Source organism: Dipteris shenzhenensis, chromosome 15 (genome assembly GCF_047967505.1).
Source record: "Dipteris shenzhenensis isolate YYH24624 ecotype China chromosome 15, Dip_SZ_1.0, whole genome shotgun sequence".
NCBI classification, from domain to species: domain Eukaryota; kingdom Viridiplantae; phylum Streptophyta; class Polypodiopsida; order Gleicheniales; family Dipteridaceae; genus Dipteris; species Dipteris shenzhenensis.
In genome coordinates, this window is record NC_141610.1 from 53,106,928 (window position 1) to 53,179,016 (window position 72,089).

At 41.6% G+C, this 72,089-nt stretch overlaps 2 protein-coding genes and 1 pseudogene across 8 annotated transcripts; all 3 read left to right on the top strand.

Moving 5' to 3' along the window:
* The first annotated feature begins 28,541 nt into the window (after nucleotides 1–28,541).
* Nucleotides 28,542–29,147, top strand: LOC147893976 (uncharacterized; annotated as a pseudogene).
* Nucleotides 29,148–43,886: 14,739 nt separating this feature from the next.
* LOC147893977 (plant/protein) lies at nucleotides 43,887–47,141 on the top strand. Its single transcript, XM_087386607.1, has 12 exons — nucleotides 43,887–43,931; nucleotides 44,025–44,374; nucleotides 44,551–44,644; nucleotides 44,756–44,769; nucleotides 44,907–45,131; nucleotides 45,299–45,370; nucleotides 45,454–45,540; nucleotides 45,722–45,763; nucleotides 46,272–46,376; nucleotides 46,469–46,634; nucleotides 46,760–46,869; nucleotides 46,970–47,141. Exons 2-12 carry the CDS (start codon nucleotides 44,123–44,125, stop codon nucleotides 47,051–47,053), a joined length of 1,251 nt encoding a protein of 416 aa, XP_087242733.1. The 5' UTR covers nucleotides 43,887–43,931; nucleotides 44,025–44,122; the 3' UTR covers nucleotides 47,054–47,141.
* Nucleotides 47,142–64,506: 17,365 nt separating this feature from the next.
* LOC147893978 (pentatricopeptide repeat-containing protein At1g11290, chloroplastic-like) lies at nucleotides 64,507–68,762 on the top strand. Of its 7 annotated transcripts, none has more exons than XR_015542282.1 (4): nucleotides 64,507–64,855; nucleotides 64,955–66,674; nucleotides 67,302–67,399; nucleotides 67,543–68,406. XR_015542282.1 is itself a non-coding variant. In XM_087386603.1 (4 exons), exons 1-4 carry the CDS (start codon nucleotides 64,581–64,583, stop codon nucleotides 68,448–68,450), a joined length of 1,695 nt encoding a protein of 564 aa, XP_087242729.1. In that variant the 5' UTR covers nucleotides 64,507–64,580; the 3' UTR covers nucleotides 68,451–68,467. The 7 variants fall into 7 exon arrangements, 6 of the variants coding, with proteins under 6 accessions (XP_087242729.1, XP_087242727.1, XP_087242730.1 ...); XM_087386603.1 differs by lacking the exons at nucleotides 67,302–67,399; nucleotides 67,543–68,406 and adding an exon at nucleotides 68,438–68,467 and having other exon boundaries at nucleotides 64,955–65,630; nucleotides 66,006–66,736; XM_087386601.1 differs by lacking the exons at nucleotides 67,302–67,399; nucleotides 67,543–68,406 and adding an exon at nucleotides 68,438–68,762.
* Nucleotides 68,763–72,089: the final 3,327 nt, after the last annotated feature.

The window sequence follows — 72,089 nt, forward strand, 5'->3', positions numbered from 1 at the left end:
GATATGCTAAGAGCATATGTGTCATTGAGGCAACATACGTGGGACAAGTGGTTGCCATTGTTGGAGTTTGCCTACAATGATAGGAAACATTCATCTACCGGGTTCAGTCCGTTTGAACTGAACTATGGTTATAGACCAGCCAATCCGACTATAGTTGGAGTACCTCAGAAAGTGCCTAGTGCCACGAACTTTGTAGTTCAGATGCGGGAGATGCTAGCACTTGCGAGAGCTAATATCCGTCAGGCTATGGATAGAGCCAAGGTGTATGCGGATGAAAATCGGTCTATAAGAGTATTTAAGGAAGGAGAAAAAGTTTTTCTCAGAATTCCTTCGCACTCGAATTCGTTGACTTCAGGAGAGTGTGCTAAGTTATCACCTCGATACTGTGGGCCGTGGTTAATTCTAAAGAGAATAGGCAGTGTAGCTTATAAATTAGAATTGCCACAGGGGTGTAAGGTGCACCCGGTTTTTCATGTTTCGCGCTTAAAGAAATTTTTACATACAGGTGACTCACTAATCAAAGGTGTGGTTTTGTTTCAGGAGATAGAGGATATTGCAAGGCGCAAACCAACAAGAGTCCTGGACCGAGGAACAATGCAAATACGAAATTGGAAGATACCCACGGTGTTGGTTGCATGGCATGGTCAACCTCTATCCGAAGCTACATGGGAATCCGTATATCAGTTGCGGAGAGTGTTCCCATATTTTATCATCGAGGACGCTGATGTCTGAAGAGGAATGTTACGCTCTAGCCGAGGTAGCATGACCTCGGAAGAATCAGTCGACATTTCCCTTAAAGGATCTATCTCTGTAATATCTGTGTTTGCGCTTCATGTAAATGATCGGGAGGGATTTAATGTCAAGGTCCTAGGTGAGGGCTGATAGCACCAGACTAGGTAGATCTAAGACCAAGGGCCTAGTGCAAAGATGTGCCTAGGGGCAAGGAATTTAATGCATCCCAAGAGAGGGGTGAAATGTTGCATTAGGAAGGCCCTATAGTGATGACATGTGGCATCTAGATCTATCTAGGGAATTGGGGCTTGCTGAGGCTAGTGAGAGAGGAGAAGAAGTGAATTCACGTAGAAAAAGAAATGTATGTAGATCTGTATCGACTTGTTTGGCTGGGTGGTGATGAATGGTGCTACTCCCGTGATCTTCAAAGAGAGGGGAAATAGAAATAGTGTTTGACACAATGGGAATGACAGCATCTTACTGAGAGGTATTTACCCTAGACCAAAAAGGTGGTAAAGTACTGCTTCACTAATTTGTGTAATTGCACGCTAATGTACTGGTCTATGATGTGGAACTATAGGCATAAGCCCCATATAACATGTGAGTAGACCATATAAAGTGAGGAAGGACGTCTTATTGGGTCAATTGGCCCTTTCTAATATGTTATGTTGTGTAAAACTTCATGAGCTGAAGGTCCACCTCCCTGGCAAGGTTCAGTGAAGATCTTCCCCTATGCTTGTACCTATGCTTGTACAGCAGGGGATACTCTGCTTCTTTGGCTGCATGGAAACGAAAGATGGGATGTGTATGGCTGCGAGCTCCCCTGTTATGGGTTGAGGGTGATGACCCATAGGAGCTCTCGGATCAGATGCTTGGCCGACCAGGCTCCCTGAGGGCCCCCCCAATATAATGGCCCCTAGAAGGCCATCCTCTCAGCTGGGTTTAGAGCTGTAGTGGCCAATAATTTGTCCTAAAGGCTTGCCACAACTATTTCTAATGTGGATGCAATCGTGTTATCACGTAATATCCTTTCCTCTTGTCTGACATGCAGAGCATGGACATGATTGCAACTGAATGCATGCACAATAGCAGACTAGTCATGTGTGCATGCATCATATGAAATCCCCTTAAGCTAAAATTCTGACAGGGATGAGGGTCAGCAATGAGCTTATGCATCTAATCATGTATCTCCATGTTTTCTAATTCTACAAACTGTCCTGATTTTCCTTGAGCCCCATCGGCTGCTAGAAGGGGAGGCATTGCTCTCTCAAGCTTGTGCTCTATCCACCACTGCTTGATGCTTGATCATTGTATATGCGCTAGTACCCAAATACTCCGACGGGAGGTGACTCACTTGCAGGTCAGAGCTAACCTATTAAACTGATCCATTTCACCAATGATCCTATGGTATAACTTTGGTTTCACTTGAAAGGACTCACCTATTGGCTGCATTGTCCTTTTGATGCATTTGTAATCTGAGCTCAAAAGGTCATGGTGTTTCTAAAATTACATGAAAACTGTGTAACTTTGGTGTTTGCTCTTCTCTCAGTCAAGTGTCAAACCTGAAGTAACTTGTGATATGTTTCCTTTGTTGATTGACCAAAGGCTCCATGCCACATGCACCTTACACATGGGTGCAAGGTTACCACTGGCTACATTGTCAAGTGCAAGTAGATCCCTATTGTAGGTGATATTGTCATATGCCATGACCCCATTGTGAGTCCTTAGGGACAATCAGGCACGAGCTACGTAGGTCAGTCTCTTAGCTTTAGGTCAAGTTAGAAATCAAAGTCCATGTTCAATTGCCCACTAGAGATAGTAGGTTAGTGTTTCCATCTTAGGGTTTAGCTTCGAACTCCACAAAATATGATGGTAAGTAATTTGTAATTTGTTCTCTAATTTGTTGCTCACTTTTTGTTAGCACGCATTCAAGATAAACGAGACAAAAATCCACCTAATCGCCCCTCATCTGATTGGTGAGGTGGTGACATGGTGGGTAGCATTGGTCCAGTAGTTATCCGAGTCTCATATGGCATATGTTTGTGTCTGAACTCAAAGCTCGATCTCTACCACCTCAGTATCTATTGGTTTTGGAAGATGAGTTTTCTCAAATAGCTTGGAATGGTTTGTTGGTACTAACCTACATCAATTAGGCGTGTTCGAGATCAATAATCTAAAGGGGGTTAGATTTGCTTCTCTGTCCGAAACTTTGACCCACTCAAAATGATGTTGAATGGGGGAAAGCCTAAGCAAGTTCAACCAGGAGATAAAGCCCTGTAGCAGTTTTCAACCCCAATGGGTAAAGGCCCTCAGTAAAAGGACAATAGCCTTCACAAGAAAGACAACCAACAATCCGTTTGTTAAGAGGAGTAAGCCTAAGGTGACTCTAGATGAGAAAGGGAAAGTGGGCATTACGGGAGGATAATTATAGCTCGATGAACATAAGCAGTACCACGTGGAGCATTGATGTTTCCATTGCCACTACCCAAAGTGGTTGTTTGAAAAGGTTGCAAAAGGTCGGCTTCTACTTGCGCTATTGCTTTGGTCTCCCAACCTTGCCTACCTCAGCTACAAACATAGTTCTACCTACTTTGAGCATTCCATCGATGGTCTTTGAAGGTAAGGAGGGGAGAGAGGTGCTCGACAAGCAAAAGAAGGCCCTCATCAAAGCCGATGTCACAATTAAAGGGCAACGGTTTGTTGTCAAAAGACGTTATATTCACCTAGCTTGCCTAGAAAATGGGGTGCACTTTCGTGCCTCGTGAGCTTGCGGTGAATGGGTTCACACTTGAGATATGCACTCAGATCATACACAAAGCTAGAAAATTTTCTTTCATAGTTAAAAAGGCCTCTTTTCAATGGCATTTCATGCTCACACCATTATTAGGATGCAACAGGATACTAGGGATTCAATGGTTTCAAGAATATTCACTTGTGTGATTGGTGGCAGGATTCCTTCGCAATTGTCAAAGGACTATTTGAGTCAGCCATCATCCACTGAGACGGAAGTGTTCTTGGTATTCCACTAATTTCCCACATCCAAGCAGCTCAAGCTGTTTGCAAAGGCACAATATGCACACTGGTGTATGTTCGTTGCTAGTGGAATTCAGTCCTCCTTTGGGGTAGGCCATGGTCGATCTAATCCAGGAGTTTCAAGATATCATGCTTCAGGACCCATCTACCACTCACAGCTTACGCCTCACAGACCTCAGGACCATTGAATCAAACTAGTTGTCCCAGTAAATTTTTGTATCGATCATCTACATGCATGGAGGTAGAGTAAGAACAACTAACTCAGTTATTGCACGCTAGGTTTATCATGCCATCTCATCGCCTTTTGTAGCTACAATTTTATTTGTCCTAAAAAAGGATAAGTTGGCACGACTATGTGTTGATGAAGGAATGGAATCATGATAGAGACAAGAGCATGAAGGAAGGTCTGTACTTTATTCAAGAGTGGAATGCCCAAAATATAGGCAAGTGATACAATGCATATGTCCAAGAGAGAGCATCTCCAGATCCACTAATTTCTCCATTGATTTCTCAATCAAGTTCATGACTCTCTCAATCACACCTACTAGAACCTTCTACCACCTAACCTGGTCACACTAACCACCATGTGGTCACACTGTACCTCTTGGTATAATCCCATAACACAATCTCTCCCACAAATTGATGACCTCAACCCTAGCAGTAATCCACAGGAAACTTCATGGCTTGCTCACATCTAGTAACAACACTCATGATCCCAACTTGGCACTCACTCTAGTTGCATCAGCAATAGACTCATTTGGGCATCCTCACCCCAACATGATCTCACCTTGAATTTGGTCTCTTGGTTTACAATTATGCATGGGAAGTTCCCATAGGTCTGACAAGGTAAGACTCACACATAAGACTAACAATCATTTAAGGGGAACATCCTAGGGCAGAGAACCCTTATTGACTCAACACAAAAAACAACTCAAAAGACAAATGTGTCATCACCCTCATCAAAGTTGACTTGGGGGGTCAAAACATTGAGAGCAGTAATCTCATCTGGTTCTTCTTTCTCATATTCTTCCACAAGGTTTGTTGAGAGTTTCTTCTTAGTGTAGCACTCCTTCTCAGCGCATCATAATAATAAGATTTTAGTACGTCAAATGCCAATTGATTATATACCTTTGATTTCCCACCATTTTGCAGATGAAATGCACTTGACATCTGGAGATTGGTGCCAAAGTTTCTGATTAGAGCCCTCTAGAGATGTGAGGTGAATTTGGAATACATGCCTATGGTAATGGTCTGCAATCCTCCAATTGGGTACCAATTCTTGATAAATAAGCGGGCTACCTCTTCTGCACTGGCCGTCTGCTTGCATGGAATAAGCATACAAAATTTGCTAAAATGATCAACAATGGTTAGACATTGAGTGTTTCGCATACCTGCAAATTTGGAAAGGGGTCCTACAAAATCTATCGTGATTTCTTGAAAGGGACATTTTAAGGGCTGAAGAAATTCTATGGCCTTCTGATGGGACACTTTTACTTAGTGGTAGACTTGGCATCTTTGCACATAGCTATGTACATCCTTTCGCATTTTTGGCTAAGTAAAAATAGCACTCAAGTTTCTCCAATTTTTTATTAATGCCTCTATGGCCACTTGATGGCCATCATGGGCATCATGGAGTAGAGCCTGCTACTTGTCTTTGAGCACACAAAGTCTATGCTTGTAGAATAACCATCCATCTTGGATTGAATAATGACTGGGAGCAAGAGTCAAGGTGAAATGATATTGATTTCAGACTTTATTGAGTCTAAGTGATGTGTATTCATAGAATCAAGGTCTTTCCCTTGAATCTCTATTGTCCGAATGGAGGATTTTTTGCTTAGAGCGTTGACGACAGAATTATGCTTTCCAGGGACATATTCAATCATGCCCCCAAAATTGTTGAAATATTTGACTCCATTGAGATTGTCGATTGCTCCAATGGGAGATGGGCATTGTCTGAAGCTTGATGGTCTATTTTGACTATGAAGGTCTGTCCATAAAGGAACGGCTTCTAGTGTTCAATGCTTGGATCACGCCGAGTAATTCCTTGTCATAGACCGAGTAATTCTTTTTTACATTATTGAGTTTTTTGCTATAGTATGTCACAGGTCTTTCTTCTTGCTCTAAAACTACCCTGATGGAGGCCCGATAGCTACATTGCTTGCATCTGGATGACCAAGAATGGATCATCCCAAATTGCCATTTTCATAATAGGAAATTTAGTGGACAACTGTTGTAGATCATGGAAGGCGTGCAAAGTTGTGCCGTCAATAGAAATATTTTGCCGGCATGCCTTAACTCCTTTCAATAGATTTATTAAGGGTACTGAAGTGTTGGAGAATCCAGGCATGTGAGAGATGTAGGCTTAGCAAAGCCCTACAAAAGATCAGATCTCCTGAGCCGTTGTGGGGACATCCCAGCTTGTGATTGCCTGAACATTTTTTAGGTCCAAGCAAATGCCCTTTGCACTGATTATGTAACCCTGGTATTGGATTTCCATCACACCGAACTCGCTCTTTTTAGTATTTATACATAACTAATTGTCGCGGAGAAGCTAGAGCGCTTTTCACACATCCCATAAGTGTTGCTCCGTTGTGGTTGAGAAGGTCAAGATATCATCTAAAAAGATAATAGACACACTCCTATATGCTCAGTGAACGCTCATGACATCATTTTATTGAATGTTGGTGGTGAATTTTTAAGACCAAACGGCATGACTAAGAACACATAATAAGCTCGCTCAGTCCTGAACGCTATCTTTGGGAAGTCAGCGTCAATTATGCGGACCTGATGACAACCGCTCTTAAGATTGATCTTAGAAAAATATTTGGCACCGTTCAAGCACTCTAAAATGTACTCTATGCAAGGCATTGCTGATCATGATTTTGTTGAGTGCCCTGTAGTCAACTGTTGGGACAAATTGATGTAATGGGATTATACCAAGGGATATAAGATCAGTGTATGCTTGTGTGTGACCACATGATGGTGGTTAGTGTGACTAGGTTAGGTGATAGAAGGTTCTAGTATGTGTGATTGAGAGATTCATGGACCTGATTGAGAAATCAGTAAAGAAATTAGTGGATCTGGAGATGTTATCTCTTGGTAGGGCTTTTGACTTTGACTGAAAGTTTTCATTATTTTGATTGTGCATGAGCATTGATACTCAATCATTGAACTCATGGAAGGTTGTTGTTTTAGATAAAATGCCGCCTTCTTGTGGTTCTAGCAATACTCCATATCTTAGGAAAACAAAGAAGAAGAAAGCTCCAAAACATATCGATAGAAAAGTCACTAGGCTTCAAGACCAAGCTCACGTCCCTCACTACTATCAATATGCAAAGAATCTTGATTTCTCGGATTTCCTTGCTTGCAATATGCAATTGTATGGTGATGGTTATTTCTAGTCTTTGTAAAGAGATTAGACATTGCCATTATTGGAAAAACCTTCCCTATGGCTACTAAAACAAAGATAGACAAGTTTGAGGGTGATGGATTCCAAACATGGCAAACAAAACTCAAGTTTTTTCTCATGAAAAAGGAGATATGGAACATTGCCCATGGGGAGGAGAAGAAATCTACTACTAGGGAAGGAGGAGCACTATGGTTACCCAGGGATAAAAAGACATTGGCTATAATTGCACTAGTCTTGAGTGATTCCTTCATTCATTGCATTGATGGTTATGAAACTGCACGTGCTGCATGGGAGCACCTTGAGATTGTCTTTGGAGCACAAGGAAAATATTCCAAGTATAGTCTACTCATTAAGTTCTTTGACATGAAGCTCAATAAGCGAGAATCACTATCCTCTCACCTAAACTCCATGAAAAGTATATTGACTCAACTAGCAAGCATCAAATTTAACCTTAATGATGATATTGTGATTGCTATATTGCTTAAGAGTCTACTTGATGAGTATGGTACAATTGTGACTACTCTCACTAATCTACCAGAGTCCAGCTTGGTAGATATAGAGGCATCTCTCTTGGAAGAAGAAAGAAAGATCAAGATAAGGAATTGCTCCATTTGTAGCTACAAAGAAAGTGAAGCATATCTAGTCAAGAACAACCTCAAAGGATCTACAAGCAAGAGCAAGATGAAGTGCAATTTTTGTGGGAAGCTTGATCAAAGTGGGAGTAGTATCTTCCACTCATACATGCCATATTGAATGATACATATTTGCGTGGGTTGTATACCCTAAGTAGCAGCTTTGGCAGGAGGTTCTCTTCACTCCTCACTAAGATGATATCCCCGTCTCTCGAAACCTAAAACTATAAAATCCATGGTCGAGATTACAGAGTCAGTTCAAGACTGCCTCCCAAATCTTAAGCAGCATAAATGTGCTAAGCCAACAAGTCCTGTCGAGATGTCAACTATAAAGAGGGTGATTGGGTCTATCCATCGATTACTAAGCAAAGGCCAAAACATCTGGGCAAGTGATGCCCCAAGCTATCTTTTAGGAGTTTTTGACCATTCCCCATCGTTAAGAGGATCAACAACGTCTCTATGAGGTTACCAGATAGTTGGACAATGCAAAACATCTTTCACGTGGTGTGGTTGAAGCAGCAACCTAAAGTGATCAATGATGTAGAAGCTATAGAGCCTGAGCAGGGGCAACACTGGCCTTGGTCAAGATTGGATTGTCTCTCAGCCATTAGTGGGTCAACTCTCACTGTCAAAGGGTCATCCTCAAAGTTGCATTCCGTGCTCTCTAAAGGAGTGTTATTTGCATTTTGTAGTTCTCCAGAAATAAAGCAAATTCTTCCCTATTTGGGGAACGGGGCCCTCAGTGGATATAGCAAAGATCTTGTAGCAAGTGCTTACCATGGTAAGAGATCTCCAATTACGGAGCTTTTCCTTTTGTCCCCCCCCCCTTTTGGAATCAATTTAATCATTCTTGTGTTAGTTTTACTATCCAAAACAAATTTCTCCACTAATTCATTCCACAGCTTGATGAGAATGGGCCCAATAAGATCCCAACTAACCACATAAAATTCAATTGGCAAACCATCCTCTCTCAGTATCTTGCCTTTAGCCATGCTATTAACAACTCCTTCAAATTATCATGAGTAATCTCCTTGTCTAAACATCATTTCCTTATGTAAATATATTGCGATTGAGCTGACATGAGTTCTTCTATTTTCGTTTTCTCCTTGATTTCTTTTGTCCTTGCTCTAAAATTTCTAGTGCTAACTTGAGAATTTTATCCTCTAATGGTTGCCTCCTCTAAGATCTAATAACAACTACTCTTTTCCTAATTGTTTTCTGTAGAACCTTGGTTTTGTCTATGGTGCTAAATCATTTCTCTGAAATAGTTGAAGTCCAAAAGCATCATGCCAATTTTCTTATCCTTGTCTGGAACATACAAGATCTAAAATAAGAATGGATTAGGTTTGAACAAAGATTGAACACTTTTCCCTTGTTTCCAATGTCATTAGGATTGGCTTATGATCAAGAAACGGTAGAGACATCAAGGAGCTACAGCTGAATATTAAAGTATATCACTCAAGCTCTTAGACATATATAGCTTGTCTATCGTAGCTTACTTGTGGTATTCACTTACTTGATGATTACTCCACATAAAAGACATATCCCCTAATACATCAACAGGTTCTACCAACTGCTTCAAGTTCTATCAAGCATAAAGCTCACTTCCTTCAACCACACTTGTTAGACCCTTCCATCTGTTAGTTCTGTTTTCCACCATATTGAAACCTCCCATTTAAGATTGTTGAATCTCTAAAAGGATACAAGTTCCACAAGAGTGTAACCTATCCCTAATAGAGTTTGGAGCATAATGGAAAAGCTTTTACAAGAAAAAACTTTGTGTCTAAATTAAATCCTAATCTCACTTAATCCTAAAGCTCGAATGACTCGACCAATGCACTTTTCCAATTTAGCTAATATCCCAAGTGACTCCTCTTCCTTCATCATGGGTTGTGATAAAGCATTTTTTTATTACTATTAATCTGTTGAAGTTTCTGTCTCAACTTGTTATCACCTACTTTTAGCTCTTGTAGTGCCAAATCTCCATTCTCTTCAACAATATCTTTAGAGGTAATGGATTTAAGTCATTTGTTCCTCTTTGAACATTTACACTAAAAAAAGATAAAGTATTTTGATTGATGTCTGTTAGGGGCTTCGATATTTTTACTTCTCTTCTTCTTAAAACTGAATTGGGCTCTGTGCAAGTGAAATCATAAATCTCCTTGATAGTCTTACCTTCCCTCTATCTTCTAAATTTGTTAGTCCTTTGAGACCAACCCTATCTGTTTGTGCTCCTTTTTTGTGTAGTTGAGAAGCCTTCTTGTCTATTTGGGTTCCTTTCTTGCTCTTCACCTTACTAAAAGGTTGTTCTTCATTTTCTAGGTGGCCTTTGTGTTCTTTCAAAAGCTTCTTCCCAAATGATTGTATATTAGGACCTATCTTCTCTACTTCTTCATCATATGTATCCATATCCATGTTTTTATAGAAAACTTTCTAAACCATCTCTTACCTTGTCCCATCCTCTATTAACCTGAGTGCACATGGAGCATCAATAGTAAGGTTGTTAACTACCACATCGGTTAACAATGAAAGCGAGAATGTAGGAGAGAGCATGAGGAGTAACAGGTGATAATTCCCTGGAGCCGAATGGGCCCAAGTGGTTGTAAAATTAGAGAAGAGAGATAAAGAGAGTGCAAGGGTTAGCCCTCCCTTCAAAAAGTGGATATATATAAGGCCAACAGTTTGACTTTGGTCTTCATTGTGTACTTTCAAGAATTGCAATAGAAGCTCTATCTTCTTCTCATTCTCTTATCTTGAGCCTTCTTGTTCTTCCTTGTGAGTTGCCTTGTGATTGCCATTATTCCTCTATCCCCCTCTCCTCTCCCTCATGCTCTCATTCCCCTCTCCCTCCCTTCTTGCCTCTCTTCGCTCCCCTCGTGGAATCACACTTGCACACAATCTAGTAGACGCTTGGGTGATACAAGCGGATGGTTTGCGCATATAGAGCTCCCACAAGGAATTGTTTGAGAGTAGAGGCTTTGACGACATCCCCCAAGATCCCCACGACACATGAGTCACTACCGCAGACTTCACATTTTTGGCACCGTTGATGGGGAGTTCGAGGTTTACTTTTGTATTACACAAGCTTTCTATCATTATCCACCCATTGCACAATGCTTCTAGCTTATCTAGAGGTGTTGTTAGTGGAGTATAGGTTGGTTTGGATGGAGAAAGGTGTGACTTTGGAGTAGGAAAGTTTGAAGCTGCCGTTTTCATCCATAGAGTATGATTGTAGAAGTAGCTATTAGGGATGATTGCTAAGGTGTGTATGGAGTCATGTTTCCCTTGAAAACACTAAAAATTGAGTTTGAATCAGCTCAAGTTGACAGAAGTGTGTTCCCAGCCCCCACCTTCAAACATTCTCTTTAACGTGGTTGTTTTTTGTGTTTTTGGAGTAAGTAGAATAGGTAGTGTACTTCCATTTGTGCTCACAAATCTTGAATAAAAACTTCAAAATTCTCAAAGAGCACCAAAAACCAATTGGTGATGACTGTGCCAGACTGGGAGTCATTGCTTTAAAATCAACGTAGAGACTCACTTAGTCATCGCTGCTATATAACGCACCTAAGACGTGGATTGCTAGTTGGCCACTCACCCTCGCCCACCTTACCTAACACCATGTGAAAATTGATGAACTCACAATTTTCAAGTGGCTTTAAGGTAAAAAAGACACAAAGATTGATTCTGATTGGGTAGCCAGGTGGAGTAGGCAACACATGCACTTGAGGTCTAGGAGGGTGATAGGTATTGAACCAAAACCAGAGGATTCTGCTTCCAACAACATCCTAATCGGTCCATCTAGTGCACTGTCAGTTCTATTTACAATCTTGACCTTGACCTCGTATTCGGTACATGGTCCTGCGCACACGGAGTCCTCAAGTTCAGAGGATGCTATGAGCTTCTGTAATGTTGGAAAACTTGAACCCGAATTGCGGAGCCTCCATGGCTCCTAACCTCCTTCCAACTCTAGCTCTATAAGGCCCCAATCCCCCACGTCTTCCACCATAGCCTCGCTTTTGAGGGACTCATTATCCAATCTCATGGGACGGTTTGGCTTCACTGACCCCGACCAAATCAATCTGTTCACTAAGCAAAATTGGGTGGCTAAGGAGTAGCAAGGCCAACCACCAACGAAAGTATTGGTAATGCACCGACAATAATATCTGGTAATGCAACAAGCAACCCTATACCCGCATCAGCTGAGGATCCTCAGGGCCACATGTATAGTTCTATGAGGGAGAACCATCCTTCACCAGGACCTTGAGCTCGTATTCGGTACATGGTCATGCGCACACGGAGTCCTCAAGTTTCGAGGATACTATGATCTTCGGTGTTGTAATGTTGGAAAACTTGAATCCAAATTCGGGAGCCTCCATGGCTCCCAACCTCCTCCCAACTCTAGCTCTATAAGGCCCCAATCCCCCACCTCTTCCACCATAGCCTCGCTTTTAAGGGAGTCATTATCCAATCTCATGGGATGGTTTGGCTTGGCTGATCCCGACCAAATCAATCCATTCGCCAGGAAAAATAGGGTGGCTAAGGAGTAGCAAGGCCAACCACCAACAAAAGTATCTGGTAATGCACCAATGACAATATCTGGTAATGCACCAAGTAATCCTATACTCGCTTCAGTTGAGGACCCTCAAGGCCGCATGTACAGTTCTATGAGGGAGAACCATCCTTCACCAAGTCCCCTAGGGCTGCATGTACAGTTCTATGAGGGAGAATCATCCTTCACCGGGACGTTTGATCCCTGGGTACCCATGTATTGGCCTCCTAATCCTGAAGGATGGAAAATTGATCAGATGAACTTTGGGGATAATACCTTCCCACAATCAATGGCCTCTCGTCCCAATCTATTTACAACTTGGGGGGGAGCTCTGGAGAGCAGTTCCTTTCCCACATGGTTTCATCCTATAGGCCAGTTCCAAATGTGAATGTACTCATACCAAGGCCCATACTGGTAAGACTAGCAGACTCAAGCCCAGGACTCAAGCCCATCGCATATGTTGGCTCTAGATCTTGTGAGTTTAGGAACATCCATCTCAATTCCTACCAATTGACAAACTTTTATAATCGACCCTAGGGTCCACACAACTTTGGTACTATGCCAGTCCTTCAAGCACCTCCGCCTGCACCACAGACACTGATGAGGTGATGAGGAACCTAGTGCAAGTGCAAGAAGGGGGGCAGCACCACAATAGTCATGGGGAGGGGAACTAATGCCTCATGCAATCACCCGGTCACGATCTCTAAGCTCATCACTAAGTTCTTAGGTTTAGGAGATCTTGTCTCCCACGTTGAAAGGTTTGAGTAGATCTGTGAGACCTTGGGAGACATTGGTGACCTGGATAAATTGAATGCTTTTGAGCTTAGCATTTGTTGATGGCAAGGTAGGCCAATGGTACAAAGCCCTAGGGCCCAAATAAAAGATCAACTAGGATACCCTAAGGAAGGTCTTTATAGTGGGATTCGCCCCCATAGGCCCAAAGTGGAATCCAATCAACCAGTTGTATGAAGTTAAAAAAAAGGAGCTTGACACCCTTCGGGAATATATTGCAAGAATAAAACATCTAAATTCCCATTGTGAACTACACAAGAGAATGAGTGACGAGTGGCTATTGCCTCGAGGCCAAGGATGCCGCCCAAGTGACTAAGGGCACAACCATAGATGAGGTGGCCACAGACTTGTTGAACTGAGTAGCCCAATAGCTCAAGGGTGGGCTAGGTAGGTAAGGCACAAGTAACCCGCACTTGTTTCTGAGGCAAGACAATGTGGTGTGGAATATGCACATGCAACCACTTAATGAACGAGTGCCCTCGCCTACGGGCAAGGCCAGTGCTCTACTGCACCCATTATACTAGGTGGGGAAATCATGAAACTTCACAATGTTGATACCCCAAGCGGATGCCCCCACCATGAACCAACAAAGGGAGCCATTGTCCTTGCTGGTGTCGCTAATCAATACAATTAGGGCCAGTTAGCCTTATAAGGATCCCCTCAGGCCAACCAAGGGCCATTATGGGCTCCAAACTTGCCATTGCCTCTCCCAATTCTAGGTCCATAACCCCCACCTCCAACAGATAGGTAATCATCGAGGAGCCACCACATGGGTGGGAGGACCCTGACTATGCCTTACTGACATCTGAGCCAGCTACCTATGAGAGTCCTATGTATCGAACCAGTCAAGTTAGCCATTTTGTGATGCAAGACAAGTAGTACATTTCAATGTATCAGATGGCTCCTACAATGCAATGAGCGAGAGACATGAATGTTGTGAATCATAGATCAGTGCAATTCAATAATATACTAGCCAAGGTCTGCACTACGCTAGTGAGTGTCCAGAGAAAAAAACTGCCAACCAAGCCATAGCCTATTATAAATGTCAAGGACCTCACTTTCTCAAGGACTGACCATACAAGAATGATAAACTTGGACCCGGGCCTACCGTACCCAATTCAAGCACTCCATTGTGTTTCGGTTTTGTATAAAGATTGCCCCATGAGGAGAACTCCTAGACCAGCTTCTGATCCAAAGGCCAGCATTGACTTGCTGAGTATTGAAAGAGACCAGGTGTCCTTAGTATCATTGAATGTGATCACGAGGGTCCAAGCTAAGGACATGAGTAAGTAGGTCCGCAAACAAGCTGATAGGAAGAAGGCAATTGCCTCCCAGTCTAAGGGCAAAGGTCAATGAGCTAGTGTAGTTAAGATGACGAAAGGTTCAGATCGGATTGTCATCCAGAGTGGTAAACTGCCCATTACTCCAAAAAATCCAAAGTATCTTTAAACACAATAAGAAGAGTAATTTATACATTGCCTCAAAATCACATAACATGATTGTTGCTCATTTCCATTCACTAAAAATGTTCCACTATGCACTAAATACTTTACACAAAATGAACAAAATGAATTCATTATGAGATGGGGGAATAATATTTCTACCTCAATACTCCATGTACCAAATATTAAAAAAGCTACGTACATCTAGAAAACCCCTCAATCACTATCTTCACACTTGTCATCGACAAAAGACTATGGAAGCATACATGTTACTTGCTTTGTTGATCATATACTTGTCTCTCACCATGGCTCTAGCCATTCCTTCAGCATATGTAGGGAAATTTCTACAAGAAACAAAATCCAAACAAGAAGAAGTTCAAATTTGAAAGTGAAGTATTAATACAATGACCAAGAAAATAATGATGTTAAGTCAATCATTCTTTTACATAAAAAATAGAAGGAACGTTGGACATTTGGGTTTAGGGATTAAAAAAACCATGTCAACATCCATTTCTGACAAAATATAGATAAGGTATGTATACAACCAATGTTTATGTCATTGTACAAAAAAATGAAGGTAAAGTATCTCACTAGTCATCAAAGGGTTTAGAAGTGTAATTTGCTCTAATAATCATCCTCCCCAACCTCTTTCTCATCCCTAAGAAGTCTCCTACTAATGGAATCCTGCACTAGTGGTAGCACAGGCATATCCATGAGGAGATGACAATGCAAGAGGCTGAAAAAAAATAAAGAAAGGAGACGAAGAAATTCTTCAAAATCAATTTTGAGAGAAGCTCTAAGTTTGAAAGAGGGCCATGAGGATTAAGAGAGTTGGAATGAAGAGACCACGACGATATCCACCTTGACCTCATCGGGTCGTGCGTCGTCAGTATTATACTCTGCCACGACATGGCCTAAGGATAAAGTTAGGGTATGTGAAACGTAGCACCATAGATGGGACATAAGCCCAATCGGTTAAAAGAATACCCTGATCCAGCCATGGAAAAGCAACACCTAGCAAAGGCATAATGATTAGTCTGGGAATGCCATGAGAGATATGAGCAGTGGCTTAGGACCAACAAAGGCACGAATACTATCCACCCTAACCATCAGGTTCAAAAAAGAACCTTAAAGCTCTTGCCTACCCTAGATAGTTGGACGAGATAGTTGCAAATAGCACCTCATTGGGGAAGTCCCTACGGCGACACAAGATGTTTGAGGAGGACCCTAGTTGGCCTCAAGCTGTAGGCGAGGACCCTACATCCTTTTATGGGTTTGAAGAACCCTAGTCGGAAGGACAAGAACCAACTGGCCAACCTCAAGATGTTGTCGGGCTGGTTGTCTTCTTGTCCACAGAGATTAAGATGTCCATAGCTGCCCTACTAAGAGGGAATCCCATCCTTTATAGAGATTTGTCTGATTGGATGAGTGGGCAAATGGTTGACCTTGAAGAAGTGGACACTAAGGCTATCGAAACCCCACATGAGGAGCCAAATATGCTAAAATTACTTGTTAATAAGCTGGGCCAGTACATCGACAATGATGATACGAATGCTGTAATTTTGATATTCTACCAAGGCAAGAGGGCCATGGCCATCTTGGATGGTGGAGCGGGTGTCAGCATCATCATGAAGTAGTGCTGGGCAAAATGGGGAAAGCTCGAAATGGAAAGCACCAATCTGATTGTAGAGTTAGATGATGGTGCGACAGCCCAGCTAGTGGGAGTCCTAAAGAATATAAATATCAAAACCTTTGGTCTCACCTACTGTATGCGGTTGGTATTGATGGACTTCCATGGGTAGCCGAATGGCTATGATGTCATCTAAGGTAGACCTTTTATGCATGCCACAAGCCTAGTATATGATTGGGCCCACTCCCGTGAATGTGTTAGATAGAATGAAGGCCCCCCTCGATTCCCTTAAGGTAGAAGAGGCCCCTCTTGTAGAGATGCCCAAAAACCAGAGCATCCAAGGCCAAAGACACTAAGATCCCGTGCAAGGGAGGACAAATTGCTTCAAAAGCCATAGAAGATGATGGGGATGAAAAAGAGACCAATTTGTGTCAAGTCCCTATGCACTTTAAGACTTACACAGTACAGGACCGCATAGTATTATTAGAATAGGCTAAAAGGTTAGCCGAACCAGGAGACAAAAATGGGTATGACGGTCCCACCAAGGTCAAGGAGGTGAACTTGACTGGTACAAGAGAAGACCTTAAGCTTATTTACATAGCTGATGACCTAACTCCCAAGAAAGAATAGGTCTTGCTTGCCTTATTGCATGAGTTTCAAGATTGTTTCACTTGGAAGTACACGGACATGAAGGGCATGCCACTGGAAACAGTGCATCATACCGTCCCTATGATGGATGACATTAGATCGGTACGGCAACTACCCTATCCCATGAACCCAAAATATGTGATGATCATCTGAGAAGAAATAGAAAAACAAATCGACCCAAGGTTCATTTACAAGATTGAGCATACTCACTGGGTGTTGCCCATAGTCATAGTGCTGGAAAAGAATGGCAAGGTGGGGTATGCATTGACTCAAGAAAGTAAACATGGCAACTCGTAAGGATCAACACCCATTGCCATTCACAGAGCACGTCTTGGAAAGGGTCACAAGCAAAGAAGCATACAACTTCTTAGATGGGTTCTTAGGATACAATGAGGTGTCTATAGCACCTCGAGATAAGAATAAAAGTGCATTTGCCATGGAATGGGGAGTTTATGCTTTGAAAGCGATCACTGATGATCTTTGGACTCACTAACACTCTCGTGGCTGATGATCACTGCCTTCAAGGAATACCTAAGGGATTTTCTAAAGGTTTTCCTAGATGATCTATGCATTCACTCTAAATGGGATGATCATCTGAAATTATTGAGACTTGTATTCGAGAGATGTTGTCTCTATTGAATCTCCCTCAATCCCTTGATGTGCCAATTCTAGGTGAAACACGGGGTGATACTTGGGCATGTAGTGTCCAAGAATGGGATTTCCACTGATTATAATAAGATCAAACTCATTCTGGAATTACCCCCACCCACAAATGCAAAGGTGCACAACAATTCACCGGGCATATGGGCTACTACTACCAATTTATTTACAATTATCCGAGATTGCCCACCCCATTTACAAGTTGTTGATTGTATTACATTGGTAAGAAGAGTGTCAACTATCGTATGAGACCCTTAAGTTCGTTTTCGCATCTGCCCCTATTTTGCGAAGAGCACCCAATCGGGACTTAGTATTTCATGTTCATATTGATGCCTTGAAACTTGCGATAGGGTGTGTACTAGCACAGTCAGGTGAGTTTAACTTCTATTATCCCATATACTTTGCTAGTTGTTATAGCTTAACTATGCCGAGATGAACTATACCACAAAAAATGAAAGGGACTGACCATGGTGTATGCAATTAAAAAGTTTTTGCATTACTTTTTAGCAAAAAAGTTTGTCTTCTTCACTGATCACTAGGCTCTCCTATACTTAGTCAAGCCAATCACTCGATGGATGCTTATCCTCCTAGAATTTGACTTCATAATGGCGATCAAGAAGGGACACACACACTTCATGGCTGATCATATGTCTTGAATCTCTCATGGAGAACTCATGATAGGAGTGGAAGACGATATTCCAGATGCCCCATTATTGTTGGTGGACTTAGATCCCGAATGAGCATAAGAGATGAGACACTTCTTAGCAAACAGGTTTCCCCAGGACAAACTCAATAAGGATAGGTTTAGAAAACTAATCAAGGATGCAACTCCACATCAATTGATAGAGCTGAACAAATCTATTGGATGGGTAAAGATGGAATTATGCGTCAATGCATCTGGGAAGAGGAGTTTGTTGCGGTTCTAGAGGAAGCTCATTCTGGCATTGTTGGTGGCCACTTTGCAGGAGAGCTTATGGGCCATAAAGTACTACAAGTTGGATTATAGTGGCCAATGCTCTTCATGGATGCCACTAAGTTTGTCAAACACTATGATCCTTGCCAACGTATCTCCATACCACATAGCCAGGACTACATGCCTTTGACTGGAGTTCCCTTTGAAAAGTGGGGGATAGATTTTGTTGGTCCAATCTATCCCAATGCTAAGGGAACTCATGCTTGCTATATTATAATGGCCGCGGACTATTTCACCAAATGGGTAGAAGCTAGAGCCATAAGGAAAGTGGATGCGAGAGCCACCACAAAGTTCCTCTACAAAAACGTAATATCTTACTTTGGGCTTCCACTGGAGATTGATTGTGACCAAGGGATACACTTTGTGAACAATACAATTAGAATATTAATGAGTAAGTTCCTTAGTGCACGGGAAGTCCACTCCATGTTATCCTCAAGCAAATGGTCAGGCTAATAGTTCAAACAAGTTTTTGTGTTGAATAATGATGTGCACGGTTGAGGTCAGCCACAATGACTGGAGCACAAACTCACTGCAACACTATGGCCTACTGAATGGGTGGCAACGAGTTGCACACCCTTTAGCCTTGAGTTTGGGGTAGAGGTAGTCATGCCCATGGAATTTATTGTGCCAAGCCTCAGAGTCATGGTTAGGGATCAAATATCTGACGAGGCAATTCTTTGCAGATTAATCGAGCTAGAAAAGCTTGATGAGACGAGGCTAAGGGTAGCATATGGCATAAAAGTGGAGAACCTGTGCCACAAAAAATGGTTTGACCACAACTTGCACAGTAAGGATTTGAAAGAAGGTGATCTCACTCTTTTACACAGCATTAGAAACACCAAGCACATGTTGAAGTATTGCAACATGGGTCCATATCGAGTGGTGGAGATTACACCTTAGGGTTCTTGCACAAGTGCAACCCTTGATGGCATTGAGATGGATGGCTACATTCATGGTAGTAAGCTTAAATGCTACTATAGCCCTTTGACATTGCTGACATTATAGGCTATCCATAGGGAAAAGGAGCTAAAATTGGAGGTTGCAAGGATGAAGCGGCAAGCATTAGAAGAAGCTAGAGCATGCCAAGCTAAAGTTAAAAAATTAGGGCTTATATCGATTTATAAGGCATTTGTAGAAGGGCTAAACCCCATGGAGGACTTAATAGTTGCCCCTATGAGGGTGCAAGCCCATTTTTAGTTGTGCAGGGGAATAGTATGCTTGGTAGACGCTTTCATTGCACTCAGCTCCTAACCTTCAAGGTAACTCTGGAACCCACACTTGTTCTACTTCCTGCAGCAGTAAACAATGAAATCCTCATGAAATCTCTCCGATGAGTGAGAAATGGAAGTCAACACTTATCCATTGCCATGTGGCATAAATCTAAGGTTTCAAAACCTTAGAATGAAAAATGCATAACAGAGAGACGAAATCGAATACACAGAGATCTATAACTCTGAAAATCCTCCACCGAATTGCGCAAGAACTGACAGGTAGGGGTTTTTGGGCGTCCAGAACGCAATGGGACAAACGGTTTTGGAAACCGTGGTCTCAATCACTGGGTCCAACACACGGACTAAAAAACGTTTTTTGAAACAGAGCTATCTGTAAATTCCACCGGAGTGCGAATGATGAGCAACATAGAAGTTTTAGGACCTCCTGAGTCCACCGGAACTGACAGATCTGCAAATGGTTGCTCCAAACTTGAGTTCTAACACCCGGGCAAAAAATGCAGGAACTGACACAGTGACTCTGAAATCCAATGAAATGATCCTTGATTCAGGAATGAAGGTGTTTCCAGGCTCCTGAAGTAATGTGGACACTAAAAGCAAGCAATAGTTGCCTCTACAAGTCAATACGGAGTCTCTGTCATCGAACGGGAACAGGGAAAAGCTCAAAAAACGACTTTTTCTTTCAAACCACTTAACAGGCTCTCAAAACCACTTCGTAAAGCCAAAGTGACTTTTCCAAAGGTTCCTCCAAGGTCTCTGCATACTCGGATGCAAGTAAAGTCACCCACAAAGCTTCCCACAAAGCTTCTCCTTCCTCCCACAAAGCTGCTAAGCTTCAAGCATTCACGCACGCTCAGCTAGATCACCCGGGCTCTGATACCAGTTGAGAGTGCTCTCAACGGAAGTAAGAACGGAAGAAGGAGAGAGAGAGACAGAGAGCCACACAAATTTGGTGGGTGCAGAACCACCCTAATCTTCTTTTTCATTCATTTATATATGTGTTTGAGTATTGTACATAACCGGGGTAAAGGCACTATTGACCTTTAACCCCCACACACACGGCTAGGGTCATACTGTTCACCTTTTCTTCGACACATTGTTTGCACCACGTCATACGCACTGAGGTGAGGTCTAGCAGGGTTAGCCAAGCAGTTAAGATCATCACCAGGGTTTTCAAAAGTTGAGTCACTGCTATAACCTTACTGCAGCATGACTGATAATGCAACGATTGCCCTAGTCTCGCTACTATAACACAGTGACTTCTTACCCACTGTGTTAAAAATAACGCCAATCATTGCTATAATTAATGCTACCCTTTGCTTCAAGAATGAATCCTTCACCTCTAATGCTATGACACACTATATCTGCTGCTGCTATAATAATGCCCCCCGTTGCTTTATTAACACTGAGTCGCTATTATAATTTCCTCCTAATGTCAGTCACCGCTTTATTAAAGCCAGATATCATGCTATGGCTAAAGCTAACTCGCTGCTTTACCAAGTCCCCTATATAAACAACATGCCTCATTTTTAGGACCTCATTTGCTGTGGTACCAAAACTCTGCCAAAATTTCATTCAAATTCTCATAGCCTCCATAACCTTTCGCAAACACTCTAGCTTACCATTATTTCTACATGTCTACCATCTCCTCGCTTTCAGTATCCACACATGACCTCTTCTTCGTCGAAGGACTCAATGGCCGTGAAGTCTCATCCACCTTCCATTATTCTGTTACCCTTTCCTCCTCCCATACAATCTCATTGTCATTACTCAGTCAAATGGAACAAGAACAGTTCCACGAGCCAGAGTCCTCCATGCAACAATCGACTGCACATACACTCCACTCCGTAAGTGCGAGGTTCAAGACACAACAGAGGTCCAAAACTTCTCAAAGCATGGAGTGAGTAGGTTCTCACCTCTTGGACAAGAATGGTTAGAGTAGCTACAAGGCATAGTGTTGCACCCTCAATTCCGATGCAACACCAAGGACTACAAGCTCTACTATCATAGCGCAATGCCATACATGGCACTCCAAGACCCCGATGTGCTACCTATATCAGATCAATCAGGCTATAGACCGTGGCAGACAAGTTCCCCTACCATCTCAGTATCCAACAGGCCGTCGAGTTTGTGGCCAATTATACTAAAGCAATGAGCACAACAAGTTGGGTGCATGCAAATGGATAGCCACAGTTCTACCAATTCATAGTAGAGACAATTCAGTGGGAATTCAACTTCACCTCACTCTCCCATCTATTCCAGACATTGAGAGCCATGGAGAAGTATTTAGCATTGGTGGTCCCCTCGTGGTCGCCTACAACACCAAGATCCATTGGGGACATTAGGAAAAAAGGGAACTCATTTTGGGGCCTTTTGGCCAAAATGAAAAATCCCTCTCCACCAATCACAAGAGGGCCAATGTAATGTTGAGAAAATAGAGAAAATACAAAATAATTTCACATAATAAGAGAAAGAGACAAAACTTTATGGATGTACAACTGTATAAACCTATGAAGGAGTCATTTTCAAAAAAGATCATGGACTCAAAAACAATTTCCCTCCTAAACAAGTTTTCCCACTTATACAAATCAAAGATTCAAATGTGCTTTATTTGGTCTAGGATTGGGCATGTTTTCCCCCCAGTTCTCCTACTCGCACTTTCCATCCATAGCAGTAGGCACCCCAGAGTGTCTTCCTTGCCTAAACGGGCTTTGTTCCTTGCATTCCTACTTTTCCTCCTAGTCCTCTCGCTTGCATTTCACCCAGTTGCAAGTTTGGTTCTCTTTCACAAATCATCCATGGCAATAGGCAACCCAAGGCATCCCAATGTGAAGTGGTGTGTAACTCAGAATGCAAAAGACCAAGATATAGAGGTGAGAGTTATTTCTCGACAACCTTCAACATGCATATTATCTATAGAGTTTGCCAATAGGGTGAATGCAAACGGTCACTGGCAAAAGATGGTTGTGTCAAAAGGAAGTTGGCTGCTAATGTAGCCAACGAGGAGCAAAACCCCACAGTCGAATAATATATTTCTGGCCTCTTGGAAAGGCAAGGTCAAAGGTTTTAGAACAATACATGGTAAGAAAGGTATTAAGGAAATACTAGTCGAGTATGTATATATGCACAATGAACTTGTGCTACGTGATTATCTAGATTATCTTCCATGGCACAGGCCCAATTGTGAGTTTATAACCCTTTCAGTTTTGGAATGGTAGTTTCCAACATTGCTATTTTTTGTGTAAACTAAAACATGTTTTGATTTTCAGATCTCTATCCATCATCATATGAAGAATGGTAGCTGGTGGAGTGCATTTTGGGATTCTTGGATGTCTTGCATGAAGCAATAGGAGAATTACAATATCAAGGTAGATCTACAACTCAATTAGCGCAGACAGGTATCTTTTTGTATTACCATTTTTATGAATTGTTGAACAAAGCAAACACTCACAGTGTGTTGAGGAAACACGATCTTCTACCATGGAATATGATAGACTGGACAGTGCCCCCTAGTAGTGTGGCAGAGGCATACCAAGGCTTAGCTATTTGTAGAAGTTCAATGATTTTAACATCCAGGCATTGCTATAAGAATTGTAAAAATCAATGTATGCATGCCAATCACTGTTTTTGTTGACCTGTTTAACAAGTATCCAATCAAGGTGTGCAAAACAATGCTCACCTACAAAGCAACTGGAAATGAAGAGAACCTTAACTTCTTGGATGATGGTTGGGATAAATAAATGTCGAACAAGGTCTAATGTGAGGTGGTGCCAAGTACGGCTACCATTAAGTATATGATTGCAAGCCATTATTTTATATTTTCTTCTTACTACAAACGAAGTAGCTTCATTGCGGATAAATTCGCTCCAATGGACCAAGACCTTAACTTGTTTGGACCTGAAAACAAAGTACTGGAGATCAAGGTTTATGAAGATGAAATATTAGTAAGTGTAATCTCAATAGGACAGTGTTGTACACTAGCTCAATTATGTCATTACATTCGTGTGGAGACAAAGGACAGTATTTCGAAAGAATTCTAACTCATTATCAACAACAAAAAGGTGCATAGAATGTTTACAAATCGGCTCTTTATTATCTTCATTTGTTATATTTACATGATTCATTCACTGTCTTTATTTGTTACTAACAAAACATTACAACAACTATTGCATAGGAGGGAGAGCACAATTCAATGCAAAAGCATCGCTGGCGAGATTGTTTATATTAGTTCTCAATAACAATGTATAGGACTTTGCATAATTTTTGTACAAGTATAGTACTTCTCAACGATTTAGTGACCAATAGCCACAATGATCTTAGCGATTGTGTACATGTGTAAATATCTACCATAGTCCAAGTCATAGACAAGTCTGATCCTCATTCGCACTCCTCATTCGCACACTACTGCTTTTGTAGATCTTGTTCTAAATGCAATTTCTATTGTTGGCAGAGGTGGAGACTTTCAGCTTTCGCTATACCTGGACGTTCCTCAGGAGGATTTTGATGCAGTTGGAGCATGTGATGCATGACGATCCTCTATCTTATCCCTCCTCCTATACCATTTTCTCCTCTAACGTCTACTCCAACATCTCATCATCATCTCTTCTTGAGCTATTCAAGAAGCAACCAGAGAACCTCTACTACTAGACTAGATCTGTACTCTCAATTATTGAAACATACTAGAGAAGCTATGCTACTAGTCTAGCTCTAAAGTTGTATACATAGTTTGAGTTGTAATATTCCTCCTCCAGTTGTAAAAAATAGTAATGCAAACTGAGTTTTTTTTCCTATATGAAACTTTTGTACATGAATTATTCATAATGGAAAGCTTATGGTTTTTACAAGTGATAAGGTCTCGATCTTTGTTAATTTTATTGATTTTCCATATGCTATCTTTAAAGCCTTGTAAGAAGGTAACCTTGATTCTTGATTTGAATCAATATTTCTACCAAAGACTAATGCTACATGTTATACGCATTGCAAATAAGAGAAAGAATAATTTTATGTAAAGACATCCCAAATGGGATTAATCGTTGAGAGAAATCAAAACTCATATTACTTGTGTCAATTGTATCAATACAAAAATTAGTGATACATAAGCAGAGACATCCCAAATGGGATTGTTGAGATAAATAAAAACTCATATTACAAGTATTGTATCAATACAATGTAATAATCAAAATCTAAAGTCCAACTATGATGACAATATGTTGCTACTCCTATGTAGATGAAGTTGGAGGCTACTAGGAAGGTTGCTCATCAGGATGTTGTGAAGGAGGCTATTGATGAGGCTGAGGCTGCTCATCAGGCTTCTGTGAAGGCTGAGGCTGCTCATTAAGCTGATGTGGATCCTCCGTATGTCTATTATGGGCCTCATTAGAAAGCTTCTCTTCCACTTTAGGACTATCCTTAGCTATGATGGTTTCCTCACCCCCCTGCTCCTCCATACCACTTGTGGTCATTGGAAACCTTCTCTTCCACTTTGGGACTATCCTCAGCTATGATGGTTTCCTCACCCCCCTGCTCCTCCATACCACTTGTGGTGGTAGGCTCCTTCCCTTTAGCAATACTAGGCTCCTTGGTTCCAAAAGCACTAGCTCTAGATCTCACTCTACATCTCCCTCGGGATACTTTATGAGTATAACTTAATAGCTTTTCTATGACCATGGATCTATATCCATCCACATGCACTGATGTAAAGCTATCCTCAATCAAGAACAATAATAAGGAAGTTAGATTATATTTTGTTTCACAATGGCATTTTTACAAGGGTCATTATGAATATATAGATTTATATACTTACCCTATCTAGTTACAGATCTGCAAAGTAAGTATCTAACAAATACTTGGCATGGATCATTGTCCTCCACCCACATGAATGGGGATCATCTTCTTGTGGCACCTGCACAAACTTAAGATATGGTTTATATAATTGAGGCCAAAAACAACATTGAACATCCAGAAACGTATTGAGTGAAACATTTTCAATTATAAAGTCCAACTGAGTGAAGGAGTAATAGAAGAGGTATCTAAGGATGAATAAATGCATCCTATTGTACTAAGTCTTACCATCATCATAGCGACATCTTCTCCTCTCTCATTAGCATTATCCAACCACTTTATTTCAAATCTTCAACTCAATTTAATCGAAACCTTTCATTTCATATAATAGTTTATAATGGTTCTTGGCCTATCAAAGGACACTATCTAGTCACATAGCTAAGAAAACATCTACTTCACACACACACACACACACACACACACACACACATATATATGGAATTTTTAGTCTCACATTATGGTCTGTGGCCTGTCAAAGGATGCTATCTAGTTAGAGTGTTCTCCTATGGTACTGCATTCTACTGTCATCATCATAGCAACATCTCTTCCTCTCTCATTACCATTATGCAACCACTTTATTTCAAATCTTCTACTCATTTTATTTGAAATCTTTCACTTTAATCACTTTATTCTAAATATTCCATCCCACATTATGGGTCTACACTTATATTATATCGTGCCTTGGAGTTCCATTGTTAGTACCATTCTACTATCCTCAAACTTCATCTCACACTTTCTATTCATCCATCGTGCCTTGAAGTTCCTCTCTTGTTATCATTCTGTTATCCTAAGCATTACTTGCACACTTTCGGTCGTTCCTCCTTCCATCTCCCCTTATCTCTACACTTTAGTTTCACTATTTCTCATCCTTTTCATAAACACATGGATCTTTTTGAAATCATCGCTTTTGTGGAGCTTTCCATAAGCAACTACAAATATTGGATCATGGAGAACAAAGCAAATAGATAGAAGAGGAAGAGAGAACGCACTCCACTCACACAACATGAAAAAGAGGAGTTTAATATCCATAAGTGCTTAGACAGGGAGGAGAGAGAGAAAATAGGTCGGTGTAGTGCCAAAATAAATACTTTGATTTCATCCAAGAGAGAGCTAGTTGAGTTTTTGAGTGAGGTGAAATGCTCGTAGCACTCGTCATGGACGATTTCTGCCATATGAAGAGCAAGCCATACGGAGCAGGGAAAGAGTTATTGAAGCAAAAATAAATAATTCCTTACTTCTCTTCAGTACTTGTAATTATATTGACCATGATGAGATGATGGAAGCGTAGGACTAGGTTACTTCTAGGATCAAAATAGCCAATGCTAGTGCCTTCCAGTGTCTATAATTTAGAGGCTTATTGTAAGGTGTTTGTTAACACCATTACTTAATGTAATGAGAGTTTATGATGAGTGCTTTTGTTAAAAAATACTTTAAAAAATGAATTTGGACATTGTACAATCCAAAATTAATTAAATATGGTGAAACATCAAAATGCGCCACCTTAATATTTAGTTAGCCTTTGTCTGGACTCTGCAACATTCATTCTAACATCTTCTGAAAACTCATCTTGGCACTTATTCACTTTGCTTCAAAAACTTAACAGCTAAAGTTACATTGAGAAATATGAAATAAGGAAATAAAGCAAGATATATGGAGGTGTAAAGAATGAGTTGCCAAAAAATTATAGTGATAAATATTGCACAATGCCAATCCTACGGTGGAGACTAGTTGAGAGGTACATATACAAAATTCCCTTGTGAAATTAAATGGAGGAGGGGATGGTCTCCACACTCATGAAGGAGGGCAAACCCAATTAGTAGGGGCATTGATTGGGCGAATTTGGACTTTGTTGATGAAGTCCTCAACAAACTATTCTCAGAATAGCTCCACATCTAGGTCAGAGTAGCAGCTTAATTGTGGAAGCTACACGAAATGCAAAATAAAAAGTAAGAGCTTATAGATTAAGAAATGAAAGCTATATATATCATGAAAAACACTTGATACATACATGTTCCCAAGGGCAAATTAAAAATTGAGTGCAACAACAATTCAACATTCAGGGTCATTCTCTAGCCACCCACAACTGCAGCCATCTTGTTGTTGTGGAACTCAAACTCTTGTTATTGCAGTGTTCTCTAAAATTTCTGACTCCTGAATGATGCACTCTAAAGCACTTATAAGTTTTCGTATCAATTTGCATGTCAATTTATAGTCATCTCTCTCTCTCTCTCTTATATCCCACAATAGATTATTTGGACTTACTCTGTTACGTGGCCATGGTCACCTGTGGCCGTGTTTGCTAGGTAATAATCCCTCATTTCAATATCCAATGCGAGGAAACTTGAATTTCCTCTAGAAGTCTTGACACTACTAGGATGCATAGCAAAATTACATCACATCATTTATTTCGTTTCTTTCCTCCCCACATATCACATTGGTGACAATGAATATGTTTTGATTTCAGATTTTAAAATTGTGTTTCAAATAAGGGAGTATTATTGGCTCACAATCATTGCACAAAATCTTGAGGAAGATGAAGAGTTTGTGGAGCCAGATATAGATAAATATTTACTGTTGGACACAAACATGAAGGATCTTGAGTTCCTCTCTACTTCTCTACAAACACATTAGCCTTGATATACAGAGATGAAGCTCGTTATGAACAAACATTCCAAGAAAAAGTGAATTCCAAGAAATTCAAGAGAGACTAAATAGCACGTTCATGGGAAAGGAACTGGTTAACCCTACTGTCAAACCGAGCAATATGCGCATGGGAAAGGAACTGGTTACCACAACTGTCCAACAGAGCAACACATCTATCGACTTATGGATGGATCATTTACTTGTTGATGATGAGAAACAGAAGGTTTTTTTGTTCAAAATGATGCATATTTAGCATTTTGTATTTTCTTAAGGTTGGCTTGCAACTCATCTTGTTTCATATGTGGATAACATTGTCTTGCATCTCATCATGTTTGAGGTTGACTTTTTGGGGCGTGTTTCAGGCAAATGCAAGGGGGGGCTAGGAAAAGATACATCCCTAGGAGTGTACATTAAATAATTAAAATTTCCATAGGTTGTAATATTCCACAGGAAGTACTCAAAGGACAATGCATAATTCACCTTTGTTTGCAATAAAAACACTATCTAGGTATCTTGGGGGATATCCTGTATGGTGGAATGCACGGATTTAATAGTAAGCATTTCTTGCAATATATAAGATACACCAAAACCTTCCAAAGCCCAAACTTCCGTTTCTCCCACTCATTGTCCCCCTCATCTGGATTTCCCTCTAAAAGGTTGTTGTGTATATAATTCTTTAGAGAAGCAGCTTGTTGTTAGAACTTTTGGCCAAGGTCCTGGCCTATATGCTTTTAGAAGCAAATATTACTTAGCATACATGGCCTACATCTTGATGTGTGGGATCAAGGATCCCAAAATGCTATGTGATTATGGCAAAAGAGACCTTATGATATTCAAACAACCGATAGCTTCTCCAATGCCCAAATTACGGGATGTTGGAGAGCCTTTAGAAATTGTAGAGCCTTTTTTAAAATGGGCAAGGCTATGTATGTAATGCGTGGATGAATTTTTACTTTTCGTTTCATTAACAAGTGAATCTTCTATATTGGTGTCGAAATTTTGTATGCCCTGATAAAAATAAAGGTCTTAAACATTCACCAAGATTTGGACTTTTTATGAGGAAAATATACAATTTTTTATGAGATTATAATATGTTCTATCAAAATTATAAACAAACTTTGCTAGGATTTTATTTTAATATATAAGCATAGCTTTGATAAAACATCCTTGATGTGATGTGCCTGAGGAGTAGTATTTTGTTTCATGTAGATTGTTGTGATATCACCCCATGTATTTGTGATTCTTTTTGTAACTTCCATGTATAGAATTCATTGCTTGCATATTATCTTTGGATATGTGTCAGGATCACCAACAATATATCTTTGCATATATGTCAGGTATCAACCACATACATATCACTACATTGGATCTAGAGTTCTAATGCAACAAAGAAAACACGTTGACAAGAAAGACTACCCACATCAGATGAAAGATGAAGTGACACCATTGGGAGGTGGACATGTTAAGTCATATGAAAGTGGAATGAGAAGACCGGGCTCAATGAACTCTCTCCCTATTTAATTGTAGTGCTATTTAATTATAGTGGAGAGACAAATAAGAACCCATTTTGAAATCTAGCCCCAAACCTTTGTAGACCAATCCACCTACTACAAATCTATGGCATACCCAAAAGACTTCGGAATACTGTTGTTCTATTTGAGAACACTTTTGGATGATCTCCACACAGAAATAGTCCCGGATAAGAGAGATAAAAGTAGCTACAAGGAGGGCATGCTTTCCAACTTGCTCTTTGACTTGGAGTCAGCAAAGATGGCAAATACTCATTTCTCTAGCTATTATTTCTCCCATTCCTTTAAGGTACTTGTCAAGCTCATGATGTAGGTGTCTTTTGGTAGGAGATGATGGACGTGCAAAGATGTATATAGTGCCATGACTAGGATGAAGAGGACCCCAAACAAAAGGAGGAGTTATTGTGGGTGTATAAGATGGTAGAGCAAAGCAAGCAGTTTTGATTCGAGTGTGTAATGAGGTTTGCAATAGTGTGCAAAGGCCTAAAGAGATGTCGAATGCTTGCTATAGAGAGGTTGATAAGATAGTTGGGAGTTTGGAATTCCCTAAAGCCAACAGAATGTTGTCATATTTTAGTTGTAATAATATCTTCTAGGAATTTTGTGGACTTGTGGACTTCTAAGATTGCCATCATCCATGATCTATGCTACTCTACTCAGTTTGTAATACTACCTGATTTTGTGTCTATCTACTCCCTCATGTTAATACTATGTCTTTGGAAAATTAGTTGGTTTTTAAGTGACAATAATATGTGAGTGCAATATTTTGTGAGAATATACAAATTACTTGAGTCCTGCTTGAGCTAATTGTTACCCAACCTTATTTTACTCGACCAAAATAGACTTGGATCTCGATTTAATACATGACTACTTATAAGCAAGCTATTTCAATCTGACTTCACAAGCTAAAATGTATGCTACCTTGCATGCTATTTGTTAGAAATGCGCCTTGGTGTGTGGTCCTAACCCTTGCATGGTGACACTTTGGTAAATATGTAAATATTAGAGGGGCTAAGAGGCCCTTGGCACGCACAGGTAACACATGGAAAGTAGGGATAAAAATCTTATACACAATGGTGACTCTTGTGAGTCCTTGGATATAAAGAAGGCTTGAGACCCTCCCTGCTATCCCAGCCGGCTCTTTTTGGGAAGTGGGGAGATATGGCTAGTTAGGAGGCGGGGGAGTGGGTCCCCTCGTACTCGACATTTCCTTAGACACATGGTAGCCATGTAAGCTACCTAGTACACTATTGCCCCTCAAGTAATAAAAGCCATGGCAACAAGGCAAAATTGTTAGTGTGCATGTCGAAAACAAATTAAATCTTGAAACTTATACATCATATGCATGCAAACATACCTTGATGCTAAATCAATGGTACGTGAATCTTGTGTCACTATACCACAGTCTAGACATCAATTTCTTTTCCAAATAAAAATGAGACCTAATACCAAAAACTCACCTTTGGAGAGGGTGCACCTTCATCCACCTTGTTCTTTTCTTTACCGATGGGTTGAAAGGAGGCATTTCTAGAACTGAGCACTCCACACTATGTTCCCAAAAAAGAGCTCAAAAATGTGTCTTCGATCTATGTGGGCAAGGCAAGTGAGGAAGTTTTGGTTCTCTTGGCAAGCGCAAGGCAGGGTAGGCAAGAAGTGTGTCAACGCAAAGTGTGAAGGGAAAGACATGCATGGAAAAATGTTGTTGCATTGATGATTGCAAGCTGTTAACAAGATTTAAATTTTGAACACATTCATATTCAATACCACTTCCTCAAGGCTTTACAAAACCAGTTAAAACTTTACCACCTTCCCATGCATGTACCTTATTGTAATTTTGAATTTAAGTGTCCCCTCCACAAATTTACATACCATAGTTATATTATAAAAGTATTTTGTCAAGCCCCTTCTATCTATAAATGGCCTGTAAGTCCCTCAAATTTAATAATCCCCTTCGATGAATGAACCTCCTACTTACATATTTACAGAGTCACAACCTCGAGAAGTGTAATGTGACCCAAATTGTTTCAAAATACAAATAGGGTGTATGCATGTTTGGTTGGTATGTTTTTTGTGCTTAAAAGTGTGTGCTAAATAAGCACTCTTTTAGCACATTTTCAAGAGTGCTTGGTGGAGGGATTTACAACACATAATGGGTTGGACACCTTGCATGTTTCAAATGTCCAATTGGACTAACACTTTCAAAACATGATGAAACCAATCCTTCAATTGTAACTGCCTACTCACTTCTCATTGGAACATCACAACTCTTGTTTCTCAAGGTTTTGTCGCTCATAGAGTACAAAAAAGGATAGGGATGGAGAGAAGGAGATGCAAGAAAGATGCCTAGAAACAAGTAGGTGATGCAATAGAAAAGAGCATGTGGAGTGACTGATTTTGCAAAAGATAACATCCCATTTGTAGAAGAATCAAGCATCAACAGAGTTTTTCATCATGTTCGATCATTTTTAGTCTATGGTGGAGCTTTAATTCTGCTACATTTTTTCTAGCTCAGCCTTCTTCTTGATCATCATCACCTTCTTCCTTGTCAACATCATCATCTTAGTGTATCTCCTTTATTTGCTATCAATCTGTTTCCTTGCTCATAATATGTGCCCCTACAATCAAGTTGACACAGGAAACTACCCTATCACTATTAGGTTAATTGGGCTTCATCCTCATGAGGTTAGAGAATAGTTAGGGCTTGAGAGTCCAACTGGACCTCTTGCATGCAATCACCTACGTAGAAGGTGGTTGCCTTGCTCTAGTACTCTCCAAGGCGGTCGCCTCCACTTCAGTTCTCTCTAGGGCTATGATGAGAGTTGCTCTCCATATTTTCTGCAGGGACGTCTACCTCTTGGCTCCTTGACATAGCCAGGGTTAGCAAGGTTATGTAGTGGAGAGGTAGTATCAACAATCGGTGTGTAGAGGTCTATTAGTATTGATCAAGTCAGTTTTTCATGGTTGTTGAGTGGGAAGCCTTTGTGGCAGAGTATTTGTGACAAGAGGCTTTGTGGCTAGCAATATTGTAGTCAGGTGACAAGCCCAGTAGGGATGTGCTCATCCTATTGATGAATAGAAGTATCTTGTGGTGTGATCTGTTGCATATCTCAGCTCTCTTTCTTCCTCAAGTTTGAATTTCATTGGGTGAATAATCAAAGTAATTTCTTTACATGCATCACTAATTTGAGACAATTATCCATCAATGGTATCAGAGCTAGGCTATCTACGAATTTCTCTTATCAATTATTGTGGTGCATGCATGTCTAAAGTACATACAAAGCCCTGGTCAAGGAGTGTCGTTGTGAGGAAACCGAGCAGTAAAAGAGGTGCTGGGAAGACTTCTCTTGATGTACTTGCAGAGGTGTGTTTTTGCATACTTCTCAATCTGCAGAGGCTGTGAACATGGATTCGACCAAGAAGGATAAGCATGGAGCTATCCTGGTAATGTTCAATGGAAAACATTTTGCATCATGGCAATTAGCCACACCTTCTTTTCATGCAAAAAGGATTGTGGCATTTGGTGGCTGGTACTGAAAAAAAGCCAAAAGAACGTTCCATTGGTGCTGATAAAATACCACTTTGGGAGCAAAGAGATGAGAAGACAATTGGCTTTATGGGAAGGGCTCTTGGACCTAATTATTTTCATCATCTTGACGTAAAAAAGACAACTGCAGAAGATTGGCATACTCTAGATACACTTTTCGGTGTTTGAATGAAGCACTCAAAGTCTAATTTAAAGAAAGACTTGTTTGATCTTCAAATGGATGAATTAGAGACATTAGGGGTATTTTTGAATCATATGCAAGCTCTCCTCAGATAGCTTAGTGATCTTGGAGCTTGGGTGGAGGGTGAAGACAAGAAGGCGATCTTGTTGAGAAGTTTGCCCACAGAGCAATATGGAGAAATAATTCGAATATTGAGTCTTAATGATGATCTAGATTTTCTCGACTATGTGGCAATGCTTATGAGTGAAGAAAAGCACAATTATGGTACATTCATCAACAACATGTTATATGCTATAACTGACAAGCAAAAGAGGAGTCTTGATACTCAAAAGTGCCATTATTATGGCAAGGAGGGTCATGTGGAGAAGTTCTGCTACACTAAGAGACATGATGAGGTCACAAAGCCGGATAAAGGAAAAGAGAAGGCCATGTCATGGAAGGTGCAAAAGAAGCATCCATGTATGTAGAGGCTGAGTCCTTGAAGGATCAAGACTGGGGGCATTTTGATTGTGGGAGGATAGTATCGACCTCCATGTCTTTTGTGAGCATTATGTCTGTTGTGTTTGAGCTCTTTGTGAGCATCATTCACTGAGTGATCTAGATTATGATTGTTAATCATGCTCTTTGTGAACAACTTCATTTGGATTTCTTGAGCAGTCGATATTAGCTCTTTGTGAGACAGTCAATATTTGATGTGGGTCTATTCGCAAGCATTTGTACATAGGAAGAATGTTTGGTTGATGTTGTTCTCACTATCATCTCTTCCCTCATTTCAGCTAAGGGGGGTATTGTTAGGTTAATCGGGCTTCATCCTCATGCGGTTAGATAATAGTTAGGGCTTGAGAGTCCATGTGGACCTCTCACATGCAATCACCTATGTAGAAGGTGGTTGCCTTACTCTAGTACTCTCCAGGGTGGTCGCCTCCACTTTGGTTCTCTCCAGGGCTGCGATGAGAGTTGCTCTCCATGTTTTCTATAGGGACGTCCACCTCTTGGCTCCTTGATATAGCTAGGGTCAGCAAGGTTACGTATTGGAGAGGTGGTATCAACAGTCTATGTGTAGAGGTCTATTAGTATTGATCAGGTCAAGTTTTTGTGGTTGTTGAGTGGGAAGCCTTTGTGTCAGAGTCTTTGTGACAAGAGCCTATGTGGCTAGCAATATTGTAGTGAGAAACAAGCCTAGTAGGGATGCGCTTGTGCTATTGATGAATAGAAGTATCTTGTAGTGTGATCTGTCACATATCTCGACTCTCTTTCTTCCTCAAGTTTGAATTTCATTGTGTGAATAATCAAAGTAGTTGCATTACATGCATCACTAGTTTGAGACAATTATCCATCAATCACCTTGCTCCCTCTTGCTTCATTTCCCCCCAGTAGGTCTCATCCCTCACAGCTCTAGCAGGTCTCATCTCTCACATCTCTCACAGATCTCGTCTCTCACAGTCATGGAGCATCTACAAGGGTTGTATCTCGGAGGCTTTATTATACTGATCAAGACTTTCACAAGGTTTATGGCCTCAACAACATTGGTAAAATCCACAAAGGTTAAGATATGTGAACCTTCCTGAACAGGAGTGGCTCACTATGTTCAATGAGCCAAAGTCCAAAAGCATTCATGACCATCGCAACCTTCAACAAGAAGCTAATGATTTGTCTTTTTGGGTATACCAAGATGCTCCCCCCAATAATGAATTTGAGGTTGCATTTGTGAGGGGGTTTGCCCTTGAGCATTGCAAGGCTGTAAGGAACGCACCCACAAAGGACACTTACATTGTCAATTGGATTGAATTTGCAAAAAGTGTGGTCTGCACCATTATGACCAGCAAGGCAAGTTTTAGCATAAAATCAATTGATTTCAAAAAAAGCTGATTCTTTTTGCTAACCCCTTCGAAGCCATAGCAGTGGTTGAAGATATGCGGAGTGCCCCCAAGATCAAGAAGTTTCCATCATTGACCCAATTATCAACTGCCCGTTTGATATGCTATTTTCACTATTTAGACATGAGTCTAAGACATGCCTTTTATGTTTTGAGTCATGATTCATCTTGATACTTTATCTTGATCCTTCAAGCCATATATGTTAACCTTTTGCAGTGCTATCACTGGCAAGTAGAGCTACATCAAAATTATGTTGTATTCACGAGGATGCAGTAGCAATATGCTTTTGTGAATAGGATGCTAGAAAGAGTCAAGTCCAATCAACAGCTATCCATTTTCCTAGCCCCACCTACATTTTTTATTACAGATGATGAAAAATCCATTGGTTTGATTATTGTGTAGGGTTGTGCTGCCTGTGGCTTTGGTATTGGCATGGAAGAATTTGTTGCTGTGTGTATGCTTGCATGTCGACATCCATACCACCACTTCTATTTTGCAAACTTGTGTTTAGAAGAATCACACTGCAGGTCAACCGGTTGCTCAGGAAAAGTCCCCGTTGCAGTAAAATCTATGGTATTAGGGTTGTCAACTAGTATGTATTATAAACAAGATTTCATAGTAGATGACTTTGCATGTGCTTTGGGACTTGCGTTTGTCACTGCATGACCACTTTATGAGATCAATGGCTGCTTTGACTCTACATGAGACTAATATAGCATTGCTTTCTACCTACTTTGTGACATGCCACTGCATTGTGTTGTGCCTGCTTTGTATGTGCTCTATAACTCCCTAGTGTGTGGAATGTGACTACTTTCTCAATGCTTTGGCACTGCCTTGTTTGTGCTTTGGCACTACTTTTTCAATGCTTTAGCACCGCTTTTAATTGTGACTTCTTTGATTGTACTTCGCATGTGCTTTGGCACTGCTTTGTTAATGCTTGATCAATGGATGCTTTGACTCTACATGAGACTGCTATAGCACCGCTTTCTACCTACTTTATGGCATGCCACTACATTGTGCCTACTTTGTATGTGCTTTGTGAGTCCCTAGTGTGTGGAGTGTGATTGCTTTGTCAATGCTTTGGGACTAGTTTTTTAATGCTTTGGCATTGCTTTCTATTTATGAATGCTTTTTTTGTTCTTTGCATGTGCTTTGGCACTGCGTTCTTTTTGTGACTGCTTTGTCAATGCTTTGGCACTACATTCACAATGCATTGGCACTACTTTGTCAATGCTTTGGCACTTCTTTATTAATGCTTTGGCACTATTTATGACTGCTTTGTTTGTGCTTTTCATGTGCTTTGAAACTTCTCTAGATGTGCTTGCTTTGGAAGTGCTTTGCATGTGTTTTGGTAGTGCTTTGTGACTACATTGTTACTGCACAGCTCTACATTTGGTTGCTTTATCAATTCTTTCTACTTACTTTGTGGCATGCCATTGTATTGTGATTGTGATTTGCCTACTTTGTATGTGCTTTTTGTGACTCATTTGCATGTTCTTTGTGTCTTCTCTCTCATATTTGTGTTTTGGCATTGCTTTATATGTGCTTTTGCCAATGCGTTATTTTCATTTTGGGTACTGCTTTATGTGTTTTTGGCATTGCTTTGTATGTTTTTTTTGCAGATGCTTAAATCTCCATTTGAAATTTTATATGTTGTTTCTTTGGATGTAGTCTTTGTCGATAGTACACAGGCTGGGTCATCTGACAAGCCTAGAAGATGCGGACCTGTGCACACATTTATTATTGAACCTTCACCTCTAGGTAGCACCACAAAATACAAGAAGAATGCTAAACCAAGTCCATGGTATGCGCCTCTAGGATCAAATGTGAGTCTTCCATGATAATTTGTAGGTGGGGTCATTAGACAAGCTTGGAAGACATGAACTTACACATACGTTTACTGATGAACCTAAAACTATGTTGGAAAGCACACAGCATGGTGAGACCATCGAGCTAAGCCCAAGACCTGCACTCCAACCTATAGAAGAGAAAGTAATTCATGTGAAAGATGAAGTAGAGATGGCTTTTGAATGCACGAGGTACACTAAATTTATTGGAGGTGGATCCCCCCGAGGTGCCAATATTGCCATACCACTCTCGAGTTATGGGAGTAGTTACACGCTTCCTCCCCCTACACTTGACTCCTACTACATCCCCGAGAGCAAGAATGCGGAATGCCGCGCTCTTATTCTCAACATGAACGGTGTGTTGGTTCATCCACACAATCATAAAAAAGAGTTGTTCTAGCTGCAATGGCATGTTTACACATGGCACGTATGAGACTACAGCATTGGACCTGATCTCGATGTCACATCTCTTATTCCAAAGGATGCATAGCATTTTTTGCATTTATGGTTTGATGTGTATATATGAAGATCACAACGTATGCACAACCTAAGAAGGAAATTTGAACTATGCTTTACCTGGCTTAGAGTCTCTTATCTCTGTGCATGGATTAGGCATATTGTGACCTAGCACATTTCACCGTTTTGGATGGGAAGCCTATGTTTTTCAAGAACCTATGGTATTTTTGGGAGAAATACCCTTTCTATGATGAGTCGTGTAGTAGTGTACTTATTGCTGACAACTTTTACAAGTGTACAGGAAATCAGTCTGGGATATTCAACCTACTTCCAAAGATGACAATAGTCCTTGCACACATGCTCTACAATTTTTTGATTGGACACTTCGTACCATGGTTGTGGCAGTGGTTACTAGATCGGCTATAGTTTGCTTTTGGAGACCCTTTTGTAGCTTGGTCAGCCAGGAAAGCCCGCAAGTTGTAGAAAGTTTTGTTGAATATCCAGGATGGGTGCCAACTGAGATGGTTGATCCTAAGAAGCCCCAGACATATGTTAGACCCCAAAACCTCGGCAAGACCTATAGTACCTTGGCACTAAATGTATTTTCATGTATGAATTGTAACTAACTGATGTTATCCATGTACTTTGTGAATCGAGCCAGGTTCATTTTAGTTTTTGGAAGACCTACAAAATGCATTGTAACCACAATAATATTATCATCGACCTTGGACCTTCATGCGCTAATAATTGTCCTTTGACCAAAGATTTGAATGTCATTTTCATGTTTGCATGAATTCACTAGATCATAATGTTTTTAAGACAATAGCATAAATATAGCCTAAAATGTGAATGTCAAAAGAAGAATAATGGCTGAATTTTATAGTGGGTTTGTTCAACTATCATAGATTCCAAATTTGTTTACATAGATTGAGCATAGATTCCACCCCTTGATTCTAAATTTGTTCATTATAGTAATGTGCATGGGATGTTATTGAAAATAGTGTTATCAAGATATCATCATCAAGCAAGTCTACTTAGATCTCATAATCAGAGTGTTATCAACCTTAACAAAGATCATGTCCAACACAATAGAATAGGACATCTTGCTGTCCATTATGACTGTGTTTGACATGAAGTCCAAGTCATTGACAAAACACTTCCGAGAAGTCTCCTAGCAGTCAGAAAGCACAACCAAGCATGGTCATAACAGTCTCACAAAGCACTCACATAATTGTCACAAAGCTCTACCAAGCAGTCATATAACAATCACAAAACACTCACATAACTGTCACAAAGCAGACACGTCCAAGAAGTCTCATAAAAGTCACAAAGCACTACCAAGAACTATCATAATAGTTAAAAAGCACTCACAGAGCAATCACAAGGCAGGCACATAGCGTTTACTATTATGAGACTGCTTGGTTTTCACAAAGCACTACCAAGCACTCACATAATTGTCACAAAGCTCTACCAAGTAGTCACATAATAGGACCACACACTCACATAACTATCACAAAGCACGTCCAAGAATCCCATAACACTCACAGTGCACTATTAAGCAGTGTAATAACATTCATAAAGCCTGATCAAGCACTTCCAAGTAGTCACAAAGCACTCACATAGCTTTATTTTTTTATAAAAGCAATTTCTCATTCACTGTTATGATACTGCATATCCACTAACAATATATACAGGCCATCCAACACCCTTGTCCAAGATATGGCAACAAAGAAACATTGCTAGAAATGAAAACAAGGTAGGTAAATACATATATTAAAGGTCATAAGGCATATTATTGTAGACTGCCTCGTACACTTCAAGTGGAAGCAAGTACAAGCTCTCTCCCTCAATGGCTTCTAGTGGAAACTCGATTGACCTTACAAGATGGGAGTATAAGAAGAGTTCAGGTTGATCATCAAGAAGCTCATAGCAGTGGTGACCTTGATAGCCATAAAATAAACCCTTCACAACATACGAGTTTTTAGCTCTATTATGTTGCCCCAACCATCTTGCATAGACTTTTTGCTCGACTCTTTATCTTTGATACACTTCAAAATGTAGAAGTCTGCACCTTCTTCATTGTCTACCTCTGCATTCACTGCAAAATTGTCCCCCATGCAAAGAGCATCACTAATCACATCATGATGCCCTGCATACATAGGTTCATCAAGGAGCTCATCATCACTACCCAAATCACTGGCATGATTAGGAACAATGATATGATATTCCCAGTTGGACACATTATTTTTATTGGTGCACTTTCTCCAAGACTCTTAGATACAACCATTGCAGTAGCATGACAACCTTTTCATTGATACCCCATTGATATTACCTTGCTAGCCCCTTGTGTAGCTCCTCTGACATAGTGCATGGATTGTGTCTTGGTCATAGGTTAACAATATCACTATATAAATCTACCAACGTCTCATTCCTTAACCTCCCAAAACACTCATGCTCATTCCTTTCCTTAGATGCATAGCTAGCTTGAGCCCCATGAGACAAATTGGTCCTGAAGAAACCCACAACATCAGATGCACAATTTAAGGTGACTCCATTTTCCTTAAGCTATTAATGTGTCAATACTCTCTTCATAACAGCCGCAGCTCCATCATGCTCGCCCTTGTTGCGGTGCCCAGATCCAAATAAATTGCAAATTAGTGAGCTGTTCAAATCTAGATATGAAATAGAAAGGCCTTCTAGCCTTGAATTGGGAGGCTGCACTGTCTAACCAAACCCAATGCCTCGTAAGCTCCAAGTCTTGATTTGTTGACCCCTATGATGCAACATAAAACAATCTAGACAAAGAGGGTGTCGTGCACCTTGTCATCTGAAATAAAGAAGTGAAATGTCTTTTCCTCCTCAATTCCGATACGAACGTATGTTACGTGCATAAAAATTGTAACCTGGCTGGAGTGTCAATGCATGCACCCAATCTCATTTTGCTCCTTGAAAGAGTAGTTCTGTGAAGTCCACCACCAAAACTACCACATCTTTAGGATCTTAGCACACACTCTTTGAACTATTCAGCCTGCCACTTGTAAGTGTAATTGTGCTTGATGAATATTTTGAGGTGCTTCTTCATTAACCATATAAGATTGCTGCAATCCATCTCCTTCCTCACAAGGTCTTTCTTTTGCTTCTTTTTCCCATTCACAGCATTGCCTGTGTCCACATTCTGGAAGACCTTCACCATCACCTTTTTGGAAACTTGATTCATCTCATGAGGGCAACATGACATGTGCTTTGGATCCCATTTTTTGCACTCACCCAATAAACATTGACGATGGCAGAATGTAGCTCCAACAAGTTTGGGGCACACCACAGACTCTTAGAGAGGAGTGACACCCTTGCAAGCCTATCCAAAAGCTCTGCAACCTTCACTATTTCCACATATCTAACAGTCACAGTTGTAAGATGCTCCATGAAGACCAAAGCTCTTGGTCCTTAGCTGATTGACTGCATCCTTGATAAAAATCATCTGCACATGATAAATGCAGCAGCATGTGTACTTGTCCTTTAATTTTTGCATGAAATGTGGCTTCAAGCACTCAAATGAGCATTGTTGAATTTTGATCTTTGGAAAGGTGTCCTTGGATTACTAGAAGAGCTCAACCTATGGCAGCATACAAATCAAGGGATCTCTTAGAAGAAATAACACATACTGTCAATTGTTTGCTTTTAAAAAAAAATCACCGGCACTGTGCTCTCATTATATGCATAGACTCACCCGCTTTAAAACAACCAAGGTTGACTCAAGACAAGTTCAACATTCATGCCATCCCATAGGTTTCTTTCTGGATAAAAATGACATATCAATTTGTTTCCCCTTTGTGCATTGTGAGCAATCTCAAAGCAATCATTGAAAGCAGTCTCAAAGCAGTTACTCAAAGAAGTCTCAAAGCAACTGCCTGAAAACACTCTCATAGCAGTTCATGATGTCTCCAACCATTCAAGAACCAATATGAAACAACTCTCAAAGTAGTTCATCATGCCATCCCATAGGTTTCTTTGTGGCCAAAACTATCATATCACTTTATGCCCCCTTTGTGCATTGTGAGTAGTATCAAAGCAGTTATTACTGAAAGCAGTCTCAAAGCAGCTACCCAAAGAAGTCTCAAAGAAACTATCTAAAAACACTCTCAAAGAAGTTCATCATGAACCAATCACGAAGCAATCTGAAACAACTCTCAAAGAAGTTCATCATGCCATCCCATAAGTTACTTTGTGGCCAAAATTGTCAAATTACTTTGTGCCCCCTTTGTGGATTGTGAGTAGTCTCAAAGCAATTACTGAAATCAATCTCAAAGTAGTTATTGAAAGCAATCTTAAAGTAGTTACTCAAAGCAGTCTCAAAGCAACTGTCTGAAAACACTCTTAAAGCACTTCATCATGACTCCAAATAGTCAAGAAGCACTTTGAAGCAACTCTCAAAGCAGCTCATCATGCCATCCCATACATTTCTTTGTGGCCAAAGATGTCATATCACTTTGTGTCCCCTTTGTGCATTGTGATCAGTCTCAAAGCAGTTACTTAAAGCAGTCTCAAAGGAATCTCAAAGCAATTACTCAAAGAAATCACAAAGTAGTTACTCACAGTAGTCTCAAAGCAATTGTTCAAAAACACTCTCAAAGTAGTTCATCATGGCTCCAAACAATCAGAAAGCTGTCAGAGAACAGTCTCAAAGCAGTTCATCATGGCTCCACAACCATTCAAAAAGCAGTCTCAAAGCATACTCAAAGCAGTTCATAATGGCTCCAAACAATCAGAAAGCAATCTAAAAACACTCTCAGTGTAGTTCATCATGGATCCAATTAGTCACAAAGCAGTTTATCATGGCTCCTGCCACAAAACATTCTCAAAGCAGCCTCAAACAGTCTCAAAGTAGTTTATCATGGCTCCATGGAGCCCATAAAGCATTCTCAAATCAATCTCAAACATCCTCAAAGCACTTTATCATGGCTCCCCACAAAGCATTCTGAAAGCACTCTCAAACAATCCCAAAGGTTTAGTTGGTATTGTATAGACTACAATGAAGATCAGTTATTAGATCTTATGAGCATCACCTTATTCATGTATTTGTTGGACTTTAACTTCCAAAACACACAAACAATATGGACAAATCAATAATAAGTCACCACCCCTGACATTTGCAGGGAGGATCGGGTCTCATCTCCACATTTTTACTCATTCTCTTTTTCCTTATAAAAATTTGATAAATATGGTAGGATTTAGGTTCAGTTTTGAGTTAGTGGCTGCATGCCTGCCGCAAATCTAGTTTGCTAACTCATTGAGATTTTGAAGTCCAACATGTGCAGACGCGATCTCCCTTGCCGTCACTTGGCCTGCTTCCAATGGCTAGCCTATAGTAGTAGGATCTCTTATACACATTGAATTGGATTAGAGGCAATATAAGCTTTGCAAGGCGAGTGTATCGTGTGCATGTTAAATCGTGATTCATTAAGGCGAAGATCGAGAAGACTTTCCTTTCTTGATGTAAGGATGTCGTGACTCGAAATCAGAACGCGAAGATCAGAAACAGAACATGCAGGAGTAAGGATGTCATGACAAGTCACGAGCGGCTGTGCACGCTAATAAGACAGCAAGGGCATGCGTGACTCCGAGAACGCACTCACGAGTTGTACTTGGGCATCAAACAAGCACAGACGAAACAGATGCCATGCCTTGGAAAGTGGTGGTCTCTCTTACTCTCCCCCTAGTCCCCCCTCCCCGAAAAGATGAGTTATTTTGAGCCTTGACACGACATAATGAGTATTTCATAGGACTGATTTATGTGACCTTTGTTATTAGAGTACTCATAGATATATCTATATGTGCGTTGATGGTTTGGTCCATGTTGAGACTCTGACTCTTGCTACAAAATCTCTAGGGTTGGCTCCCTGGCTCGGTTTCTCCTCCCTTGTGGTTTGAGTATGCTCTTTAGCTTTGTGAGCGTGTGATCACTCATTCTCTTCGTCATTTAATATTTGACAATATTGGAAGCCCGTGAGTGATGGGCAAAGTGTGAGAAAGATGAAGTTATGTGGAATTAGCGGCTTCAAACTTGAACACGCTATCTGTAGAAGAAAGATCACAGAGTACAAGGGTGTGAAGTTCTGTGATAGGCAATGAATTTTACTGTGAGAAAGTGAATCGGAGACAGTATTGACCTCACCTTTCATGGCAGGTATGATATACAATATCCTGATGAATCAATGCAGCTTCGTCTTGGCTGCAACTCCTACGTTTCGTTGCACCTTCGTCTTGGATTGCACATTTCATTACAGGTATGCTATATTGCAATATCCTCAATGCATCTTCGTCTTGAATTGCAACTTCTGGCCTAATTTCGACTGATTGATTACAATCTCAAGTTTCAGGGTTGATCGGTGATCAACTTGGGTGAATTTCAGCGTCATATTCTTCACTAAACTTCGTTGCTTTGTTACGTGAACGACCGGGCAATATATATCATATAATGGGCGTGCAGCACGCAGCAGCCATGGCGCCGCAGGTCCTGGTGTTCTTCTGTTTGTTGCCCTCGCTGTGCATAAGCTCCCACTCGCCGTCTCATGCAACCCCTAAGCTTATCCATCCCCCTCCACCTCCTCATCTGCTCCCTATTCCCACGTCCGTTGTCGAATCCTCCGCCTCCTTCTCCCTGTACTACGGCCACAACTTCAAAGTCGTCCAGAACCTCTTCTATAACCTCACATATCTTCTCCTACCGGTAATCTCTCTCCTCTCCGGCCTCTAATTCTTAAACATTACTCTCTCAACTAGCCCAACACTGGAGATTCATATGCATTATCAACGCGTTGCACATTGAATTATTGTGATTGATTCTATATTGTGGTTGGTCGCTAATTAACTGTTTTTATCTGGATTCTGGGCGTGATCTCGTAGCAACCCGTCGACTCTTTCGGCAAGGATTGGAATCTGAATATCACAGTTTTCGGAGAACCTCTGTCCAACTACACGATCGATACAAGCGCCCCCGGTGAGCTTACAACTTCAAAGCCCACGATTCGTTGTGCAATTCACGCTCCTCGTCCTACTCACTCATCCTATATGTTTAATTTGTGTGTGCTGGGACTTGGTTGCTGCGCAGTCGGTTTTTTGGAGGTACTCGTTAGCACATCCATACACTGGACATTCACGAATCACAGATCTGGCAGACTGCAGTCTATATTTTGCTTGTGCCTTCTCAAAAACACTTCTGCCCACAGCGTCTCGATAATGCTCCTGGGTTTTTGTGGCAGTTGCTTGGGAGTTTGGACAAGCTTAGAGGCATTGCCGTCTCGTCTTTGGCGTCCCCCTGCCTCTTACAGCTCGTCTCCCAGGGAGCCATCCCCACGATTGATGTCACAGATTCAAATAGCACCTCGACATTCCAAGGCCTATTCAGCTCGATGGGCAATGTTCCTTCAGGGAATGCAAGTAATTATATCAGTTTTGATTCCTTGAGCGATCAAGGCCCTTTGAAGGTGATATCTAATGATTTTATCAAATTCAATGTCGCATCAATGCTTTTGCCTCGATATGAAAAATTATTGTCTTGTCCCTTGGCTTTCAACCCAAAACATCTAACAGAGGCCAAAGTTCACGGGCTTCTCCTTCTGACTAAACACTCAAAGGTCGTCTCTTCCTGCAGCGCGCAGAGTGGATCAAGTTTCTTGCCGCCTTCTTTGACTTGGAAGCGAGGGCCAACGAGGTCTATGGTCAAGTGGGAAACCAAAATTCAACCCCTGCTTTGGAATTCCTATTCACTTCAGACTTCCTTTGAATGATCCTTCGCTATCGGTGCAGATCGAGATTAATTATCAGTGCCTCAATGGATCTGTCAAAGATACTTCATCAACGCCTACAGTTGCCTGGGTCAATTACAATGGCGCGGTACGTTTCTATGCACTTTCAGCCGATCGGCAGCGACATAGCAACTTGTTAGCAAGCGCTATACTGTAATGGCAACCTTGATTCCCGATAGTACTCTGAGATATTACTTAGTGCAATAACCGTGTCGATGCCTCATCATGCCTGCTACATGCTTTTACTTATTTTTCTCACGTTTTGGCAGGGAGGAATCTGGGCCATATCGGATGCCGCTTACAAGCTCCAGGTACTTACCCGATCCCCACGCGCTCCCCGTCTCTCTCTCTCTCTCTCTCTCTCTCTCTCTCTCTCTCGCCCTCGCTAGCATGTAAAAGAATGCAACCTTGGCGTGAATTCAGAGAAATAGAGCTACAAGTCAGCGCAAATGAAGCCAAGGGCCAGAGCCTAGAGGAGCAGGCAAGCATACCAGGCCTGTAACATTCCCCACATTGAAGATTCAAGGTGAGGCTTTAAAATCCTTTATTGCAATTGGACCTCATGGGAAGTCGTAATTGCCTCTTGGACTGAGGCCTTTGGCTGTTCTATATTGAAATATATCCGCTGGCCTGAAGAAAACTTGTAGAAATGCTCGCTCACAAGACCATGAACAATAGTATACCGCTTCTCAAATTGTAGAACGAGCTGCTCCAATTGTGGCAATCTTTCTATATCTTCACGACGGACATACGCAAAGGCAATTGGGCGCCACTTTCCGAGAAACAACTGACTGACCAATTGTATGTGGCTGCTCGCAGTTGAACTCGGACGCAGGAGGCTTGAACATAGATCCATCTATGTTACCCGCGAGTTTCAACATGTCAAACCAGTCCGATGTGAACAACTTCTACCGCATCCTCTCGGTATGTAAGCTTGGAAGTAGAATTGGTATTGACGGGAAATTGTGATTACTGTTGGAAGGAACCATCCCATTGAAGTCTCTGCTGGGATCCAGACATTGCAGGTTGTCATTGACGAAACATCCGCCCCGGATCCCTCGATATACACAATCGAAAACTTCACAGCAGCAGCAAATATTACGAATACGACTGCATTCCCCTTCCTCGCCAACAGAAGGCTGTGGCGCTACGATAAACGTGTGGGTTCCTACAATGCGCTGGGTATGACGAAATGTCAAATTTTCCTCTCTTCCGCCAATTCGTCTGTCTAATTGTCATGCCAAACGTGGAATCCACAGAAATCACAGGAAGCTCAGAGAGTAACGATGTGTTGTTGTGGTGATTAGACTGGCTTGAGGGAGCCATTCCACAGCCACAGATAGCTTTGCGAGATCTCATGGAAGCGTTCCACCCAACTGGAGGCTACAACACCACCTATTTCAGGAACATTGGACTGGTACTAATAAGTGTTTCTTTTATGGCCTACCATCTAGTCTCACGAACGTCCAGCTCAGCATGACTCGAGCTGAGCTGCCGATTGTGTTTCAAACTTGCAGGGAGAGAACGTCGTTAATACCACAGAATTAGCGTGCACACACGCTGTGACATTACCCCTTGAACCAACGATCATTCCTTGTTGATCGATCACTCTAAATGATTGACCGTGCAATGGGAAAGAGATGGTCGAGCTGACCCGTAACGTGATGACGATCGGCACAAGATCGGCCCTGGTCACGCGATTGACAACCAGACAATATTGGATTCCGAAATCTCCGGCTCTGAGGTAGATAAATCGAAGTCTCCTTCGATGGATCCTCAAGGCAAGCGATAATTACAGATTCATAGTAAGCGGCCCTCTAGTGGGTGCTTTTAGAAAATATTTTTTGGAAGACTTTCAAAAAATCCAAGCTCATAAAATCGTAGATAGAATTCCAATAATTTGGAGTTTCTCACGGAATTCATAATTTGCACAAAAAGTCCACGTTTTCGTGACCTTCAAATTTTGTCAAAAGTCAAAATTCTTCCATTCAATTCGGGTTTTCATGAACACTCCTTCCCCTTGCATGAAATTTGAATTCTCTTTCTCATAGGAGAAGTCTTCCTACTTGGCTGAAAGCACCTCCTAGAAAGTGGGTATTTAAAATATCTCTACATTAAAACTAGATTTACGACCGACAGACAGCCTTTCCATCATCTAGCACTTAAGTGCTAACTCAAAATTGAACGTGAATCCTAGCATTTTAAAGAAAAACAACGAATGAGTAAAAATATGGACATGAGATGCAACACAAGGTCCATTCGGACTCGCGATCCTCCTTGTGAATGTCAGGGAGGTGATTTATTACTAACTTAGTCATGTCCATAATTTGGAAGTTGAAGCCCAACAAATACATAAATAAGGCAATGCTCACAAGAGGTCTATATAATATTGTCACATGGACGACAATTATATGAATAAAGGTGTCATCATCCTTCGATGTTGCATCCAGCTTGGATTTCTTTGCTTGCTGGCATCGAGAACATGCATCGAAAGAGAGGAATGTTGTAAGAATTCAGATTGAAAACAAGCAATTTTGAATGCATGAGCAATTAAAAATATTTATATGATAATGTATAATATAATTATTATAACCACTAACACACAATGTGGGCGGGGAGAGCACGGTTCCTTCCCCAAAGGGTTATAATATGAGGGAACGGGCTCTTTCCTGAGCATCGAGAATATTAGCACCGAGCATATTAGCGACGAGAATAAGTCTCACGAATGGATAAGATACTAGCATATTATCTTAGTCTCAATAGTCATAAGCGTAGTCGCATCCGATAAAATCATGACGAAATTCAAATTCTTGTTGTCTTTTGGTGATTTTTTTGATCTTAGAGGCAATATCCTAGCTTACTCTGAAGGCTGATTCTTCTCGTGCGATGCTGCATAGAAATTTATCTCTAATTGTCCAAGGAAGAGGATGCACATGCAATAAAGACGATCTCTGCATTTCAAAACAACAATTAATGTGAGCAATAACGCTAACTTTTAAGAATAGAACACTCAAGATATGCCGATGTCACATCAAAACTATCTTGTCTAAGGAGCACCGACGAACCACAATACCAATCTGAGCATAGGGAATCCTCTGAATGTAAGTTCTGTAGAATAATCTGACCTTGGCAGTTTTTGACCATGCAAAGGGTATATTGAACTTTGGATTAGTGCTTTGCTAAAATGTATACATGTTTGAAAAGTAGTTCAAAAAGTCATGCTGACTTTTCAAACTACTTTTTTGGCAATGATGCTAACGTCATGAGGCAATCAAGCTACGCTACCAAGGAAAGCTAGTCGTCTAAGGAAATCGGATTGTGGTCTACCAAGGTGTCTTGCTTGAGCGGAACTCAAATGGTGACGATGCTTTTCTTGGCATCTGAGGCAGGAACAAGAAACTAGATTTTTGGCTCTCTTTCAAGCAAGTGGAAGGGACTTGATGGGCATCTTGGTTGGATAATTCTTGGTCGTGCTCCATACTGTTCTAAAGAAGGAGACCACACTATTATGAGCAACCCCATCAAAGTCTACAGAGGAATCCTATGCCAAATTTCCTGTTTTTGCTGCCCTTATATGTTCGATTGCCCTTGGCCACGTAATCATACACATGGAATAAGCTTTCATCTTCAGACCAACATCCTTGCAATCGTGCTAGGTTCAAATCTCTAGTTCGACCAATAGTGTATACCTCTTGATAGCGTCTATCTTTGGTTCAAATAGTTTGTGTCCACAATCATAGATATCAGTAATATGTTTCACAAGGGACACCTTGATCAAGAAGAACCCATCTTGGTTAAGCTACTCACGGAAGGCATTCATGGTGCTACCGAGTTCCTTATAGGTGAAAATTGAAATTGTTGGTTTCGTGATCTCTGATACAACTTTTTTTTTTCTCAAAAACTATGAAAGGATGGATAGAGAATATTCCATCGTAACCAGTTGCAATGGAATCCACATGAAGGCATGTATTCTTTCAAATTCAATCGAATGATAGCTCCCAACATTTAACATTTATTTCATTAATTTTGGACTCCAAAGTCTACTTTTGGACTAATCCTAAAAATCCTTCCCAAATTGAAAGTTTACTTTATGAAAATGTTATGTGAGAATCAAAGTTTACTAGCACAAGCATTTTCGCATAATAAATTTCATAATATCTCTCTACAATGTTGCACTAATAATGCAAAAGCTACTATAAAATCCTAATTTTGTATTTCTTATTTTTAAGAATCCTATTCATGTTTTAAAATTTCCTTGGGTTATTATTTTTAATCCATGAGAAATCACTTAATACAAAATAAATTAATTTTATCCATGCAAATGCACTTAAAATTCAATGCAGAAAACTGGGAGAAAACTATAACACTCTTGAAGATTCAAGAAATTAAAAGGTTTATATAGACGAGACAAGGGAGACTCTTTTGTACTCTAAAAAATAGCAATAGCTATGCTTGCAATTTTACATTATCATAAGTTGACAAGAAATATTGCTCTAGATGAGTCTTTGTACAAAGGAGTCTGTCACGACCTTTTCAATAATTTAATTATGCCTTTACAATGAGTTAAGTACACATGAGCGATCCTAACATTTGCTTGTTTAAATGTTTGATCCGTCGTCACTTGTCGCTTAGGTGCCATCTTCATACACTCATCTGACCAGCATCACTTTCAGTCTTTATTAATGCTTGAATGGTGGGTCAATGTTTGCTTGGGTGTAGCCATTTTTGGTGAGGTTCAAGGACTTTTTTGTATATAGGTATCTTGCATGACCCATAATTTATGCATTGCTCAACAAAATTCAGCAAACTTTGTCTTCAAGTTGTAGCACACATTCCACACTTAAACATGAGAGCAAAAAATTATGGAATAAGGATTTGGAACGAGATTGTTAAAGCATTACAAGTGCTATGTTGCATGTGAAGAATGCATCCTAAAGACTATAGGATATAGCAATCTATTCAAAAACATCAAAAAAAAATTCTATATAGACATGCAACCAAGTAATCATTCAAAAGTACACTACGTGAGCTTCTCCTCAACCCAAGGACACACCTAAATGAGAATATTAGGCATGGGTTAACAGGCCTCCACCAATGTTGTGCCAAAGTGATGCATATCCATTTGAGGGCATGCTCCATAATTTGTTGAAAACCAAAATGGATTGAAAATTTGGAATCCAAACTAGTGGGACTATTGCATGGTGGTCTTAAAACATTGATAGTTGTTGGTATTGGTATTTGGATTCACCCTAAAATGGAAGAAGTTGAAAAAGTACAATTTGTACATGTGAATAAATCCAACACTATTTACAATTTTGAATAGTTTATTTTTCCATGCACTTGCTTGCTATATGGCTCATAAGCATGCCAAAGGTCATTGCATTTAATAATACACAGCATCAAACGTGCCCTTTGGCCTATTTGTGTTTTGAAGCATTTTAGGCCATCTTGCACTTGTTTGGGATATCCAATTTTGCTGGCGTGTATCGCGGGAAGGGGGGAAACGGGTGGCTAAAATTTTGCTACTCCCACGAATTTTGAATTTTCACGCCTCCTACCCATCAAATATTGGAAGATTAAGTACCTGCAACTTGCCCCCGCCCTGCAACCCGCATGCACCTCGACGTGACCTTACATAGACTTTGGTTTGCCATTGTCTTCTTTCAGGTAAATTGTCTTCTATTCTTTGCTTGCCTAACCAGCTAGGTTCTCTAGGTCTATTCTGGACTGACCATGGCCATGGCGTCAATGGCAGCATGCATCTTGCCATGGCTTACAAGAGAAGCAGATAGAGGATGCGAGATAGGAAAGCTAGAAAGCCAGGTCAAGGCACAAGGAATAGAGTGCGGGTCGAGGAAAGCACTCGCACGGTATCAAATCGGCAAGGGAAGACACCTTTGCAACATCTATGAATGGAAAACCAACGAGAAGAAAGAAGACTCCTTGCAGAGCAGCAGCAAGAAGCGATTGCAAATGCACACATTTGATCATTGCCAGCGAAGTAAAGAACACGAGCCGTGGTGTCATGATTTGTGGAACTTATTCAAGGCAGCAACATCATGCCATTTAAGTGATTACTAGTCTCGAGTCTTCTTCACAAGCCCTTGTGGAGCAGAGATCACTCTTTCTGGGTCTGTCTTATGCCTTGGTACCGTGGTTTCATGACCGTGGAAGATATTTATATGACACATCATGTCCCCTGCTTTCTAGGGCTCCGAGGAAGTACAGGTCCATTCTTCCGAGATTCTTCCTCCTATAATGGGGGTTTCGACAAAGTGCTAGAGTCCCCTTTGGTTACACTAGCTTCAGTAGTAGAAGATGATGGGGTTCCTAGGATCAAACTAGTTGTGGACAACCAAAGTCCCTCTCAGAGATGATTCTTCTCAAGAATATGGATGCGGGAGCACCTCAACAGATGTTGGATATCTCTAGGCTTCCTTGACAGTGCCTATCATTGCATATAGCTGGGGCACCTAGCCCGAGACTACTATCCTAGAGGACAAACATGACCTCCTCCCTCTCCCCCATAGGTTTGACAGAGTCAAGAGTGAGAGATGTAGGAGGGGAGGGTCTAGCGTTCTCCCAGGTAGCCCTAGTGGGAGTCACAGACAGGGCAAGAGCATCTCAGCAAAGGGAAGAAGTAGAGCGAATGGACTCAGAAGAGTCGGAGACGGTGAGCCAAAGGTAGGGTCAGTGGAGCAGAGAGTACTATCTAAATGAAATGATGGTGTGGTGAGGATTATAGCTAAAGTCAAACTTTTGGCCCTATATACATATCCACCTTTTGAAGGGAGGGCTAACTCTTGCATTCTCATGTATCTCATTTTACAACCAGTTGAGCCCATTCGGCTCCAAGGGAATTATCACCTGCTATTCCTCATGCTCTCTCCTACATTTCTAATTTCACTATTAACCGATGTGGTAGTTAGCATGCCCCCCTCTTGTTCACAATCCAACCATGGATTGTGTTTGGTGCATAATGTTGGACTTGAGAGCATAGTTTATTATTCTATAGCGGTCAAACATCTTGTGAGAGACAAAAGGGATGTAGCGACTTCCAAAAATGTTTCTTGAACATGTCTTCAAATGTTTGGATGTGATGGCCTTGAATATTTTGGACACATACATACAACTGCATTACTTGAGGGAATAAGGGGCCCTCATTGAGATCCAACACTATTTCCACTTGCAATCACTAGTGGTGCTCCTCTAGTGAAAGCTTTGCAACTTTCCTTTCCACCTATTCACGTCTGCCACATCTTCGACGGATCTGAATCAAATTATTTCCTCATACCAAGTATCGTGGTCTATTGCGGAGTCCTATGGTGTCTGCTGCTAATCCTCTTCCTCTGGGGGTTGTTGGGCAACTTCCTCTTTTGGCTCCTCTTCGTATGGCCCTCTCGGTAGGGTCGGAGGACAGCATGGGCTCAAGTTTATTGTACCATTGTTTGGTACCCATGTCTTTGTGTCCCTCTTCGTCAAGAGGCTATTGTTGTGTGTCCCGTGTTTTGTGTTGTGAGGTGGAGTGCTATGTGGTTGGGCCCATGCTTGTGTGAGTGCCAGTGACTATAGAGCTTGGGCATGTGCTTGGTGTTGTGTTGGGGTGTGAGGAGGGAGGTGGTTGTGGGGCAGCCAAAAAAGAGTCCAAGTTAAGTCCATATCAAGATGGACTTCTGTGTAGGGTAGGAATCATCAAACGAACTTACGTCAATTTGAATCATGTTTTGAAGGGCTTGCAAAATATTATTGCAAAGTACCATGAAGCCTGTGGGGGAGATATCTTTTGCTTCCTGCCCTAAAAAAGCAGTGGAAAATGAATTCGGCATCATTGCGATAGTACACCTGCATCCATTCAAGACTACATTGAAGAATTTCAGAATTGTAGGGGAGGTCTTCTAGGGTGGAAGGATTTACAATTTCAACTAGTGGCGTAGTCATAAGGAAGGTGGCGGAAACCTGAAGCACTCTACCCCACACCATGAAATTATATCCTTCCTCTTCCAAAACTAGTTCTTCATGGAAGTATGCCATAACTATAAGCAGATGTACTTGGACTGTGGTGTGGCAGAAGGCCTCATTGAGGTCATGCAGTGTTAGGGTATTTTCAAAAAGGATGTTGTGGGGAAGAAGTGCGGTGACGAGTGTGTGTAAAAAATATGTGTAGACGTTGTGGATAGTGTGTGTTGTGAAGCAAAGTGTGGAAGGTGATGCTTCCTGCAGCCTATCGTGGAGATGTCTAGTTCTTGTGCTGGAGGGAAAGATGTATGGGCCAGCTGCTACAAGTCTGTTTGGAGCGCCAGTATTTACTGCTCTCATTGATGGGCAGCTACATGTAATTGTTGAATCAGGGCGGCCTATTGCTAGACTTGGAGCTCTAGTGCATGTTTCTCCTCCATGACCTGGGCATGCTGTTGTTGATCTATGGTAGCCTATCGTTGCAATTCCTCAAAGTCCACTTGAATGGTGTCCATGTGAGATCATTCGGTGGCGAGGGCCTCTTGCGTCTACAGCAGCTCTTGTTTTAACTTTTTTGTTGTCTCCACTGTTTGAGGCCCAGTGGCCTCTACCAAAAGGCGAGCGACCTTCTCCTTCTCAACAGCCTCTGTGTGTTGGAGCTTGCACGTGGTTTATACTACCCCCATGTACTAGCTTCGGAAGGCGACTTGGCACTGATGGACAACATTTTATGCAGCAATTGTGAGGGCGGTGATGGATTGCATGAATGCCATCTCTTGCACATCCAAATCCCTATCTTGCTACATGAGATTCTAATATTATTCCACAAAGGTGTATGCGCTTGATGTACAATATTTCATTGCCTGTTGGATACACATTAGGAAGAAATGGAGGCTGGAGGGGTAGCTGTCCTAGAGTTCCTACTTGTTGAGTCTGTGTGGCGAGGGGTTTGGCTATTGGAAATCTTTAGTCAAGTCTCCCTCATGCCGATAGGTCTTTTCAACCTTTGCTCCAGTTGCCTACGTTCAAGTGCTTTATCATCTTTGCTCCATTCCTCTTCTGCCCTGAGCATTTCAAGTTTTGTTTGCTACCTGAGAAGTTCTTGCTGTTGTTTCTTTGCTGCCTCTCTTTGATGTCGGGATTCCTCTTAGTCTTGGAGCTTGTGAGCTGCCTCCTCTTCTAGGAGTCTTCTACTTGCTGCTCCTTCTTGGGCCATTTGAGTTTGTTCCTCTTTTCTCTTCTTTGTGGGCATTGACCTAGTGGAGGGGGCCGAGAGTAAACCAATGTCTCTACCCACATCACCATAACCTTCCGGAATGGGGTCACTAGAGAGGTGATGGATGATGGGCATCAAGAACATGGGATTCCCTATCTTCTCACCATGGGTGCAAATGCCAACTATTTCCTGATAGAAAAAATTTTCCCAGTTTGTAGGCTTAGGCTTGTAGAGACATATCAAAAAGGTAGGGAGGACAATCAAGTGGTGCTCCATTAGATGAACCTGTTCTAGTAGCATGACTGCTTGGGCAGCCTTGGCTAATTTTTGCTTATTCTCGATCAAATTAATGGGTACCGCTCCCTAGTGGATCTTGGAGTTGAAGGGGACCACACATCACCAGAGCTGCTTTTCCATCACCTGCTGTTTCTAAAACGGTTGGGAGATTGAGTGTAGGTTGAATGCTTGCTGGATTGTCTCCACCATAAAGTGGTAGAACTGGTACTCTCCATCTGCATGCATCCAACTTGTTGTGCTCGTTGCCTTATTATAATTGGTAGCAAATTTGATAGCCTGTCAAAGGTTGAGATGGCAAGGGAATTTTTTTGCTACTGTAAGCAATCCAATTGATCTGATATAGGGCACCATTTCGGGGTCTTGAAGTCCCTCGTATGCCACTGCATTGTGATAGTACAGCCTGTAATCCTTGATATTGCATTGGAATTGCGAGCGCAGCACCATGCCCTGCAGCTATTTGAGCCACTCCTAGCCAAGAGGAGAGAACTTTGTGACTTGTACTGCATGCTCGAAAAAGTTAAGCATCTGTGTTGTGTCCTAGATTATGTGCTTGCAGAGGGTGCACGTAGCTGATTGTTGTGCTAGGACTCTGGCTCGTGGAACTATTCCCACTCCATTCGACCGAGTAACAGTATGGAGATGGTACGGGATGGGAAGGGGTAACAGAATGATGAATGGCAGAGGAAACTTTGCTAGTGAGCTCCTCAACTCAAAAGAGGTTATGCACTGAGACAAAGTGTGAAGAGTTAGTGGACATGTAGGTGAATGATGTGCAGGAGTGATAGTAGAAGATTCGAGACGCTGTTGAAATTCAAACAACAATATGGTAGAGCTTTGGTACAGTGCAAGTGAGGTCTTGAAAAATGAGGCAAGCAATGGGTCAGCTTTAGCAATAGCACAGCGAGACTGCCTTTAATAAAGCAATGAGATTGGCATTAGTAGGGAAATATAGCAGTGACTCAATGTTAATAAAGTAGTAGGGTAGCATTATTATAGCAATGGGTAGCTTTATTAAAGCAGCGATTCATGGTAATGGGATAGCATGTTGCAATGTTAGAGGTGGGGGCATTATCAGTAAAGCAACGAATAGCATTAATATGGCAATACTGACATTATTTTTAGTGCAACAGATAAGGAGTCACTATGTTACACATATAGCATTGGTTGAGTTAGAATTATAGCAGCTATTCAACTTTTAAGGAGCTTGATGATGATTTTGACTGCGTGAAGTACTCTGCTGGACTTTACCTCAGTGTGTGCAAGTACATACAAATTGGGCAGACAATGTGACGGGATAAAAGTGAAGTATTACAACATGACTCTGGCCGCATGTCAGTGCATGAATGTCTTAGTGAACAAACATGAAGCCCAGTCACCTCAATGGAGATGGACTGAACTGTTACAATGTGAAGGATTGGACTATGAGTGGGAAAGACTCATCCAACCCAAAAATGATGGTGTGTGGACCCTGCACTATTCTCACCTAAGATGTAGACTTGATATTCTCACCTTGACACCCCCATGCATGGATGATGTAGTGAAATTGTTGAGACTGAGAGTACCTAAAGTCTCTCTAGGTAGTGCACTTGCTCAGCGCATAGTTGAAGGGTGTGTGTGAGGCCTGGAGAAGTGGCATCGGGCATTCGTTGTGGTACTCTCTTCAACTAATTGAAGAACCGCTTGGAGTTTGGCATAGACATGTGGAATCCATTAATTTCTAGTGGTCTTGATGAGTGTTCTTTAGATGCTTGTGGTACCAAAACTTGTGGGTCTATCACCGACCTAGAGATAGGTTCTTGCGGTTCTGCTGAGTTGGTTCCCAATACGGAAGTTGATGCTGAAGCTGAGTGTGGTGGAAGGTATTTCAAAACCCATCGCATCTCTCTTTTTACTTTAAGTGCAGCAGGTTCTTGTGTTGTTGCCCCTTTCTTTGGGACACGTTCTCGTGTAACTGCCACAACCCATGCTGCCAATTCCTTCAACATAATCACTCGAGGGTACAAGAATTTTTTCCATGGTCTCACTTTTACTGTGCTGACCTGTGAGGTCCTAGCAGTGGGTTCTTGTGTTACTACCTCATTCTTGGAGGCAGGTTCTTGTATGTCTACTATGGTCCATGCCAAAGATGATTTAGGAAGTCGAGTGGTATCATATGGAAACCTGTGAGCCTTGGGCACCCATATGAAGCTGCTTCCCTAATAGAATCCTTGAGCTTCCAATAATTGCTTTGGTAACCCACCTATAATGGTGCTTTCACTGACCCTTTGTTGGTTTGCATCTTCTCAGACTATTTCTCTTCAGGCGTGCAGTTTTAACTTTCGTGGATACAATGAAAGAGTTGATAGACTGGGTTGTGTAACCTAGGAAGTGAAAACGGTGCTTGAGTCCTTCGAGAGGCAGTATGAGCACTTGCCTCTATGTGCGCTTGTCGCAACTTGGTTAGGACCATCATCCCTCGTTAGTGTAGCTATGATGGGAAGTATGGTAGGGCATGTAGTTGATGAGGAAGCCATTTCTGGAATTGTGGGGTTCATATTCTGCTTGTTGGACTTCCTCACTGTAGAGGATATGGGAATGGGAGCCTTTGAATTGATTGAGACCATCAAAGTGTGGCCCTTGTTAGTTAAGGTACTATTCGTTCATGCCAATCAATTTGGCAATTGATTGCCCAACACCATTTCCTTCTTAGAATGAACTGTTCATCAATGGCACCTTCAAGTATAACATAAAATTGACCCAACACACAATGGTTATTAACTAACAAAGGAATTTCAAAGCAAGTGAGCGGGTGAGAGAAAAAGTGAAGATCGAGGAGATCAATGCAGTCACACATGATAGTGACAATGACGTTCTCTTCATGTCTAGTTTATCTGTAGAGTTGCTTGCCACTTCAGATGATGCATATTCCCAGGATTGGATTTTGGATTCTGGTGCTTCATTCCATGTTACTCCCCATAGGGAATGGTTCTCCACTTATGATAGTGGAAAGACAGGTTGTGTGCATCTTGGAAATGACTATGCATGTGACATAGTGGGAGCAGGTGACATAAAGTTTTCTTTTGCAAATGGGTCTACATTTGTTTTGAAACATGTGAGACATGTGTCTAAGTTGACCAAGAGTCTTATTTCAGTGGGTCAGCTAGATGATGCTGGTTTTTACACTACTTTTGGCTTTCAGAGTTGGAAAATTTAGAAAGGCTCTATGCTTTTGGCCAGGGGTGCCAAGTGTGGGACTTTGTATCCCTTACATGTATCAGGGGTATTTGATCATGTTGTTGCAATAACCGAGCAGCCAAGCACTTCTTTGTGGCATTGCAGGTTGGGGCACATGAGCCAGAATGGAATGAAACTCTTATGCCGTTTGGGTTATGTACCGCATTTGAGTTTCTCTGATTTTGAATTTTGTGAGCACTGTCTCTATGGGAAGCAGACTAAATCAGCCCATAAAAGAAGGGGAAAGAAAGAGTTTGAAATGCTTGATTTGGTGCATTCAGACGTATGTGGTCCCATGCCTACACGGTCATTAGGCGGGACTGAATACTATGTGACATTGATTGATGATGCAACTAGGAAAGTGTGGGCTTATGCTATAGCTCGGAAGAGTGATGTGTTCCAGGTATTTCAGAAATGGCTGGCCTTGGTTAAGAATCAGTCAGGTAGAATGCTTAAATGCCTACGGACTGACAATGGTGGAGAGTATCTCTCTCATGACTTTCAGCTTTTCTGTGATACTCGTGGGATTAAGAGGGAGCTTACATCCCCTCGTACTCCAGAGCAAAATCCAGTTGCAGAAAAGATGAACCGTACCATTCAAGAAAGGTTGCAATGCATGCTTTCCAATGCAAGTCTTTCTGGTGGTTTTTGGGCTGAGGCAATGAAGACTGCAGTGCATGTGATCAATAGATCACCTAGTAAGAGTTTGGATGGAGGTATTCCTGAAGAGGCATGGAGTGGCAAGAAGCCCTCTTACTCTCATTTGCGTATATTTGGGTGTGAGGCATATGCACATGTGCCAAAAGAGCTTCGAAAGAAGCTAGATCCTAAGTCTAGGAAATGCATCTTTCTGGGTTATGGTGAAAGTGGAGAGATGGGCTATCGTCTCTGGGATCCAGAAGCAAAGAAGATCATACGCAGCCATGATGTGGTCTTCAATGAGAAGAAGATGCATAAGGCACCCATGAGGGATGTGGAAATGAGGAGAATCACTTTCCAGGATGTGAATCCACCTGCATATGTTGATAGGCAGCAAGCTGTCCATGCACCAAACGTGCAAGAAATGGTACCACCAAGTACTCCCACAGGTATACAATCAAGGGTAGATGATGGATCATCTATTGGTGGAAATGATGAGCCAAATGTGGCTGATATGCAAGTGGGACAGCAAGCTGAAATGCCCTTGAGAAGATCATCTAGAGTATCTAGACCGCCTGATAGGTTTGTTCTAGGGGTAGACTATGTGATGCTTACTGATTGCGGGGAGCCTTCTTGCTACAAAGAGGCTATGATGTGTGAGGATCAACGCAAGTGGGAGTATGCTATGCAATCAGAGATGAGTTCACTTATGAAGAATAAGACTTGGGACTTGGTTTCTTTGCCACATGGAAAGAAAGCATTGCCATGTAAATGGGTCTACAAGATGAAGGTCACAGGTGATGATGTGCCTAGGTACAAGGCCTGTTTGGTCGCTAAAGGGTTCAAGCAAGAGAAGGGTGTGGACTTTGATGAGATATTCTCTCCGGTTGTGAAGATGACCACACTTAGATGCATGCTTGGACTAGTGGCATCAGAGGATATGGAGCTTATGCAGATGGATGTCAAGACAGCTTTCTTGCATGGGGATTTGCATGAGGAAATTTACATGGTGCAGCCGGAAGGCTTTGAAGAAAAGGGCAAAGAGCATTTAGTTTGCAAGCTAAAGAAGAGTCTCTATGGTCTTAAGCAGGCGCCTAGAGAATGGTATCAGAAGTTTGATGCTTTCATTCGGTCCCAGGGTTTTAGAAGGAGTGAAATTGATCACTGCCTCTACACTAAAAGGGCTAAGGATAATAGCCTGATAATCTTGGCACTATATGTGGATGATATGCTATTGGCTAGCAAGAATACTTATGACCTAGATGCATTAAAGGCCAAGTTGCATGAGGCCTTTGATATGAAGGATTTGGGATTTGCAGGTCATATTCTTGGTATGCGCATCACGCGTGATCGGAGTAGGAAACTCCTTTGGCTTTCACAAAAAGAGTATGTTACAAAAGTATTGCAGTGTTTCAATATGGAGGGGGGGAAGGCAGTGAGTACTCCATTGCCTCCATATGTGAAACTGAGTCATACAGATAGTCCCAAATCAGATGAGGAAAGGGCCATGATGGCCAAGGTTCCTTATGCATCAGCAGTTGGGAGTCTTATGTATGCTATGATAGCTACTAGACCAGACATTGCATTTGCAGTGGGAGTTGTTAGCCGGTATATGGCTAATCCAGGAAAGAGGCATTGGGAGGCAGTTAAGTGCATCATGAGGTACATGAAGGATACCAAGGAGATGTGCATTTGCTTTGGTAAAGGAGACATGCGTGTACTTGGGTACACAGATTCAGACTATGCAGGGCATGTGGATAGTAGGAGATCCACTTCTGGTTATGTGTTCACCTTTGCAGGTGGTGCAGTGTCGTGGATGTCTCGCACACAAAAGTGCGTTGCTTTGTCTACCACAGAGGCTGAGTATGTTGCAGCCACAAAGGGTTGCAAGGAGGCTATATGGCTTGATCGGATAGTGGGAGATTTGGGGATTCATAGAGGTGTACCGACATTGCATAGTGATTCCATGAGTGCTATTCAGCTAGCACGGAATCCGGTCTTTCATGCAAAGACCAAACACATTGAGGTCAGGTACCATTTCATCAGGGAGGTACTTGAGGACAAGCGCATAGAGCTTGTCAAGGTTCATACAAATGATAACCCCGCAGATATGCTGACGAAGAGTCTACCTAGTCAGCGGTTTGAGTATTGTCGTGTATTGATGAGCATTGGATAGTATGCTCACTAGTTATTCTCCCTTAAAGGCACATTGTCCTTTAAGTGGGAGATTGTGGGGGTTAAAGGTCACTGTGCCTTTAACCCCGGTTATGTATAATACTCAAACACATATATAAATGAATGAAAAAGAAGATTAGGGTGGTTCTGCACCCACTAAACTTGTGTGGCTCTCTGTCTCTCTCTCTCCTTCTTCCGTTCTTGCTTCCGTTGAGAGCACTCTCAGTGTGTTAGTGTGTGATTGACTTTGTGAATGAAGTGTGAGTGGAAACATGAAGCAACTGAGATGGATTGAACTAATATGGGGTGGAGGATTGATCGATGAATGAAGAAGACTCACTTGTCCCTACTCTATTCTCACCTAATACATAGACTTGATATTTTCACCTAGACTCGAAGCATGGATGATGGACGGGAAGTGTTAGGTCTGGAAGTACTGAGAATCTCTTTAGCCGGCATATTTTCTCATTGCACCTATGAAGAGTGTGCATGAAGGCTGTAGAAATGGCATTCCACGTTGCTGGAGCTAATCTCAGTTGATTGGAGTACCGCCTGGAGTTCAGCATAGACATGAGAAATCCATTGATTTTCAGGTGCCTCGGTGAGAGCATTGTCGTGTGCCTCACATACTAGCATCATAGAAACAATGACAGGACAATCCTTACGAACCTGCAATTCTTAAAAGTGACTACAGTGGCCAGGATGAAGATTGACACTGAACATGAATTGGACTTTGATAGTAACTGAGATAACTACTCAAGCTTGTTCAAGGATTCTCCTAGGCTACCTACCTTCGCGTTTCCCTACTGCTATGACCTGGAGCTCCACTACTACAATTTAAATTCGAGGAAAAGTGGCAATGACATTGGTCATTTTGAACGAAACATCTCACTTAGTTCTTAACATCATCGACTTTACAATCTGGGAGGGTACCGTGTGTCTCGATGCAGTGAAAGCCGGCAGGATAGGTTGCAAACTAGACAGCAAGCTTGGACATGGGGGCAACATAGATGAATGCTATCCTTGTTGGATTGAGCACTTCCAAGCTCTGTGTTTCCAGGTAGTTTCAATCGTAGTGGGGTCGTGGCATGTAGCTGCTATTAGGCAAGATGGATGGATTTCTACGTGGGAATGACAAAGAGCACAAATCATTGCCCAATATAGTGGAGTCGTTAAGTTTCCACATGCGATTAGCAAAAAATGGAGATATTTATCTGGCAAGTAGGCCTGCTGTCTAGGGAATCTTTCCCATGGCAAGGTGTGCTCAGTCTCTCTAGTTAGCATCAACTTATCAATCATCAATCGATTTTATCCAAGGATACATGTCAATTTGTAGCAGATGATCAATCGAACATAGCAGGCGGACTTGCCTCAGCTATATCAAGGTGCCCGAAGCTAGCTCAGATAATCATAGTTAGGGTGCATCATGGTAATCAATCAAGTTTATCCAAAGGTAGTAGACCAATTTCTATTGACTATCCAGCTTGCATCACATAAAGAGGTCAATTACATGGGAGCCTTGATGCTATAATGTTAGATAATTGACTTTGATTGTATGCATATTCTTAAATAATTCTCTTTACGGTAGGCAACCTATGGGGAATTTTGGGTTTCTTGGCCTCTCCTTGAGTCACGTGTCCTAATATAAGCCTTGGATTTAATTTTGATCTAAAGGCCTACAACACTTGATGAAAGCATGCTTTTGGATGAAAAGCTCTTGATGGAAGGCATGAGCGCTTTTGAAGGCCTCTAAATCTATATATTTTGCAAACTTCAACTCTTTGGATCATCTAGCTAATGTTGGCTCTACCGCCCTCTCTCTCCAACATCATTCACATAGAGAAACCGCTTCGGAGGTAGAGACAGGATTTCCACGACAAATGACGAAAGAAATCATGACAAGAATTCGATCGATGTTTGAGTTGGAATACAAATACACTCATTGAGATTTAGGTAATTTATCATTCTCTTACATATTCGCGATACTCAACCTTGGCGCTAATATTCTCGGCAATTACAACCTCGGGGCAGGGGGAAGGGCCTGTTCCCTCGGATTATAACTATATGGGAAAGGAAGCGCGCCGCCTCCCCGCCCACACTATATGTGGTTATATAAAATATATACATATATATATATATATATATATATATATGTTTTCCATTTCAAGTTCTGTGTTTTCTTTTGCTTTTGCATATTCTAAATTCTTCTTTTTCTATTTGTGTGCTGAGGTGTTCGCAAGAAGGGAACGCTTAAACACATACGCCATTTGGTCGGGCCTGCTATTGTCAGCTGAGTTTATAGTCAGGTATTTTTCAAACACTGTCATGTCATCCTTTCTTCATTGTTAATTTATAATCAACATAGATTACTCTCATTCATTCCCCTTAGGTGACCTACCGCACCCTAGTTGTAGGTATATAGAAGTATTTTTCTTCCCGTGTTAGATTCTTAGTATCCATTCAATTGCAATCCCTCTACTAAATATAAAATTTAGTATCCATGTGCTTTGCTCCTTTTCTATTTATGGGTGCAGGTTAAGATGGGGGTCGTCAATGAGATGTGGGATTTACAACCAATATGGAGAGACCAAGGACCGGTACTTGGATAACAAGCTAGATGCAACTAACAATCACCATCTATAATCATCAACAGATGAGTCATGGTGATTTTACCGATGTTCGACTACGATCATGACTATTGACATTCAGGTAATATGCTAGTATCTTATCTAGTCGTGAGACTTATTCTCGGCGCTTATATTCATATTCTTAGCATTTTCAATCTCGGCATCCAGGGAAGGACTGTTCCCGCGGATTATTACTCTTTGGGGAAGGATGCATGCCTCCTCCCCGCCCCACACACTGTGTGGTTACAATAATTAGATATATTATATTATATATTATCATACAAATATTTTTAGTTGCTTGTCCATTCAAAATTGCTTGTTAAATTCTTACAACATTCCTCTCTTTTGGTGCATGTTCTTGATGCGAGGGAGCAAAGAAATCCAAGTTGAATGCAATATCGACATCTTCATTCATATGGTTGTAGTCCATGTGACAATATTGTATAGATTGCAACGAGGATCAGTTATGAGCTCTTGTGAGCGTCACCTTAGTCATGTATTTCTTGAGCTTCAACTTCCAAAACATGGACATCACAAGTAGGTAATAAATCACTTCCCTTGACATTTGCAGGGAGGATCGAGTCCTAACGGACCCTATGTCTCGCCTCATGTTCTTATTTCTACTCATTTATTTTTTCTCTTTAAATTTTTTTTAAAATGCTAGGATTTAAGTTTAATTTTGAGTTAGCATTTACGTGCTCGACGACACATCTCGTCTATATTTTCACTCATCCGTTTCTCTCCTTTAAGATTTTGATGAAATGAAATGCTACCACAAATCTAGTTTTTGCTTTAAAAGTTTGATTAAATGTTAGGATTCACGTTCAATTTCGATTTAGAGGTCTGAGTAAAGTGCTTGATCATAGAAAAGAAAGGCTGCCTGCCCCAAATGTATTGTAGCTAAATAATTATGAAGAAAAATTCTGGCGACATACTGTGCAATCAAAGTTCAGGAATTCAATTCAGACCACCCATGAGCTCTCATGCTCCTGAATTTTGTCTGCAATGTTGGCCTGCTCCCTCCCTAATTGCAGAGACATGCTTGTTCTACCGTCGCTGGCAGAACGATGGAACCCGGCAGTTTCTTCGCCGGGGGATAGCTCCGTTCAGCTCAAGTTTGGGAACGTCCGAGAAGGGGACTTTAAGAACGATGTGCTCTACGCTCGCGAGGGGCTTGGAGGAACAATGTGGCTACGGCATGTCTCGAAAGAAGATGATGGGCAGGAACAGAAGCCACCTTTTGGGCACCCCTCAATTGAAGACAGAAGAAAGCCTGGCAGGTAAGGCGGCTCTGTTTTTGGGACTTTTTTATTTCCATGCTTCGTTTATTCTTATCCCCCTCAATGATCTAACATAGTTTAGGCGCACCCGTAGGAAAGCCCTCACCAGCGACCGGTTACAGAGGTTTTGAAGGACTTGAATCTTCATTATGCGGACAAGGCTACATATTCCGACCTTTTACGAGCTTGTGGCGGTGCAAAAGCTCTGTCTGAGGGCAGGCGGTTACATGAAAACATCATTCTAAGCGGTCGTGGGGAAGACAGGCTTTTAGGGAACCTTCTTGTTGAGATGTATGGCAATTGTAGGGCTTTGGAGGATGCTCGTCGAGTGTTTGATGAAATAATTTCGCGAAATGTATATTCATGGAATTTGATGATTGCAGCATATGCTCAGCAAGGGCATTCGAAGGAGGCACTCCATCTTTTTCAAGCAATGCACTTGGAAGGGATTAAACCTGATAAGTTCACCTTTCTAAGCTGTTTGAATGCTTGTGCTGATCTGGAAGTCCTCAAACAGGTTAAACTTATTCATTCTAGCATTGTTGAAGGTGGATGTGTGTTCGACGTTTCTGTGGAAACTGCCCTTATCAACACATATGCAAAGTGTGAGAGATTGCAGGATGCGTGGAGGGTGTTTAACAGAATGCCACAACATGATGTTGTCTCTTGGACTGTGCTGATCACAGCGTATGCCCAGCATGGACATGGTCATCAGGCCATTCAAACGTTTCAGCAAATGCAAAAGCAGGGATTGAAGCCTAATGAGGTCACGCTGGTCAGTGTTCTTATTGCCTGTGCTAGCCTAGCAGCTATAGATGAGGGAAAGATGATCCATGCTCGTATTGTAGAGGAAGGATTTGAATCACGAATTATTGAAGGGTGTGCTCTCCTCAATATGTATAGCAAGTGTGGAAGCCTGGATGATGCACGCATTGTGTTTGAAAAATTGAATAAACGAAATGTTGTAGTCTGGAATGCCATGATTGCTGCTTATGCCCAGCACGGGCAGTGTGAGGATGCCGTCCGACTCTTCCTACAAATTGAAGTAGATGGATTGAGTCCAAATGGCATAACTTTCCTCATTGTCCTGTCTGCATGCAGCCATGCAGGCCTGTTTGGGGAGGGCTTCCAATTTTTTGTTTCCATGCAGGAAAATCATAACATCATACCAACAATGCAGCATTATGGGTGCATGATTGACCTTCTAGCTCGTGCAGGGCGGTTGGAAGAGGCTGAGGATTTTATGAAAAAGATGCCAATTCCACCTGATACTCTGGCTTGGGAGATTTTGCTCGGTGCTTGCAGAATGTATGGTGATGTAGAGCGAGGAAAGAGGGCTGCTGAGCGTGTCATTGAATTCGATCCTCAAAATCCATCGCCGTATGTATTGCTATCAAATATATATGCTGCAGAAGGAAGGTGGGAATGTGCGGCCAAGCTCAGACAAAGGATGGCTGACAGAGGCCTAAAGACACCAGCAGGATGCAGTTCGATCAAGGTCAAGAATGATCTGCATGAATTTGTTGTAAAAGATACTTCACACCCGGACATAGATGTGATATATGCCGAGCTGGAAAGGTTGCGGTGGCAAATTGAAGAGGAAGGCTATGTGCCTGACTCAAATTTTTCCCTGCTTGACATGGAGGAGGAGATGGATGGACCCCACCCCTTTTACCACAGTGAAAAGCTTGCCATTGCATTTGGGCTCGTATCCACATCCCCGGGAACGACACTTCGCATAGTCAGGAACCTTCGCGTCTGCCCAGACTGTCATGCTGCCATTAAAGTTATCAGCAAAGTTGCTGGACGAGAAATTATGGTGAGGGACAGTAGACGCTTTCATCGATTCTTGAATGGTGCCTGCTCATGTGGAGATTATTGGTGATCTCTCTTTATTAATATTCTTTTGTTAAATATTGACAAAGCCTTCCAGTAATTATATCTTAGATAGTGTGCTGTTGCAAGTTTTATGGTGAAACTTTCACCTCTCTCTCTCTCTCTCTCTCTCTATATATATATATATATATATATATATAATGCACAAGATGTAAGCTGGAAAACTTCTCTGCCCCAAAACCGGGCACAAGCTCTCTATTCATGCTTCATCCTCTTCCAAACAGTTACAACTGTAAGTTGCCTTTACGTTGCATGGCCACGTAGGACAACCATGTCACACCTCCCCCCTTTAAAAAGAAACTACAAAAGGTTTTATTCTATTGACATGTGCACAAGTTACTTGCCCATTAGAAAGGCGTTGCATCTTGTATGTGTATGTCCTGATCTGTTTTAGGATTTTGTAAGGCCCAATCCAGGTGTGCATGAAACTTTCACACAGGCCCTTGCATCGAACTGGATAGTATACTGACACTAGATCACCATCTTGGTAAACTACATCTTCACGTCCCTCATTGTAGTTTCTCTCTTGTCTGGTCTGTGCTACTTTCAGATTCTGTAGCAATGCTGATCGTAGGATTGGCTGGACTTTGCTGAGTTGATTGTACCAATCTACAGCATCTTTGAACCGTCCTGGCACTTGGAGATCTGGTAATTGCGGGGGAAATTGAGGGTCTCGTCCGTATAGAGCTCTGAAAGGACTCATCCTGGTTGAAGCTTGGACTGTAGTTCGATAGGTATGAAGTACATAGGGGAGGATCTGATCCCAATTGTCATGATGTGGATTGATGTAGGTGCGGATCATCTGCTTCAGCGTCTTCACAAGTCATTCTGTTAACCCAACTGTTTGATGATGATGTGGGCTGGAAAAAGAGAGGTGTACTCCAAGGCATTTTGCAAGCACTTCCAACACTTGTGACTTGAAATTCGAACCTTGATCAGATAGAACTGTTGTCGGACAGGAGTGTCGAGCAATTACTTGTTCCATCAAGAATTTGGCCACTGTATTAGCTGTGATATCTGCAACAGCAACTGCTTCACACCACTTTGTTAGATATTCTGTTAGGATTATAATGTATTTGTTCCCAAAGAGAGATTCTGGAAAAGGACCAATTATATCCCATGCAACTAACTCAACTGGTTGGCTGACTTTTATACTTTGCAATAGACCTGGGGGTTTAGATATAGGAGGCTTTGTGGCTTGACAGATTGCACACGCTCTAATGAAATTGGTTATAAACACACGCATCTTTTGCCAGTAATAGTGCATTCGTATGGCTTCTAAGATTCTATAAATGCCCAAATGCCCGAACAGAGGATAAGAATGGAAATATTCAGTAAAATGTGTTCTTAGAGCTGCAGGAACATATAACCAAGGATCTTTATTTGGTGCTATGAAATATAGTAAATTATTCTTGAGCTGGAACTTTAGCTGGTCAGGGTGTGGTTTGGACTGTCGAAGGTTTGAAATTATTTGGATAATAATGGGGTCTTGTTGTATTTGAGGGAAACTGGACATGTCTATTGACTGGACTGTGGAATCTAAAACAAATGAGATTGTGTTTGGGACTGTAGGTGTTCTAGATCTGAATACTGGCTCGACTGGATAGTGGTGTTGTACATTTTGAACAAAAGAGCTCTAGGAATAGCATCTGCGACTAAATTATCTTTCCCAGGTGTGAATTGCAGGTCGAACACATAATCTTGAAGTGCTAACACCCATCTCATCAGTCGGCCAGGAGGATGTTTCTTCTTCATCAATGGAATTAGGGGTTGATGATCAGTTTGAACTACTACTTCGGTTCCATGTAGATATGGATGTAGCTTTGCAAAAGCCCATACAACTGCTAACATTTCTTCTCTGTGGTTGAGTAGTTTCTTTCTGCTGTTGTCAAAGCTCTACTGATGAATGAAATAGGCCTGAGATGACCATCTTCTTCCTGTAACAATACAGCACCTAATCCTTCGTTTGAAGCATCATTTCTCAACATAAAGGGTTTCTGGAAATCAGGATACTTCAAGATTGCTGTAGATGATAGCATTTGTTTTAACTTTCTGTAAGCCTCTGCACATTTGGTTGTCCATTCAAACTTCTTGCCTTTCTTAAGCAATTGACGAAGAGGATATGCTACCTTTGCATACTTTGGCAAGAATCTTGTTGTGAAAACCACCATTCCCAGAAATCTTTGGAGTTGTTTCACCATTTGAGGTTCGGGGTATTGAGTGACAGCTTGTACTTTCTCTGGATCCATTTGTATTCCAGCAGGTGAAATGATAAAACCCAAGAACTTGAGTTTCTTAGCTGCCCACTTACATTTCTTCAGTTGAAGTTTCAAATTATTTACTTGGAGCCTTTTGAGTACTTCTTCAAGGATCTGCAAATGTTGCTCCCATGGGGATGTGTGGATCAAAATGTCATCAATATAGACGACAAGTACTTTCTGCTGGATTAAATCACTGAATAGGTTGTTCACCATGCGCTGGAAAGTACTGGCAGCATCTGACAGGCCAAAAGGCATGACCTCGAACTGATACAATCCAGTAGGTGTGCGAAATGCTGTTTTCTCTGCATCCATTGGATCCAAAGGGATCTGCCAGCAACTAGCTGCTAGGTCTAGAGAGGTGAAATTTTTAGAAGAGCCCAATTGATCTAATAGGTCATCTAAATGTGGGAGTGGATACCATCATGGATTGTGACTGCATTAAAAGAGGACGGAAATCTATACAAAATCGAAGATCTCCATTTGCTTTTTTGGTGAGGTGGGGTTCAGCTGCCCACGGGCTTGTTGAAGGTTGAATGACTTTCTTCTGTAACATTTCACCTACTGCTTCATTGATGCACTGCTTTTGTTTGGGTGACCTTCGACGAACTGCCATTTTAATTGGATGAGTTTCCCTTGTCTTGGTATGGTGAAAAACTGGTGCAGTTGTTCTTCTAGGAAGGGAAACATCTGCTGTGGTTTTTGGATATCTCTTGAGTAAGGCTTGAATTGCTTTGGCTTGTTCAATTGGAGATACTAAAGCATCAACCTGTGAACACATTACTTCAAAGCAATAACCTCATCTGATCCATGGAATGTGTACATCTCCCTTTACTGTCAGTGCATGTTTTTCGACATCCAGGACGGTGTGATTTTTTTCTAGCCAATCACACCCTAAAGTCAAAGGAAACAACTGTTTCGGGAGCCAATACACAGTGTGTGTGAATTCCTGTTTGTCACATCTGAATTGAATCTGCGCGCCAATCTTGGAATTATACAAAGTTTGATGGTCTTCAAATAATACCTGGATCTCCCTTCCTTGATGAACAGGAAGCTGCAATTGATTCAACAATTCAGGACTGATGGAAGAGATCGTACTGCCGGTGTCAATCAGAACTGAGAGCCTGAATCACCAACCGTTGCAACTAACCTACCCGTGCACCCCTCACAATCACTGCTACAATAGATACCCATCCCCTATGATGGACATGAATATGTGCATGTGCATCATTGCAACTTTTGGGCATAGCCTCGGTAGAGAACCGGGTGTAAATGAGGTCATCATAATCATTCACTAAGTACACATGAAAAGAAGCATCTCTTTCCGAATCTATCTTATGCTAAAGAAGTAAGAATCGGGCTATCATCGCCTGCTTGTTCAATAGCACACAGCGCTTTGGGTGCTCTTCGAATTGCGAGGCTACCCAAAAGCCACCGCTATGAGCTCTTACTCTTCATTCAAACTTGAAATGCATTGCATAGGTGCACCAGTTACCCCAACTTTGCTCGGTCCTGCATCACGACATTCACTCAACTCTATTCGTAGCTGTTTTGTAGGCTCAACTCCACTCGAACTTGCATTAGCAGTCTTCTGCTTCCTCTTCCACAACTAGAGCTTCAACCGACGATCCTTTTTCATATCCATCAACCACTGCAAAGGATACGGCTTTGACCAATCCACTGGCGAATGATCAGGCCACTGCTCAGTAGGAAGAATCTCCTCAATCCATGCACCCTGTGGTAATTGATGTTGCCAGCATTCTTCTTGTGTGGCTGGCCGCTGGATTACCATAGGCTCATACAAGGGGGGATCAGGTGACCCAAGAAAACGAGTGTGCCTATAATAATTTTTTCCCAAAAATTGATCCGCTTCATTCCACCAAGGAGGGCAAGGAGGCAAAGACATACTAAAGGAATGGACGCACAACTCTAACCAAAAACAAAGAGAACGCCTTTGCCGCTTCAAAATCTGAACTCTTCTATCTGAGCAAGCAACAAATTCTACACTATCTTGAGCCAACTCTTCATATTTTGCATGTCAATCTTCCCCAACAAGTGCTGATTCTGCAACCATTCGTTTACCCTTATCCGCACTATCACTCCCATTTGCAAAAGCACGAGGACCCATCAGCCCAGAAACCATTTGTGCCTGAGGACCACTTTGCGGCCTGACCCCACACTAACACTCGCATCACCATCAGTCTTGGGTCAACGTTGATGCGAAACCACAACCCGGAAACCACAACCCGGCACGTTTGTGGAACCATTGCTTTGTAGCAGCACACAAACTGCCTATCACACTCCGCACACATATCCCCTTATAGAGCATCAAGGAGTGAATCCATCTACTCCATGTTGACACTGACCATGCCAAGAAAATCCTGCAAATACTTAGCCAACCCATCGGTAGTATGTCGGCATTACAATTCTTCCTAAATGCCTGAAACATACTCCGAATGCAACTGCTGGGGGTAGCCTCTGAGTATGCTTCAACTATGTGATCTTGTGCTTCTTGGACCACAACCCACTCTTCCAGTTGCTGCATCTGTGTATTCTGATTCTGCAAGGCTTCATTCTCGCTTCGCATTTGAAGAACTTCAGATTCCAAGCCTGCACCTCTAGAGGGACCGGTCCCCGCAAAACACTGTGTTACAAATCGAGCTAGCAGCTACATCACAGAATTGAAGCTAAACATGCATTGGCTGCAATCGTAATGAAAATCCAGCCAAGGGTGTCGGAGAGACCGCCCCAGGCTCAAAGACTACCGCAAGAACTTCCTCTACTATTGTCACCCGAATGGTCTCCGTCACTACTATTGCCACAGTGGAGATTGCCACTGTGGTGGCCGATGTGTGTTGAAGTTGCTCTAGCCATCTTTGAGTAAGCAAGTCACCAAACAATGAGCTTCTGGAGGAAACACCCATCCTGATTGACACAGGCGCTATCGACAAAGTCACCCACTTTGCAATTACTGGTGGGGGAGGTGGGGGCATCACATTGAGCTGTGTTGAGGACAACCCACTGCGAAACAAGCTCTCTGTCACTCCTACTGATGGTGTGAAGGCATGGGAAGGAGTAAG

Excerpts from the sequence above, each read along its gene's own strand:
- LOC147893977 (XM_087386607.1), top strand. The coding sequence starts at position 44,123 with ATGGGCGTGCAGCACGCAGCAGCCATGGCGCCGCAGGTCCTGGTGTTC. Across the intron at positions 44,375-44,550 it reads TCACATATCTTCTCCTACCG|CAACCCGTCGACTCTTTCGG; the intron begins GTAATCTCTCTC and ends GTGATCTCGTAG. Across the intron at positions 46,870-46,969 it reads ATTTCAGGAACATTGGACTG|GGAGAGAACGTCGTTAATAC; the intron begins GTACTAATAAGT and ends TCAAACTTGCAG.
- LOC147893978 (XM_087386599.1), top strand. The coding sequence starts at position 64,581 with ATGTTGGCCTGCTCCCTCCCTAATTGCAGAGACATGCTTGTTCTACCG. Across the intron at positions 64,856-64,954 it reads GACAGAAGAAAGCCTGGCAG|CCCTCACCAGCGACCGGTTA; the intron begins GTAAGGCGGCTC and ends CCCGTAGGAAAG.